The sequence below is a fragment of the Heloderma suspectum genome, chromosome 2 (assembly GCF_057233095.1).
Source record: "Heloderma suspectum isolate Gila_16-S chromosome 2, 16-S_ref, whole genome shotgun sequence".
Lineage (NCBI taxonomy): Eukaryota > Metazoa > Chordata > Lepidosauria > Squamata > Helodermatidae > Heloderma > Heloderma suspectum.
Window position 1 is genome coordinate 393,352,753 of NC_139459.1, and position 71,417 is coordinate 393,424,169.

Here is a 71,417-nt window from a genome sequence, read left to right on the forward strand (position 1 = left end):
CTGTATAGTTCTTCTGTGTATTCTTGCCACCTCTTCTTAATCTCATCTGCTTCTGTTAGGTCCCTGCCTTCTTTGTCCTTTATCATGCCCATCTTTGCACAAAACTTTCCCTTGAGATCTCCAATTTTCTTGAAGAGATCTCTAGTCTTTCCCATTCTGTTGTTTTCCTCAATTTCTTTGCATTGTTCATTTAAGAAGGCCTTCTTGTCTCTCCTTGCTATTCTCTGGAACTCTGCATTCAGTTGGGTATATCTTACTGAACAAGCAGTGTTCTGCTTATGTTCTTATACTGTACTTCTGCTCTTAGTCTCAAGGCACCCTTCCTCACAGCTCCTCCCTTGTCCTTGTTTTTCTTGGTCATTGAATCTCCTCGGACCAATTGTGATGGAATATGCAAAGTAAATTGAATTGTTAATAAGACTTTATCTATTATTTTGTTTATTTGTTTGTTTGGTGGTGGGTTGGTGGGTTGGTTGATTTATTTTATTACCTTTCTATACCACCCAATAGCTGAAGCTATCTCATTAAAATACAAAAAAACAGTGGTATTTGATAAGAGATTATTCATTATAATCTCTGTGTGGTAGTTGTGCCTTGCCAAATATGAACAGAATGCCGTGAACAAAATGCTGGACGAGATGGACCCTTGGTCTGATCCAGCATGGCATTTCTGAATATGCTGTAGCGAGCTTTAAGTGCTGGGGCAAAGGCGCTTGCTGAATCTTCGGAAGAAGAAATCTTCTTGAGTTAGGATCTCTCTCTCCCACTCTTTCTCTCTCTCTCCCCGGGCTGCAGAACCTCATGTAGGACATGCTGTGGCAGCCAGTACCAGAAGAACATTTGATCTCCTATGAGCTGGTCTATGTATGGAATTCAGGTGGTAATTGGTGTGGGCTGGGAAAGGATTTCTGTTTCACCAATGAAATGGGGGACCTGTGAAGTCCCTCATAAATAGGCAGACTGGTGAAGAGTGTTGGGCTTGGATTTTGGAGAAGAGAAGAGAATTCAAATTCTTGCTCAGAACCAGGGATCACTGCCTTGCGCCACCAATTTCACTCCTCTTAACTGAACTCACAGGGTTGTTGTGAGCACAAGGTAGATATTTATAGATTGCTTTAAGAAAGAAGAAGACGGGGATGGGGAGAAAAAGGAGGAGGAGGAGGAGGAGGAGAAGGAGAAGGAGAAGGAGAAGGAGAAGGAGGAGGAGGAGGAGAAGAAGAAGAAGCAGCAGCAGCAGCTGCAGCAGCATATATACAGCACCCTTCACTCCTCTGCACAACCAACCTGCAATGAAAAAGCAGACACCATGGCTTCTTTGGCTAGATAGCAGCCTGAAAGGAGGATAGAACAACCAGGAGAGGACCCATTTGTCTCTGGTGGGCATGGGACCCTGGTCTTTTTCAATCCAAATGCTTGTCTTATGGGTCTAACATTACCAGCCTGACTTTCACATTGGTGTCTCTTCTTTATCCAATGAATAAAAAAGCTTGTCTGGATAATCTCAAGGGGGGGAAAGAAACTGCAAGTGTGTTATCAACATTTATATTTTGTAAGCTAAACAGATTTCAGGTAATAGATGCTCCCCAGGGATCTTCAAGATTTCGATCGCCTACAATGTAATACATCGGAAATATGGAAGTTGAGATTGTTCCTTAGGGTTGCCTCTTTTTGTCATCTTCAATGGGCTGGAGCCTGCAGTGCTACTGTGCGGCACTCCCGAGTGGTGGCGCTACTGAGGTGCTCCAAGATAGACTGAGCCCCAATATGCCTCCCTGAGCAAGACTCGAGGAGGGGGCATAAAGAGGAAGGCAGCTGGACCTCCCCTTTCTGGATCCGCCTGGAGCCCACTAGAAATTAAATAGTGATGTAAGGATGTTATGAAATCCGTTCCGTTACTTTTTCGTAGCTTGTTAGGGATCTTTCGTTCCATCATCAGCTGTGATTTGAGAAAGTGTATTGAATCTGGTCCGCGTTTTCTGGTTCGCCGTTGGCAAACTGGAGGTTTGCCTGTGTCTGCTTCTTGTCAAGAAGGGAGGGAAATCCCATTAAAAGCAAATTGCCTTCTGATTTGGAGGTGACACAGGCACTGCTTTCCCACCCAGGCACTGCTTTCCCACCTAAAGCAACTGCTTAAAAAAAAGATCTTCAAAGTTGGCAAGCTCTGCCAGATGAATTGTATGGCTGGGGAATGCTGGGAGTTGTAGGACTTTTTTCCTGTCTAAACATGCATAGGGTTGTCCCCTAAACAGCCAGTGAAATCCAGACTTTGAAGGCTTTCCCCTGCTTGGCTGAAAACTAAGACTCCTCCATTTGCCCAGGGAGCCAATGTGTTTGGAGTAGGGGAGTACGAACCCCACTCACCATTCCAGGTGGTGGCGTCTGCGGGAGGGAGGCGCTCTGTCCCTCTGCCCAGAATCCTGCCTGGCTGGCTCCATGCTGAGTCTGCGGAGCCGCTGGCCAGGCCCATCCACAGCGGGACTGCCATCCGATGCCAGGCTGCTGTGGCCGCCATTTGCGTCCCTGCCCATGGCCGTGATTTAGGTCCATCCCAGGGGGATTTTGGGGGGTGGCAGTAGGTGGGGGGGTAGTACATTCGACCACAGGCTCCGGAGGGGGCAGATTTTAAGGAATCCAGCATTGCTGGAGTCTGTGGCGGATTTCTCCGCCATCCCTAGTTGAGAGGTACTGGGTAAAACAAGGGTACATAAAATCAAAAAAGGGATCCTCCTAATTTCATATGATTTTTAAAGGGGAGACCCACAAAACCAGTATCCAGTCACAGAGCGTATCTCCCTCCACTGATTGAAGAAAAAAAATGCATCTGCCTACAAATTACAATCCTGCATTTAAAATGAGGTTTTCTGCTTCCGTTTTAAATGCAGGATCACACCGGACTGCCTTGACACAACCTCCTTTACCAACTGCCCTTCCCCCCTTCTCTCTGTAGCTTAATTTCTGTTGTAGCGTTTTTCTCATGGCCCCAATCCTGGGCACTTACTTACTGGGCGTAAGCTATATTGAACTCAATGGGACTTACTTCTGATTAGACATGAGATCACCGTGCAAGTCTGCAACCATCGGGTAAGCCCCATTCAACTTGAAAGGGTGCTCTGAAACAACAGAGGACATTTTGTCTGAGGTGGGGTGAGCGATCAGATGTGTCTCAATTCACTGCAGGGAGGCATTTGACCCTCTTCTCCCTCCGATTGAGAAATGCAGAGGGAGGAGACGCAATCGGCAGGCATTTGTCTGTATTTGTCCAAGCAATAAGCTAATGGCACCTGCCATTAGCGTATCACCTTCCAGAGAGCCACTCCGCACGAAATCGTCCAGAACTGGAGGTAAGTGATGCCGTTCTGCTGCGGAATCCGGAGGTCAGATTCTCTGGAATCTGGCCTCATTTGAGTCCACAGCAGAATTCTCTGACATCCCTAAAATTAACCAGCTCTGCATCCATTCTAGAATACTTTCCTGCCACCACAGGAATTATGGTTTAGAACAAGATTCTGGCATGAGAAGAATCTTTCCCCATTCTTAGCACTCAGGGTCATCTTTTGTTTTAATCATGAGATGCTCTTTTGTATTCAGATCAGGCCTCCATAAAATGATGTGGCATTTGGGAAGAAAGATGCAGCCCAACAAGCCAGCACTGGAGGCCAAGATGGAGAAGACCTGCACAGCCACCATGTATTTCCCCTTGGTGCTCAGGTAGGTGGGCACAAAGGACACCCAAACACTGCAAAAAACAAGCATGCTGAAAGTGATCAGTTTGGCTTCATTGAAAGCCCCAGGCAGCTTCCTGGCTAGGAAAGCCACCGTGAAGCAGATGGCAGCCAGGAAGCCCATGTAGCCAAGGGCAGTGTAAAACATGGTGACGGATCCTTCGTTGCATTGCAGGATGATCTGCCCAGGCTGGGAGTGCATGTCCGAGTCGGGGAAGGGTGGAGAAATCCCCAGCCAGATAGTGCAGATGACAACTTGGACACTGGAACAAGAAAGGATAATGACATTGGCCAAACTCTTTCCTAGCCATCTTCTCACCCCGGTCCCTGGCTTAGTGGCCAGGAAGGCCAGCACCACAGTGATCGTTTTGGCCAACACAGAAGACACAGCAACTGAGAAGATGATGCTGAAGGTCGTTTGTCGGAGAAGGCATGTCACTTTCCTTGGGTGGCCAATGAATAGGAAAGAGGATGCAAAGGACATGAAGAGGGAGACAAGGAGAAGGTAGGAGAGGTCCCGGTTGTTGGCTTTGACTAGAGGAGTTTCAAAGTATTTAATGAAGATTCCCAACACGAATCCCGTGGTTAAGCACAAGAATAGAGCAAAGGAAGCCAGGGTGATCCCCAAAGGTTCTTCATAGGACAAGAAGGTTATAATCTTGGGGATGCATTGATCCCGGTCCTTGCTTGGCTGCTGATCTTCTGGACACTTGTTGCAATGGTCTGCATCTGAGAAGAAGAGTGACTTCGTTTTCACTAACATCAATATACATCCACAACAGTCTCTTTTCTGTTTTATTATGTGAATGAAAGATGGCAAGATGGGAGACAGAATGTTTAGTAGGGATGAAGAGAGGCAAAAGCTCAGTGGGAGAGGACATCCCTTCTGGACACTCTGTGGTAAGATGATGGGCTTTGCACGTGCAAATGTGCGCATTCCAATGTGATGTCACCAGCGACTTCAGTGCAAACACAGTTTAGCGAAAAGATGGGAATGATAGAAAAAATATTCATGTATTACATTTAAATCATCAAATGTTGAAGTGCTATTTGATTGTTGTGTTGACCTTGAAAAACTGAGCTCCCTCAACATACCCTTCCCACCACTCCCTTCCTTTCCTTGTCTTCAAAATGTAGTGGGCAAGCCTGGTGGCAGGACCTCTTTCTCCCCCGACCTCTTTTTATTGATCTGAGCCTGTTTATGAAAGCGTAATTTTGGGAAAGGTAGGGTAAAAATGTTACGGACCTCCGTCCATAGTTCCTCAGGCACTCTGTCTATCAGGTCTAATCCCTGAAATCTATTCCTCACCTCCACTGTATATTCATAAGGGATATGATTTAGGTCATACCTGAATGGTTTAGTGGTTTTCCCTACGTTCTTCAATTTAAGCTGAAATTTTGCAACAAGAAGCTCATGATCTGAGCCACAGTCAGCTGCAGGTCTTGTTTTGACTGACTGTATAGAGCTTCTCCATCTTTGGCTGCAAAGGACATAATCAATCTGATTTCGATATTGACGATCTGGTGATGTCCATGTGTAGAGTTGTCTCTTGTGCTGTTGGAAAAGAGTGTTTGCTATGATCATCGTGTTCTCTTGGCAAAACTCTATTAGCCTTTGTCCTGCTTCATTTTGTACACCAAGGCCATGCTTGCCAGTTATCCTCGTGATTTCTTGTCTTCCTTCTTTAGCATTCCAATCCCCTATGATGAAGAGGACATCTTTTTTTGGTGTTAGTTCTGGAAGGTGTTGTAGGTCTTCATAGAACCAATCAACCTCAGCTTCTTCAGCCTCAGCGGTTGGGGCATAGAATTGAATTACTGTGATGTTGAATGGTTTGCCTTGGATTCGTACTGAGATCATTCTATCGTTTTTGAGATTGTACCCCAGTACTGCTTTTCCCACACTTTTGTTGACTATGAGTGCTACTCCATTTCTTCTAAGGGATTCTTGCCCACAGTAGTAGATATGATGGTCACCTGAATTAAATTCGCCCATGTCTGTCCATTTTAGTTCGCTGATTCCCAAGATGTTGATGTTCAGTCTTGCCATATCATGTTTGACCACCTCCAGCTTACCTGGATTCATTGATCTTACATTCCAGGTTCCTAAACAATGTTGTTCTTTACAGCATCGGATTTTCTTTTCACCACCAGACACATCCACAGCTGAGTGTCCTTTCATAAATAACTTGACAAAAATATAAATAAATTGTACACTACCCTGAATGTAGGCTCAATGGTGGTGTATTCCAATGTGTGTAAATAAAATAAAATGAAATAAAAATCCTATGTTAGGCTCACATGAACCCTTTGAGGTAGGTTGGGCTGTGTGGCAGTGAATGGCCCAAGGCAGTAAGCCCCCGCTCTGAGAAAGACTTTGAACTCAGGCCTCACCATTTCAAATCTGACACTTGTCATCAGCCTGGCTAGTTCTGAGAGACCTCATAGGTGAGGCAGTTCCATGCCAGAAATAGCCATTTTCAGAAAACCTTACCTTACCCTCTGATGAACCCTATATTTTGAAGTACCAGCTTGGGTGTCTGCAATAGCCACTTCACTCTTTCTGGCGCTACATGAAAATACCCTCTGCTTTTCCCCAGTAGTATATTGGACACCTTCTGACCTGAGGGGCTCATCTTCCGGCGTCATATCTTTTAGTCGTGTGATACGTTCCTTGGGGTTTTCTTGGCAAGAACACTGGAGTGGGTTGCCATTTCCTTCTCCAGTGGACCACATTTTGTCAGAACTCTCTGCCATGACCTGTCCATCTTGGGTGGCCCTGCATGGCATAGCTTATGGCTTCACTGAGTTAAGCAACCCCCTTCGACACAACAAGGCAGTGATCCATGAAGGTAGTTGGACCTGGCTAGTTCTTTTGTAATTCAATTTCAGAATCATTAAGGTGGTGGAAGCATCCTTGAAATATCTTTCTGGTTGCCTGCCTAACATCATAGATGGTGCGTCTATTTCCAGTGCCCCCCCCCAAAAAAAAATATGTCTTGGTGAAGAGGTTGGCTTTTAGTATTCTCACACTCCGTTAAGGAGGTGAAGTTTCACCCTAAGTCTGTGTCCCTTTGGAACCATGAGATTCAGGAGTCCAGAGATGTTCTGCAAGGATTTAGAGCTTGTCTGCATGAGGACAGTTTTTATGACACTTCAATCCCTTCTCGTGGTGATGACACACTAACAAAATCCAAGGCCTACAGTTATTTGCATGTGGGTCATCATAATTAGTTGAAAGACTAAATAAAAATAATCATATAGACAAGGCATTTAGCAGGATGGGCCAACCATCATTAAAACCAGACTTATTTTACAGGCTGGAATGGCTGAGCAAATGGGAATGCTTTATGCAAGCCTCCATTCCAAGGACAGGGTGCCACGACCAAAAAGCCCCCCTCTCTGAGTGGAAAACATACCTAATTTCAGATGGTAGGGAGAACTGGAAGAGAGCCTTCCTTTATAAGCATAATGTTTGGCAAGCTGCAAGATTGCCCCCATGTCCCAAGGGAACACCCTTTCTTCTGAGGTCACCCACCTTCCTGCGTGGAGATTGACCCTTCCGCACATGGCGCACAGGCATAGCAGCAAGGCGGCTCTCCTTCCTGGACCTCCTTGGCATGCCCAGGGCGACAGCTCTCAACGCACCTGGAACGAGGCACAGTCTAGCAACAAAGACAAGGAACAATTATTAGGTGCATCTGTCTCTGTGGAAAGGATTTGTAGTTTTGAAAATGATACAAACCCAGGAGGAACCCTGGTCTCAGAGACTCCAGGCTCTTATTCTGTGGGAAGCACGTTTGGTGCAACTGCTCACTTCTGCTTCCTTTCCCCCTTACTTTCATCTGCCTAACCTCAGTGGTTGCCTCAGTGAGAGCAGGGCCTGCTCAGATATTGTAAGAGTGCACTTGGGGGAGGAGGCCTGGGAAGGAATTGTTCTGTCTGGTTCCTCATGCCTATTCTGGGTAGGGGTTGAAATGTAGGAGGGGAAGGGGGAAGCAATTGTAATTCTCCTGCTCTTCTCCATGGCTTTTTCTTCTGGGGGGGGGGGTATCTCCACAAGCAATTGACTCTGAGCTGGCAACATTTGGAGGTTCTTAGGGATAATTGAAGTCGTGGCCATCCAGCAGTCAGCCTTGACTTTATTGGCCAAAAAACTGGATTTCTTGAGACTGCTTATAGTCCGTTTCTTTTCCTTAAGTCAGGCTCTGTGTGGTATAGTTGTTGTGTGTCCAAACCCCTGCATTTACATCGGGTATGCTAGCCGGGTGTGCTGGCCTGGCCAGGGGAGTGCCTTTCACCATGAGCCCAGTCAAGAGGTGTTTCCCATCCCTGTGTTTCCTGTCCCTGTATTTCCCAGCGCGAACATATGTGTCTACTCAGAAGTAGCTCCCATGGTGGTCAATGAGGTTTGTTCCTGAAATGTGTACTCCCGATGTTACTGAGATTGCAATGAATTAAAATATCACATTTAAGATCCTGAATGTCAAACTTTCCAAGCTTTGGAGCTTCAGTGGATTGCAACAGGACAGGGGGAACACTGTGTTGCGATAGTGATTGCTGTTAAGAAATTAATACGGGGAGGGTGGAGAGAAAAGAAGAGTGATTTCTGTGAGGACATAGGAGGAAACCTCCCAGGTACTGTATTGCAGCAGGAGAAAGAGGAGGGAGAGCCTGGAGGTGTGTCTATTGTTATTGAACAGCCCCTACTAGTCAGATGATGCTCACTCCAACCCCCACACCCCACCTGGAACTATGTGCTCTGAAGTGGCAGTGGGAATCTCTCTCCAACCCTTGCTCCTATGGGAAGATATTGGGATGTCCATGGAACAACGTGGACAAGGAGCTCAGGACCAGAATGTTTGAATGCCATCATGCCATTGCTCTATGGAACAGATGAGGAAGACCTCCTCACAAACCCTCCCCTTCACTCTGCACTAGAATCAGAAAACGGGAAGTTGGGGAGACATGAAGTCTCACCAGCCCATGGTGCTATGAGAAAGTTCCATTTTACAGGGCAATTCTGCACCAGTTTGCTCAATGGTCAGTCCCATTAAACTTAGTGAGATTTCCTGCCACATTGGTGTCCTAAGGGTACAGCCATTATTTCGTGAATTATTCATGCTTAATTGATGTCACAGGCCATTAAATGAAATAAGTCCTTCCCCTTACCTTCAAAAGCCGAGAGGGCCACACCACGGTGTTGGGGTTAATGGTGAGCTTTATGTCAGGTGGCGCCTGTCCCTCTAGACTCCCCACTGTAACCCTTGCATGGGTCTGATTGGGAAACTGCACCCAGTTCACAAGGTCAAAGTCAGCTGCTAGCTCTGCGTTCTCTTCCAAAGACAGTCGGTCCATGGAAGCATTGTAAAACTTTTCCAGGAAAACATGAAGCTAGAATGACAGAGAAAACACCCAGAAAGGAAGCCAAACCTAGGAAGGCTCATTTATTGAAAGCTATCCATGACCCAGAACATCTAGCCCAGGGCCCAATTTCCATGGGAACAGAATGAAAGGTACTTTCTGGTCAAATCCTGATTTTTGTCCCTCAGCAGCATATGAAGCAAGTGGAATGGACACTACCTAAAACCCCGCTTTCCCGTGCCATGCTCCCCTGCTTGGGGAAGTTTAATGGGAGCACTGAATTGAGCACCAGTAGTTTACCCAACACCTGTCTCCTCCCCTCCACTATGGGGATATTGCGGATGCTGGAAGCAGCGCTACTGTGCCATTCTGGAGAGTTCAACCATGGGCTGCTATATGCTGTGGATGTGCAGGGAAAATAAAGAGGAATACCTGCCATGGCTGGAGGGTTCCACGTTCCAGCCTGTCTCCTACACCCACCCTCAACATCCTCTTCGATCTCAAGGAATCTGCAGCATCTAAGGCATGGGCCACAGCTTGCACACTGTTGTATGTACTGTAGCCATCTTGAGTCAGGGCTCTCTCAGTCTCCTCCTGGGGCAGCGTCTCCAGTTTCTCTCTCTCTATGCATTTTGTCCAGGCTTTTACAGACAAGGCATGCTTGGAATAGAAACAATGAAATGCTTTCCCCCAAAACTCTCCAAGAGAAGAGGAAAATGGTTGATGGTAGTCATATTTTAATCTTGTTTTGGTCTTCATTGCAAAGGACAAAGAGCCGTGGAAGTTCTTGAACGTATGAGAGTCATAAGTAAGCTGCACGTTAACATCCTGACAAGCTGTTGTGATCCAGACCTTTGTTCCAATGTCATGTGGTACAATCACCGGAACAGGTGTGTTTAATGAGTCACAATAGTAAATACATACAGTGACTTGTGTGCTCCAGACAGAGGATACGTTCTCCTGGAACTTTTCCTGTAGAGGTCTTTCTGGTACTCTTCTTGAGAAGGCAACGCAAATCCCACCACTGAGCAACAGGGGTGTCAAAGCACTGATGAACCTCTCTCCATTGTCACTGTCTGGAGCAAAGAGACCGATCCACGTCCATCCAAAATACAGGAGCAGTTGGACAACCCCCGGGTACTGGGCTTCTTCCCTTGGGGCCATCCGGTAGATAAAAGGGAACTGAGTTTTGGCATTCAGGACATGAGCAGCAAAGCCATAACTGATCTAGTGAGGAAAGGAGGAGACCGGTGCTTTGTTTTGTTTTCAGCATGAAGTTCAGATACTTATTAACCTGAGATTGTTAATATCCAACCAAAGGCCAGTCATTGCAATGGGTCTGTGATGCATGCAGTGAGCAGGAGAGATACCAAAACATCTCAAGGGCCATTTGTAGTGTAGCTACCGTTTGGCTGATTTGCCAGAGTTTTAAATGGGTGAGCCTCCCAGAGATCTTCAGCTATAGGGAGTTATGGAAATGAAATAAATAAAATAAGGACATTGCAACCCCTGTGGGATCCTTGTAACGTCCAGGATCTGACTGGGCCCTGACTTATTTGAAGACCCATAATTCGGTAAAGGGCAGGTTAAGGTAGCTTTGTTATTTATTTATTTATTTACCTCAAAGTGTCATTTCCAAAGACTGTTGTGTTTTGCTGTGTGTTGTTCCTTTCCCCTTTCCCTTTGGCAATAAACTATCACCTCTCTCCACAGAATGCATGTGCTCTGTTCCAGTTAAGCTTCCAGAGCTTTCCTCTCGGTTGTTGCTACAGTTTAAAATTTCAGGTTTGGAGACAGGGTGTGGTGGATTGAAGCCCTTATTCCCTGAGCCTCGAGGGTGTCCTGCAGGGCCTGAGAGTCCCCTGGCTCAGGCTGAAGTGGATGTAAGTCTCTTTAGGTAGGCTAGTGTTCAGCATGACAAACCTCTTGTCCCGCCCTTCACTGCTAGGTCATAGAATCCATGCTGTCACCACCAGTAGAGACCAGGATCATGGTCCCAGCTCTTCTTCCTGGAGGTTGTTGACCTACTTCCTACTGACATACCTGTGGGATCTTGTAGATACCCGACATGGTTGAAATCTGGATGGAGGTGTCAGATTCTGCCCCTTCCAGAATGGCCAGCAGGTTATTCCGTCCTCCGCAGCTGTAGTTTGGAACGTTGGTTGCTCCACCAGCAAGCAGGTCTAGCATAGCATCAGAGGTCATTCTCCCATGGAAATGGGTCTCATAGATGTTGTAGCCCAGGGTGATGTTGGGCAGGAGCCTGGGATTCTGATTGATCTCATGAATGGCAAGCAGGAAGGACAGGATGTGCCAGTATCTGAACATTCCTATACTGCAGATGATGATGATGTTCAATGAAAATACAGTGTCATGTTCTTTGCATTATACATCTAAGGGCCTCAGAAGACATGATCCCCTGTTCAACTTAGAAAAGTGCAGGTAAGACATGATAGAGGTATATAAAATTATACATGGAGAGGAAATGCTAGAACCTCTTCACACAGCAAAGAGTGAAACCATGGCATTTGCTGGCGTGACAAAGTTGTTGTGAGTTGTCGTAACAGCAGTCAGCTTGGCTTTAAAACAGGGATTAGGCAAATCCATGGGGGATAAGGCTGCCCATGGCTACGACTAGGGATTGGGGAGAATTCCATTATGGACCAAAGTGAGGCCGGTTTCCAAAGAATCTGTCCTCCAGGTCCGAGGCAGAATGGCACCACTCAACTCCACTTCCCTCTGGAACCACCTGCAGTCAGATCCTGCCCTCGTTGATCCCGCAGAACCCCCCACCAGCTCCGTATCACTGGCAATATGGGCGGCCACCATTGATGTTCATATCGCTCGCTGAGTGAGGGCTGACTCCAGACGCAAATGGCTGCAATTAGCTTAACCGGAGGGCTTTACAGCTGCAAATGGAGTAGCGGATACCATTTGCATCTGAAGTCAGCCCTCACTCAGCCAGCAATACAGAGTGGCAATGGCCGCCGGCTGGTGGCTGGCTCCATGGAATCACTGGGGAGTGGAGCCGGCAGAAGAGGATTCAGGTGAGAGGGACGGATCATCGCCCCCCGCCCTGGGGAGATTCCTTGCCAGGACAAAAGGTAGGGAATCCGCCCATCCCTAGCTATGACTCCTTGTGGCTATAAGTTACCTCCGTGTCAGAGGCAGGTTGCCTCTGAAAACCAGTTGCTGGGGAACATGAGTGGGAGGGTGCTGGGCACTCAGGCCATTCTTCTGTCAGAAGAGCTAATCCCCACTCATGAATGTTGGGGACTTACTACAAAGGTTGTTGCTGGGAGGTGGCAGCATGGTGTTAAAGGAGAGAGCTGTGGGCTACCTGGCCCAGCTTTCACTCCCTAAGCTAGCCTTTTGCTTTCAGTTGTGATGGAGGATGCTCTCTCCCATTGCCAATGTAAAAAGAAAATTCAGCTTCCAGTCCAGTTGGCTTTGGTGCATAGCAGTCTCTTCCACAGAAGTGCTGTGGATGAAAAAACTGGCCTCCAAAATTAATTTAGTAAGAGGAACATGGTATCGTCCCCCATCCAGAATGCTCAGGGTGATCTTGAAATGGAAAATGAAATCCAAGAGTGAAATCAAACAAGGAAGTGCTGTAATTATGGGTGACTGCAATTAACACTCATGTTGACTGGATAAATTGAGGTCATGAGCCCACTGACCTCACTGAAGGTTTTGAAGCAGGCAGTAAGGATGCTGTAATTCTTGCAGGCCTTCCCGTTTTGGGACTCTGGTTCCTTTTGCTGACTTTTGTATCCCGTTTCTAAGCAGTGTTGTTTTAAGCTGTTTTATTGTTGTGATTTTTAAAAATTGTTTTTAGTTCAAAGTTCTTTTTAATTATATGTTGTTTGTATGATTTCATGTCAATGATTTTTAAACTTTGTATATTATATTTTAATGTTTTAACTTTTGTAAACTGCCCAAGGTGCTTCGGCTATGGGGCGGTATAGAAATGTAATGAATAAATAAATAATAAATAGATAAATTTATTTAGTTCCTGTCATGACAAAGAGATTAAATTTCTTGATGCCCTAAACAACTGCATCCTAGAACAGTAGGTCATGGAACTCACCAGGAGGGAGGTGACCCTAGATTAAATCCTAAGTGGTGTCACCCAGGACCTAGCACAAGATATAAATGTTGTTGAATTAATTGGCAATAATGATCACAGTGCTATCAGATTTACTATATATTTATGTGGGAAATTGCTAAGGAAGTGGTAATTTCATTGGACATATCATTGGACTTCTCTAAAATGACAGAACTGGTAAAAAGGAAGATTGAAAGGGGAAGACAAGAGGATTAAAACCCTTCAAAAAGCTTGGAAATTACTCAAAGCCACAATAACAGAAGCTGAGTTAGAATGTCTACCACATGTTAGGAAAGGTAGTAGGAAGTTCAAGAAGTCCACAAAGATAATCAGGGGAGTGGAAACAAAGACTTTGAGGAGAGACTGAAAGAACTGGGCATATTTAGCCTTGAGAAGAGAAGACTGAGGGGAGATAGGGTAGCACTCTTCAAGTACTTGAAAGGCTGTCACAGAGAGGAAGGCCAGGATCTCTTCTCAATCATCCCAGAGTGCAGGACATGGATAATAGGCTCAAGTGACAGGAAGCCAGAAAAACTTCCTGACTGTTAGAGCAATATGACAATGGAACCAATGACCTAGGGAGGTGGTGGTCTCTCCCACACTGGAGGCATTCAAGAAGAGGCTGGACAGCCATCTGTCAGGGATGCTCTGACTTGGATTCCTGCATTGAGCAGAGGGTTAGACTCGAGGGTCTTTTAGGCCCTTCCAACCCTACTATTCCATGGTTCTATGGAAATTCTCTTCTCTTTTTGTTCTAAAGAGGAGAGATAAGTTTCAGCAGAAATATGTTGTTTCATCATCACAGGTGTGTGTGTGTGTCTCTGTGTGTGTGTGTGTGTGTGTGTGTTGGGGGTGGGGAGGGGTGTAGCTTCCCAGATATCCAAACTGAAGTCCCAGGTTTTACTAGGAGGAGGAGACATGAGCCAGAACTCAATTAATGAGAAATAATATAACACAGCTCTGGCTTCTGTCCCAAGGGTTACCTGAGCCAGGAGATAGAACAGGACACGTAGAGACAGAGAGAGCTCTCATGTCTGAGAGGACTCCTGTGAAGATGGGCCCTCCCTCAAGTGGTGGTGTGGTGATCCGGTGGAATGGGACTCAGCAGAGACAGAGAGCTTCGGCTATTGGCCATTATAGAAATAAATAAATAAATAAATAAATAAATAAATATATTTGGGGATGTGTAGTGAGAACTATATTTGAGTCTGGATCTAGGATAATGATTTCAGACTTGGATAACGGATGGCTATTTGCTGTGGATGTGCAGGGAAAATAAAGAGGAATACCTGCCATGGTTGTAGCATTTGAAGTTGCAGCCTGTCTCCTCCACCCACCCTCAACATCCACTTCAATCTTGAGGAATATGCAGCATCTAAGGCATGGGCCACAGCTTGCATATTTACTGTAGCCATCTTGAGACAGGGCTCTCCCAGTCTCCTCCTGGGGCAGCGTCTCCAGTTTCTCTCTCTCTATGCGTCTCGTCCAGACCTGGTACACTGCAAATGGTCCTTGAAATCTTTTGGCACCTCTCCTGCCCACCACATACATCACAAACCCATCATAATGACCGGACCTTGGTCAGATATTGAATATGTCAGGCTGATAAGTATCTGAACTTTATGCTGAAAGCAAAACAAAACTCCGGTCTCTTCCTTTCCTCACTAGATCAGGTAGATAAAAGGGGACTGAGTTTTGGCATTCAGAACATGAGCAGCAAAGCCATAACTGATCTAGTGAGGAAAGGAGGAGACCGGTGTTTTGTTTTGCTTTCAGCATAAAGTTCAGATACTTATCAGCCTGACATATTCACTATCTGACCAAGGTCCGGTCATTATGATGGGTTTGTGATGTATGTGGTAGGCAGGAGAGGTGCCAAAAGATTTCAAGGACCATTTGCAGTGTACCTTCTGTTTGGCTGATTTGCTCAAAGAGGTACATCTTAAATTTGTGAGCCTCCCAGAGAGCTTCAGCTATTGGGAGGTATGGAAGTGAAATAAATAAATAAGAAGGTTGAGACCCTTGTGTGATCCCTGTACCTACCCTTCGGCTGATTTGCTCAGAGAGGTACACTGCAACCACTGTGGGGTCCTTAATCCAGACACTTTCCAAAAGACAGCATCTCAAAGGCGGCGTTCTTTCCCCCATCGGAGCCAAAGGTAGCCTTTCCCCTAATCAAAAGAGTGCTCCTGCTAATTGTATGAGATGTGTGTTAATCTTTCTCCCTGTAATGCCCAGGATCAGACCGGGCCGTGTCCCATTTGAAGGCCCACATTTAGTTAAAGTGCAGATTCAGGTAGCTTTGTTATTTTATTTTTACCTTGAAGTTACATCTCCAAAGACTGTTCTGTTCTGTTGTGTGTTGTACCTTTCCCCTTTCCATTGGGCAAATAAAGTACCACCTCTCTCGATAGAATGTGTGTGTTTTGTTCCAGTTAAGCCTTGGTCCTAAGTACAGAGCGTCCCTCTTGGCTGTTGTTGCTACTGTTGAAACTTTCACTCCTGGGGACAGGTGTGGTGGTTTGAACCCCTTATTCCCCGAGCCTCTAGGGTGTCCTGCAGGGCCTGAAAGTACCCTGGATCAGGCTGAGTTGGACGTCAGGGATGGGGGAAGCCACTTTAGCTAGGCTGGTGTTCAGCATGAGTAACCTCTTGTCCCTGCTTTCACTGCTGCTGGGTGGTAGAACAACTCCCTCCCTCCATTCCCACCAGTGCTTTAGAGAGGTCCCCCCTTTCACCCCGGGCAGTGACCAGGATGGTCTCAGCTGTTCTTCCTGGAGGTTTGTTGACCTACATGCTGCTGACATACCTGTGGGATCTTGGAGATACCCAACATGGTTGAAATCTGGATGGATGTGTCAGATTCAGCCCCTTCCGGAATGGCCAGCAGGTTATTCCATCCTCCACAGCTGTAGTTTGGTACATTGATTGCTCCACCGGCAAGCAGGCCTAGCATGGTATCAGAGGTCATTCTCCCTTGGAACCTGGTCTTATAGATGTTGTAGCCCAGGGTGATGTGGGGCCAGAGCCTGGGATTCTGACTGATCTCATGAATGGCAAACAGGAAGGACAGGATGTGCCAGTATCTATCCTTTCTTAAACTGCAGATGATGATGATGATGATGATGATTATGATGATGATGTTCAATGAAAATACAGTGTCATGTTCTTTGCATTATACATCTAAGGGCCTCAGAAGACCTGATCCCCTGTTTAGCTTAGAAAAGTGCAAGTAAGACATGATAGAGGTGCATAAATTATACATGGATTGGAGGTGCTAGAACCTGGTGTCATCCCATGAAGCGGATTGGTGGATACTCAGAGTCAGGACAGGCAAAAGGAAGTTGCTCTTCACACAGCACAGGGTTAAACTATGAATGTTGGGGAATTACTACAAAGGTTGATGCTGGGAGGTGGCAGCACGGGGTTAGAGGAGAGAGAGCTGTGGGCTAGGTGACACAGGTTTCGCTCCCTAAGCTAGCCTTTTATCTTCAGTTGTGGTGGAGGATGCTCTCCTGTTGTCAATGTAAAAGGAAAATTCAACTACCGGTCGAGTCGGCTTTTGTACATAGCAGTCTCTTCCACAGAAGTGGTGCGGATGAAAATACCAGGCCCCCAAACTAATTCCGTAATAAGAACATGCTATTGATTCGTCCCCCATCCAGAATGCTCAGGGCGATCTTGAAATGGAAAATGAAATCAAAGAGTGAAATCAAACAAGGAAGTGTTGTAATCATGGGTGACTTCATTTAACACTCATGTTGACTGGATAAATCAAGGTCATGTGCCCACTGACCTCATTGAAGGTTTTGATGCAGGCATTAAGGACCCTATTATTCCAGCAGGCCTTCCCTTTTTAGGATTCTTGTTCCTTTTGCTGACTTTTGTCTCCCGTTTCTAAGCAGTGTTGTTTGAAGCTGTGTTTTATTGTTGGATTTTTTTTTAAAAAAAGTTTTTACGTCAAATATATTTTTAGTTTATGTTGTTTAGAATCATAGAAGAAAAATAGAATAGTAGGGTTGGAAGGGGCCTACAAGGCCATCGAGTCCAACCCCCTGCTCAATGCAGGAATATATTTGTATTCCTGCATATTTTGTATTCCTGCATTGTATATTTGTTTGTATTCATTCTCTGTATGTTTTTATGTAAATGGAGTTTAAACTTTGTATATTGTATTTTAATGCTTTAACTTTTGTAAAGCTCTCAAAGAGCTTTACCTATGGGGCGGTATAGAAATGTAATAAATAAATACATACATACATATATACATACATACATACATACATAAATGCATGTTCCAATAATGAGAAAGAAGTTAAATTTCTTGATGCCTGAAATGCCTGTGCTCTGGAACAGTTGGTTATGGAATTGACAAGAAGGGAGATGGAACCCTAGATGGAATCCTAACTGGTGTCACCCAGGACCTTGTACAACACATAAACGTTCTTGATTTAACTGGCAACAGTGACCACAGTGCTATCAGATTTAACATATATTTAAGGGGGAAATTGCCAAGGAAGTCCAGCACAGTCACATCACTTCACTTCTCTCAAATGATGGAACTGGTAAGAAGGAAGTTGAAAGGGGAAGACAAGAGGGTGAAATCCCTTCAAAATGCTTGGAAGTTACTCAAAACCACCATCACAGAAGCTCAGTTGGAATGTATAACACAGGAAATGTATAACACGAGGTCACAAACATGGCTAATGACCAGTGTCAAGGGAGCTGTTAGGGAAAAGAAGGCTTCTTTCAGAAAAGGGAAGTCTAGCCCAACTGAGGAAAACAAGAGGGAGCACAAACTTGCAGAAAGGTGATGCCAGCAGACAAGAAGAGAGAGGGGGGGGGGACAAAGCATTTCAAAGAGCATGTCGCTAATGCTATCAAGGCCAACACTAATGATCCTTTACACTTCTCAGAAGCAGAAAAACAGCTAGGGAGACAGCTGGACTGTTGGATGACAATGGAGTTTGAGGAGCATTAAAAGAGGACTAGAAGATGGCAGAGTAGCTGAATGAATTCTTCTCAGTGGCCTTCACTGCAGACGATATAGCACAGATACCTGTGCCTAGGGATGGTGGAGAATTCCGCCACAGACTCCAGTGAGTCCATGGCAGAATGGAACAATCCCCCCACCGCCCTGCAAAACCTCCCTGGGATGGAACCCACCTTTTGTTGACTGGCCGTGGGTGCGAATGGTGGCCCCAGTCTGCCGCTGCCATTTGACTCATTCCTTTAGCTGTGATATTTACATAGCCTATCACAGCAAAAGCAGGGACTCAAAGGGCGGCCATGGAGCAGAGCCGGCCAGGAGGCATTCCAGGAGGAGGGACGGATCGCCTCCCCACCACTGCGGATCTCCGGAACGGAGCCAAGTAAGTGATCCACCCACCCCTACCTGTGCCTCAACAGAAGTTTTCAGGGAGGGAGTCTTTCAGCGGATGCCCCTCAGCGGAGCAAGGTAAGGGATTCTTACATCCTTAATCACGGTGAAAAGCAGGGACGCAAATGGTGACCATGGAGCAGAGCTGGCAGGGATGCATTCTGGGGGGAGGGATGAATTGCCTCCCCACCACCGCGGATCCTCAAAACGGAACCAGGTAAGTGATCCGCCCACCCCTACCTGTGCCTCAACTGATGTTTTCAGGGAGGGAGTCTGAGGAACTGAGGCAAAGAGTGGTGACAAAAGATGAAGTTAATAAATCACCAGGCCCAGTTGGTATTCATCCTAGAGCTCTCAAAGAACTTAAAGATGACATTGTTGATCTTCTAACCAGAATATGCATCATGTCTCTGTGATCAGCCTCTATACCAGAGGACCAGAAGATTATGGGGTGGGGGAGCAAAACCTTCTTACAAGGTGGATATCCATTTACCACAAAATAAAATGTGGAGAGGCCCCATTTGATGAGTGGGAAGTCCACACCCTGGAAATAACAATAGACACAGTTGGTAGATTAGGAAAGTCCAAAACTTGGCCAGCATGGTTAATGAGCAGTGTTATATACGGGAGCTATTAGATAAAGAGAGCTTCCTTCAGAAAATGCAGATCTTCCCATGTGGGGAAACAAAAGGGAGCACAAGCTTGTACAAAGTTGATTCAAGGAGGCGATAGGAGATGCAAAAAAGCATTTTGAAGAGCGCATTGCTAAAAACATCAAGGCCAACAATATGGAATTCTTCAAATATATCAGAAGCAGAAAAACAGCTAGGGAGGCAGTGGGACCACTGGATGATAATGGAGTTGAAGGAGTATTGAAGGAAGACAAGGAGATTTCAGAGAAGCTGAATGAATTCTTTTCATCAGTCTTCACTGCAGAAGATATAGGACAAATACTGGTACCTGAATTGCTGTTTGCAGGAAGGGAGTCTGAGGAACTGAGGCAAATGGTGGTGACAAAAGAGGAAGTTCTCAACCTTATTGATAAATTGAAAGCAAATATAATCACTGGATGCAGATGGTATCCATCCTAGAGTTCTCAAAGAACTCAAAGATGAAATTAATGATCTTCTAACAAAAATACAAAACAGGTCGCTAAGATCAGCCTCTGACTCAGAGAACTGAACAATGGACATTGTAATGCCAATGTTCAAAGAGGGATCCAAGGGGCGATCTGGGAAATTACAGGCTGCATACCTTCATGTCTGTTCTGGGCAAATTGGTTGAAAGCAATATTAAAGATAGAATTAGTATGCATGTAGAAGGAGAAGCCCTACTGAAAAAGAATCAATGTGGCTTCCGCAAAGGTCAGTCCTGCCTCTCTATCCTTTTAGAGTTCTTTGAAAGTGTCAGTGAACAAGTGGACAGGGGTGATGTGGTAGACGTGGTTGACTTGGACTTCCAAAAGGCTTTTGACAAAGTCCCTCACCAAAGACTCCTAGGCAAACGTAGCAGCCATGGAATCAGATGAGAGGTCCTCTAATGGATCAGGAACACCTGAAAGAACAGAAAGCGGCCTGAGTCTAATCACAAAGTTGAAAAGCAAAGAGTTGTTTCTTCTTTTGCTTGAAACTATGACAGGGAAGCTTATTTATCCAGTCATATGTCATCATACTGAAATAAATGGTGCCTTAATGTTCCTAATACTCCAAATCCACTTTCATAAAGCACAACAGGGAAAAGCAAGGAGAGAAAATTACTCGGGATGACCAGGGGTACCAGGATGTATGGGTGGTCTCCTGGAAATGGGAGCAATCCGAATGCAGGTAGGGAAGCATTACATCTTATGAAGACATCTTTACTTACTAATTAAAGCTCGTGAATGGTGGCTTGCAAAAGACATACGGTTCTTGGTTATGTACATATTGGGCAGAAATGACTCCGCTAACAAGCTGATCTCCGGGCCGGTAATAGTTTATTGGTTCATCTTGATCTCGGATCAGGTTCAAGGGGCACTTTGCCTTCTGCCTCCCGCAGGCTGCACAGGGCAGAAACAGCAGCAGGAGCAGTGATAGCATTGCGGGTCAGACGACTTGCTGTATCTCCCTTCTGGCTGCTCCTCTGAGCTCGAGGGCCAGGTAAACAGAAGGTGGGAAAGAAAGAAATTAACCCCCTGCCCAGCAAGACTGGAGCTGCAGGATCTTTACTAATAGCGACGGTGTCCAGCTCTGGCTTCGGACCCTAAGGGGACTTCTATGAAACCTCACACAGGCAGAGTTGCCTTAGCAGCCTGCCCCAAATCCCCAGCTCTCAGTGGGACCAGAAATATATTGGCACCAAATGTTGCAGGCAAGAAGTTACCCCACGTTTTCTCTCTTCTGATGTTTATCGTAATGGTCTCCAAGGCAATCTCCAGAAACACCTCTGGAGCTTTGGCAAGAATACAAATAAATCACTATGATTTTGAAACTTCTCAGGGGAGGAGTATTGCCTGTACCACTCTCTCTGTAGGGCTTTTCATGCAGGCAGAGAGCAAGAGAAAAACATGTTTGTGAGATCTGACTGGCAGCTGCACTACCTGACAGAGGTCAAGCAGGGAGAAAAGTGAGCATGGTCTGACTTCAACTTGACAAAGTCAGGCCAACTCTGACTTTGTCGTAAGGATGCAGTCATAAGAACCAGGATCAAGACAACACTTTTGGATGTATCGTACATGAGTGAGCACACACGGCACCATTGTTGAAGCTGACCGTTATGAGCACATGAAATGTTTCCTTCTGCTGGGGAGGGGATACTGCATTTTGGGGCCCAGAGGGCTGAGGAGGACCAGACCCCTGCCCACCAGTTGTGTCCTGGCAGTTCCAGGGCATGAGCAGACTGTGAAATGTGACAGCCAGACAAAAAGCCAAAGGGCCCTAGGAAAAAATGCACCCCCACAAGACACTTCTGGAGGGGGATACCACAGATAGGTGTTTCTATGCTGTTTGTTATTTTCTTTGGTGTGGACTGGATCTAAGGAGAAGCCCTGTTCTAAGGATCTCTATTTTAAATACTCCTTTTAAACGGAATTGTGGTGGATCCAGGCCCCCTAATGATGACTAAGCCTCCATTCAGTCTCACCATCATCAGAATTTCATTGTTGGAAAACTAGTGAGAGAACACCTCAGCCTCTCGGGACTCTTTGTCACTGACTTAAATTGGCTGTATTGAAGCATGGAAACTTAAAAAGGGAGAGTGGAACAAGAGACCCCTGAGTTTCAATTAATTGAGAAGTTCAGCTCTATCTTTTGTGACTTGAAATGGGATAGAGGCTTCTTTCATAGTAAGAATTCAATCCTATGGTCCCTGGGAGAACATCTCAGGGACCATAGGACGTGGTGGATTCCCACTTCTGAGGCCACAGACACTGCTATGCCCTGAGCACAGCCTGTGCCATAGCATTTTTCTCACTCTTTTTAATTGCTTTCTAGTGAAATATCAAAGCGCTTAACACGTAACCATAACATTCTACAAAATAAAATTATAATAAAATAATCAAGGGGGGGAAAAACCCTATACAAAAAATTGTCATCTGCACCCAAGGATGACAACAGACTGGGAAAATGGAGCAGCAGATTTCAAACTGTGATCTTTGTGAGAGGAGTTTGCCGCTGTGGCATGGCTGCCAGTGATGAGAGTCCTTGGCATAGGTATTGCTAGGTGGCCAACATCATTACATGTTTATTTATTTATTCATTTATTGCAACATGTGTATACTGCACCACATCCAGACAGATTGCAGAGACAAATACAAAAGAGGGTAAAAGCATAAAACATCATGTTAAAATAATGACTATTTCTAAAAAGAAACAGAATTCTGATAAAACCATGCCTGGTCAATCAAGGAAGGCTTCCTGAAATAAAGATGTTTTCAGGAGGCGCCAGAAACAGCACAATGTTGGTGCCTGCCTGACCTCCAGAGGCAGGGAGTGCCATGGAAAGGGGCCACCACACTGAAGGCTCTTCTCCTGGTGGGCTCTCTCAGTACTGTCTCTCTTGTAATCTTTGTCTTCACATCATGCTAGCTTCTCACACGGCCTTGGGTGGTAGACCTGCCCCAGTCTAGACAGCTCCCTAGCTTGAAACAGCTTCTTGCCAACAATGAAAGGCCACTTACGAGAGTCACAAACAAAGGGATCTGATTACTCTTGTGGAGAATGCCTGCTGTTTATTTGGCATATCTTTCAGCTTAATTGGAATGATCAGAGCCTGTATTTTCCAAATTGTTTCCATTGGGCCTCAGTATTTTTCAGCCTGAGACCCGCAATCATTTGTGCATAACCTGCTATCATGGCCAAAGTAAAATGTGTGTGAGAGGCAAAAGCCAAAAGTAAGGATGGACAAAAGGACTTTCTCTCTCCCCCTCTTCTCTCTTGCTCAGTCTGCCATCCTGTCCTCTCTCTGCCCTATGGAGGGGTGAGGTCAGCTGATAGCGCAGGAGGAGAGTGAATGTCCTCTGGGCGTGCTGAGAAAGGAGCCCATTTCTCAGCCCACAGCAAGGAAGGGGACATGGCATGGCAGGACAGCTGACTGGTTGAACTGAGAGGCCTGGTGGGCCGGATCCCGGCTCCAGGCTGGAGTTTCCCCAAGACTGCTCTACACCTGCAGCATGTACATGTATAGCTGCCCAGTGACTATAACACTTCATGCATAAATGAAGTGGACTCTACGCCATGAAAATGTATGTCATCGGAAATTGTTTCGTTTTTCAGGTGGCACAAGGCTCATGTTGGAACGTGAATGCAAGTTATCCCATGAATACATGAAAATGAGGGACTCTATTAAGTGTGAAAGGGGGTTGGACTCGATGGCCTTGTAGGCCCCTTCGAACCCTACTATTCTACACTTCTATGATTCCATGAAAGGGAAAATGTGATCAACATCTTCAATGAAATTCTCAGGTGCAACTGAATGCAGAGCCTGTATTATTTTATTATTTTATTTATTACATTTATATTCCACCTTTTGTTCCTCCTTAAGGAACCCTTAACCCATAATCCTCCTCCTCCATTTTATCCTCACAACAACAACCCTGTGAGGTGGGCTGGGATGAGAGTCTGTGACTCGCCCAAAGTCACCCAGTGAGCTTCCATGGCCGAGTGGGGACTAGAACCCAGATCTCCCGGATCCCAGTCCAACATCCTAGCCACTACGCCACACTGGCTCTCATGCCTTCATAGTTCTGTCAAATAGATGCCTACTAGACATATCTAAAAACTTCTCCTCTGGAACGTAACTGCAAAACAAAGAGTATCGGCAAAATGTTGGAAGACTCCATTAAGCATGTGTCCTAGCAATCAAATGTCCATGTTTTCAGGTGGGGATAATGCCTTGCAAAGCGTGCACAGAAGTGGCTATCAGAAATCTGGCATAAAGTGAAACAAAGTCAGGCGTGATTAAAAAACCTCTGTGAAGAATACTTGGATACTTCTAAGACAGATCTTGGTTGCTTAGATATGGTATCTTACAGCACCCATAATCTTTCTTTTTCTCCCTCTCACTTATTTGCCACGCAAATTCTTTCTTTGGTTGCTTCTGTAACATCCTGTATGACAGCCTCACTGCTCCTTTCTCGGGAGTCTTCGCCAGTTCTAAATTCTTTCGCTAACTTAAGCTAATCTGCCTAACAATACATGAATTCTTTCCATTTTCATAGTGGGAATGGGCTGTTCCCTTCATGCCCTGTTCGTGGGCTTTCCCTTGGCCAGTGTAAGAAATGCTATGCTGCACAAGGCTTTTGGACACAACCAGCAATTTTCTGCTTATGTTCTTACTCTATGCTTATACTTTCCATCTCAATGTCTTTAGTCTTCCTCAAATCTCTTCCCTTCTCCTAGTTTTTCTTGCTCAATTAATCTCCTGCGTCCAATTGTGGTGGAATATGGAATGTAACTTCTACTGTTAATAAGAATTCATTGTATTTTTTTATTACATGTCTATACTTGTTGTTGTTGTTGTTGTTCAGTCGTTCAGTCATGTCCGACTCTTCGTGACCCCATGGACCATAACACGCCAGGCCTTCCTGTCCTGCGCTCTCTCCCGGATCATGCTTAAGTCCATATTCATTGCATCAGTGATGGTATCTAGCCATCTCATCCTCTGCCATCCCGTTCTCCTTTGCCTTCAGTCTTTCCCAGCATCAGGGTCTTTTCCAGAGAGTTTTCTCTTCACATTAGGTGGCCAAAATATTTCAGCTTCAGCTTCAGCATCTGTCCTTCCAATGAGCACTCAGGGTTGATTTCCTTTAGGATGGACTGATTTGACCTCCTTGCAGTCCAGGGGACTCGTAAGAGTCTTCTCCAGCACCACACTTCGAAAGCATCAATTCTTCGGCGCTCAGCCTTAGATAGTCCAGCTCTCACAGCCATACATTACTACTGGGAAAACCATAGCTTTGATTAGATGGACCTTTGTCGGCAAGGTGATGTCTCTGCTTCTTATTATGCTGTCTAGGTGTGCCATAGCTTTCCTCCCAAGGAGCAAGCGTCTTCTAATTTCATGGCTACAGTCACCGTCTGCGGTGATCTTGGAGCCCAAGATAATAAAATCTGTCACTGCTTCCATTTCTTCCCCTTCTATATGCCAGGAAGTGATGGGGCCAGATGCCATGATCTTCGCTTTTTTAATGTTGAGTTTCAAACCAGCTTTTGCACTCTCCTCTTTCACCCTCAACAAGGGGCTCTTGAGATCCTCTTCGCTTTCTGCCATTAGGGTGGTGTCATCTGCGTATCTGAAGTTGCTGATAATTCTCCCGGCAATCTTAATTCCAGGCTGTGATTCATCCAACCCGGCGTTTCTCATGATGTTCTCTGCATATAAGTTAAATAAGCAGGGCAACAATATGCAGCCTTGTTGTACTCTTTTCCCAATTTGGAACCAATTGGTTGTTCCTTGTCTGGTTCTTACTGTTGCTTCTTGACCCTCGTACAGGTTTCTCAGGAGAAAGGAAAGGTGGTTTCTCCATGATGCAGCGAATGTTGGCGATTTGATCTCTAGTTCCTCTGCCTCTCCGAAACCCAGTTTCTACTTCCAGTAGTTCTCAGTTCGCATACTGCTGAAGCCTAGCTTGTAGGATTTTGAGCATCACCTTGCTGGCATGTGAAATGAGCGCAATGGTGCGGTAGTTTGAACACTCTTTGGCGTTGCCTTTCTTTGGAATTGGAATGTAAACTGACCTTTTCCAGTCTTGTGGCCACTGTTGAGTGTTCCAAATGTGTTGCCATATTGAGTGCAGCACTTTAACAGCATCATCTTTTAGGATTTTAAATAGCTCAGCTGGAAGACTGTCATCTCCGCTAGCTTTGTTGTTACTAATGCTTCCTAAGGCCCACTTGACTTCACTCTCGAGGATGTCCGGCTCAAGTTCAGTGACCACACTGTCATGGCTATCAGGGACATTTCCTGTATAGTTCTTCTGTGTATTCTTTCCACCTCTTCTTAATCTCATCTGTTTCTGTTAGGTCCCTGCCTTCTTTCTCTTTTATCATGCCTGTCTTTGCACAAAACATTCCCTTGAGATCTCCGATTTTCTTGAAGAGATCTCTAGTCCTTCCCATTCTGTTGTTTTCCTTGATATCTCTGCATTGGTCATTTAAAAAGGCCTTCTTGTCTCTCCTTGCTATTCTCGGGAACTCTGCATTCAGTTGGATATATCTTCCCCTTTCTCCCTTGCTTTTCGCTTCCCTTCTTTCTTCAGCTACTTGTAAAGCCTCCTCAGACAGCCACTTGGCTTTGTTGCATTTCTTTTTCTTTGGGATGGATTGAGTTGCTGCCTCCTGAACAATGTTACGGACCTCTGTCCATAGTTCCTCAGGCACTCTGTCTATCAGGTCTAATCCCTGAAATCTATTCCTCACCTCCACTGTATATTCATAAGGGATATGATTTAGGTCATATTTGAATGGTTTAGTGGTTTTCCCTACGTTCTTCAATTTAAGCTGAAATTTTGCAACAAGAAGCTCATGACCTGAGCCACAGTCAGCTCCAGGTCTTGTTTGGACTGCCTGTATAGAGCTTCTCCATCTTTGGATGCAAAGGACATAATCAATCTGATTTCGATATTGACCATTTGGTGATGTCCATGGGTAGATTTGCCTCTTGTGCTGTTGGAAAAGCGTGTTTGCTATGATCAGCGTGTTTTCTCCATTAGCCTTTGTCCTGCTTCATTTTGTATACCAAGGCCATGTGTGCCTGTTATCCCGGTGATTTCTTGACTTCCTACTTTAGCCCAGCACTGCTGGATTGTACCCCAGCACTGCTTTTCCAACCCTTTTGTTGACTATGAGTTCTACTCCATTTCTTCTAAGGGATTCTTGCCCACAGTAGTAGATATGATGGTCACCTGAATTAAAGTTGTCCATGCTTGTCCATTTTAGTTCACTGATTCATCAAACAAGATGTCGATGTTCAATCTTGCCATCTCATGCTTGACCACCTCCAGCTTAACTTGATTCACTGATCTTACATTCCAGTTTCCTAAACAATATTGTTCTTTGCAGCATCCGATTTTCTTTTCAACAGCAGACACATCCACAGCTGAGTGTCCTTTCGGCTTTGGCCCAGCTGCTTCATTCTTTCTGGCGCTACTTGGAAATTCCCTCTGCTCTTCCCCAGTAGTATATCGGACACCTTCTGACCTGAAGGGCTCATCTTCTGGCATCATATCTTTTATCCTTGTGATATGTTCCATGGGGTTTTCTTGGCAAGAATACTGGAGTGGGTTGCCATTTCCTTCTCCAGTGGACCAAATTTTGTCAGAACTCTCTGCCATGACCTGTCCATCTTGGGTGGCCATACACGTAGGGATGTCAGAGAATTCTGCCACGGATCTCGGGGAGGCCGAATGCCAGCGCATTCGGCCCCCTGAAATCTGTGGCAGAACAATCTGCCACACACCCCCACCACACCCCGGGATGAGACTTACCTGGGGCGGATCTTCCTTGTGGCGGCGGCTCCGCTGGTGGCTTCGCCGGCGGTTCAGCAGCGGCAGCTGCGGCAGCCAGTCTTCCGACCAGCTGCCGCCGCCACCATTTCCAGTTAAAAAAACTCCCCCCAAAACATGATAGGCTACGTAAAGATTTACGTAGCCTATCAGGGCTAAGTTTAAAAAAAAAAACATTATAGGCTACGTAAATGTTTACGTAGCCTATCACGGCTGACTTTAAAAAAAAAGCAACAACAACGTGCGCACGCAAATGGTTCCTTATTTTGGCACGTCTTAGTCTACGTCAAGATTTATGTAGACTAAGAGGGCGAAAATAAGGGGAACGCAAATAGTGTAGAGTCTGCTACGGTATTTACGTTCCCCTTATTTTCGCCATCTTAGTTTACGTAAATCTTGACGTAGACTAAGATGTGCCAAAATAAGGAATGCAAATGGCAGCGCCCATGGGTGCCGCCATGTGCGTATGTGCTTTTTTTTTTTTACTTAGCCCTGATAGGCTACGTAAACATTTATGTAGCCTGTCACGGCTGACTGCAGGGACGCAAATGGTGGTGGCTACGGCCGCCGCCATTTGAGGGCCCAGCTGGCCAGAAATTCCATTCTGTGTTTGGCTTACAACCAGCCAGAAGGAGCTATCCAAGATGCTGCACCCATTTGGGGGATAGGGTCCAGAACCTTGGACAGATCCTTGAGACATCTCTCTGGATGTAACTCAAACCCAGAATGGAATCTCCACCCCACCGAAATCGGATCCACCTTGGTAGGAGAGTGCTGTTGTGCTCTGTCCTGCTTGTGGGTTTCTGGTTGACAGCTGGTCTCCCCTGTGTGAACAGAATAGTGGACTAGATGGACCCTTGGCCTAATCCGGCTCTTCTGATGTTCAGATGTGAAGGGGCTCCATTTTGTCCTTTTCCTCAAGCAGAAACATTCTCCTAATTCCGATCAGTTCTAGACTGGTGAAGTTAAAAACCACATCCCCTCGAAAACATAGAAACACCTGAAATGCTATAGAGATTCTGTGGGGGCTGGTTTGCCTTCCCTGTCCCCCCAATTTCCCAGCATAAGCATGTGTGTGTCTACTCACATACTCAGGAGCCAGTGTGGTGCAGAGGCTAGAGTGATGGACTGGGAGTCGGGAGATCCGGGTTCTGGTCCCCACTCGGCCATGGAAGCTCACTGGGTGACTTGGGGCCAGTCACAGCCTCTCAGCCCAACCTACCTCACAGGGTTGTTGTTGTGAGGATAAAATGGAGGAAGAGGATTATGGGTTAAGGGTTCCTTAAGGAGGAACAAAAGGTGGAATATAAATGTAATAAATAAAAAATAATAATAATACAGGCTCTGCATTCAGTTGCACCTGAGAATTTCATTGAAGATGTTGATCAATGTGCCGCCTTGGGTTCCTTGGAGGAAAAAAGGCAGGATATAAATGCAATAATAAATAAATGTTATAAACGTTCTATAGGATTATAGGAGGTCATGCTGGGGATGGAGGGGGAAGCTGCCTGATGGCAGTTGTGTTCAGACCACCCCCAAGAAAGAGCCACCCTGCCTGCACTCTGTGTCTTGTCGTTGTCGCAAGGTTGAAAAGCAAAGTGTTTTCTTCTTCTTCTTTTGGTTGAAACTATGACAGGGAAGCATATTTATCCAGCCATATGTCATCTTACTGAAATAAATGTTGCATAACTGTTCATGGTACTCCTAATTCACCTTCCAAAGGCACAACGGGGGAAAATAAGGAGAGTGAATAGCCAGGAATAGCCAGAGATACCAGGAAATATGGGTGGTCTCCAGGAAACAGGACCACTCTGAATGCAGACCGGCAAACATTACATTTTATTAACACATCTATACTTACTTATGAAATCTGGTGAATGGTGGCTTGCAGAAGACGTATGGTTCTTGTTCACGTATGTATCGTACAGATAGGACTCTGCTCACAGCTGATCTGCTGGTGGCCAGTGATAATGGATTGATCCATTTTAATCTCTGATCAGGTTCAAGGGGCCCTTTGCCTTCTGCATCCCACAGGCTGCTCCGGGCAGAAACAGCAGCAGAAGCAGTGATTTCATTGCTGGTCAGACAGCTTGCTCTATCTCCCTTCTGACTGCTCCTCTGAACCGAGAGCCAGGTAACCAGAAGAAGGCCAAAGGATAAGTTACCACACACCCACGTCTGCAAGGCTAGTGCTGCGGGATCTTTATAAACACCGATGGTGTCCAGCTCTGGCTTCATACCCTATGGGGAATTTGACTGAACCTCACGCAGACAGAGCCACCTTAGCAGCCTGCCCTAAAGCCCAAGCTCTCAGTGGTACTGAGATATTTGTGACACCAAAAGTTGCAGGCAAGAAGTTAACCCATGTTTTCTTTGATTCTGAGGCTTATCTGAATGGTCTCAATTGCGGTCTCCAGAAGGATCTCTTGAGCTTTGGCAAGAATACGAATAAATGTATTTATTTTTTATTTTATTTATTAAATGTATAAATCACCCATCTGGCTGGTCACCCAGCCACTCTGGGCAATGTATAAGCATATAATAAAACAGTTTAAAACAATAAAATTCTACAATAAAAACATTTTCTAAAATACCCTAACCCACCCCAAATGCCTGCCTGAACAATCATGTTTTTAATGCACTGCGGAAGCTCATTAAAGATGGGGCATGGCGGAGTTCCCTAGGGAGGGAGTTCCACAGAGTGGGGGCCACCAGAGAAAAGGCCCTCTCCCTCATCCCCACCAGTCTAGCTGTCCTGGCTGATGGGACAGAAAGAAGGCCACCCAAGGCTGATCTTGTTAAGCGGCCTGTCTGGTGTTGCTGGAGGTGCTCCTTGAGATAGGCTGGGCCGGAACCATATGGGGTTTTAAAGGTCAAAACCAGGCATTTGGGATGGGCTAGGGTAATTTTAGAAATGTGATGTTGTTAACGTTGAATTTTATTGTGTAAACTGTTTTTATTGTTGTACATCGCCCAGAGTGGCTGGGTGACTGGCCAGATGGGTGATTAATAAACTTAACAAATAAAAATAAAAAATAAATAAATGGGTGTTCGTATGCTGTACTGATCTGGAGTCCTGACCCTGTCAGTTTCAGTCATCAGAGTTTTTTGGTTATCAAGATGAACCAAGCCACATGTGCAAAAGATGAGTTTCCAGATAGAAAATGGATGCAGAATGAATATGTACAAAAAAGGTCCACACCTCCCTTCAGGTGACAATGCAGTTGCCACACCCTGAAATGTATTTCTGGGTCCCAGGAGCACAAGATTCTCTAGGCCATTAGCTTGCCTTTTCCTCCTTAGATCACGACCAAAGGAGCCAGCAAGCTGGATCTTACAAGCGTCTCTGTGAGATGCCTCTTTCTAGCCCATGACCAATGCCTCTCCCCCTCTCTCTCACACCAACAGGCTGACACACACACAAGAGAAGGGGGGCTCCTCCCTTCCCCCCAAAGGCGCTTGAAACGTTTTGCCTGGGGCACTGCTTGCCTTTGGGGTGGGGGAATCTTCCCACTCGTCTGGGAGACTCAAGGTCATTCACCGTGATCTCTTCCTTCAGGATGACATAACTGAGCTGGCATAAGCAGCTTCCAGGCAGCCTGTGAATTGCCAGGCTGTGTTCAAGGCCTGCTTTCTTAACCATAAAGTGCGGGTATTTTTTCCAGCACATGGAACAGGGGCACCATGACCTCCCCGTGAAATTCTCCTATATCTGAAGAAACCGCTGTGTCTGGGCCGCTGTGGGCATTTGTTTTCAGTCGTTGGGGATGCGGTCAGTCCAACGAAGGCATTGAGGATGGGCTGCAGGGCGTGCTGCACTGCACCCAGGAGATCCTGAGTGGGGTTCCTCTTGACAAGGAAGGAAGAACAGGTGGGACTAGGATTCCTTGCACTGAAGCAACCTAAGCAGATTTCACAGGCGTGAGAACAGGAATGCTTGAGCACATTTCTCAACTGGAGAGAGAAGAGGGTAACTGCTGCCCTGCCATGAAAGGAGACAGATCTGATCCCCCACCCCACCAAGCTCAGAATCAGCATCCTCTGATGATTCAGAGCACCCCATGGAGTTCAGTGAGGCTTCCTTCTGAGTAAGTGTGGCAAGAGTTGCAGACTTACAGGATGATCTTATGTCTACTCAGAAGTAAGTTGTAGCTTTCCTGGGGGCTGCAAAGAAACAGTATACCACAAGTGGAAGGATGAAAACCAGACTCCCCCCCCCCACTCCTCTTTCACACAAGCCAGGGAGGGAGCTGCTCCTTTGATTCAAACAATACATCTGCTGTGGAAAGGAACCCATCCTAGTCCTGCAAAGAAACCAAAAGTAAAGAGCCCTGGTAAGATTATGCATGGGGTTTTTTTGCTAATGTAGAGACACCCATAGCTTGGAGAAATATGTGCTATTTTCAAGACAAAGATGTCGCATCTCTTCATTTCCTAAGTGACCATGGTCTAGAAATTTTGGTCACAGCACTGGCCAGAGGGGACATGACCCTGGACTTAATATTCAGTGGTACTACCCGGTTGTTGTTCAGTCGTTCAGTCGTGTCCGACTCTTCGTGACCCCATGGACCATAGCACGCCAGGCCTTCCTGTCCTGCGCTCTCTCCCGGAGCGTGCTCAAGTTCATATTCATTGCATCCGTGATGCTATCTAGCCATCTCATCCTCTGCCGTCCCCTTCTCCTTTTGCCTTCAGTCTTTCCCAGCATCAGGGTCTTTTCCAGAGAGTTTTCTCGTCGCATTAGGTGGCCAAAATATTGGAGCTTCAGCTTCAGTATCTGTCCTTCCAATGAGCACTCAGGGTTGATTTCCTTTAGGATGGACTGATTTGACCTCCTTGCAGTCCAGGGGACTCGTAAGAGTCTTCTCCAGCACCACAGTTCGAAAGCATCAATTCTTCGGCGCTCAGCCTTCCTTATAGTCCAGCTCTCACAGCCATACATTACTACTGGGAAAACCATAGCTTTGATTAGACGGACCTTTGTCGGCAAGGTGATGTCTCTGCTCCTTACTGTGCTGTCTAGGTGTGCCATAGCTTTCCTCCCAAGGAGCAAGCGTCTTTTAATTTCAGGGCTACAGTCACCGTCTGCGGTGATCTTGGAGCCCAAGAAAGTAAAATCTGTCACTGCTTCCATTTCTTCCCCTTCTATATGCCAGGAAGTGATGGGGCCAGATGCCATGATCTTAGTTTTTTTAATGTTGAGTTTCAAACCAGCTTTTGCACTCTCCTCTTTCACCCTCAACAAGAGGCTCTTGAGATCCTCTTCGCTTTCTCCTTCGCTTTCTACCCAGTACCTCATTTGATAAATGAAGTCAAATATATTTGACTTTAAAAAAAACCCCAAACTGTTCGAAAATGAGGGAAAGAGTAAAAACAAGAAGTTAAATGGGTGGTGGGGTCAAGAGGGTTAGGTCCCTCCAAAGTTTACTCAAAACCACAATAAGAGAAGCTCAGCTACAGTGTATACCACAGATAAAATCTAGTCGAACCACATCCAAAGCATGGCTGAGCAGTGTCGAGGAAGGTCTTGGAGAAAAGAAGACTTCCTGAAGAAACTGGAACTCTTGCCTAAGGCTGTCTTTACATGAGGCATTTATAGTGCATTTGTGGTTGGTCACTCAAGGACGTTCTTGGATCATTTCCATGACACAGTCAACCTCCAGGGCACATTCAGCTGCACTTGATTTTTATCCCACTGAAGAAATCTGCTGAGATAATCCACTCTTTAAATGTAAATCCACGTTAATGGCTGTGTTTAAATGTGTGGCTACACAATAACCACAGCCTGGGAAGAAGAAGCCATTGCGAAGAACAGGAGAATCACACCTATTCTCCCTCCTCCCCTCCTCCAGCACATCGGCCTGTTGACCTGGCCTGGGAGGAGCGTTTTCTTGGCTGTGCTAGGAAAGGCTCAAAGTGAGTGCAGAGCTGGCCGGGGGAGGAAGAAGAAAATGGTGTGTGAACTGAACTGTGGTGTATCCAGGCTCCCTAACAATGGCTAAGCCTCCATTCGGTCTCCCCATCATCAGAACACCCCCGCCTCTCACACTGACACTGACTTGAAGTGGCCATACTGGAGCATGCAAAACTTCAAAGAGAGAGTAGAACAAGAGACCCCTGAGTTACAATTAACAGAGAACTTCAACTCTATCTCTTGTGGCTTGAACTGGGACAGAGGATTTTATCACACTAAAAAAAATAACAATACAATCCTATGGTCACTGGGAGAGGATCCCGGTGACCACAGAACAGAGTGGATTCCCACTTCTGAGGCCATAGGCACTGCTACGCCCTGAGCACAGTCGAGGCCATAACATCTTTCTAACTCTTTTTAATCAGCCAAGTGAAGACCTTGGGATTCCCTCATTCTGATGCAGGTTACTATAAGCCTTTGTCCTCTTTTCCTTCTTCTTGCCACCTTAATAATTTTTTATTATTATTATTATTATTATTATTATTATTATTACCACCAAAGTTTCTATGCTGTTTTCCAGTGAAATATCAAAGCATTTAACATATAACCCTAAAATTATAACAGTAAAAATACAATAAAATTTTACATTTCTTATTTGTTTCATTTATTTCTATACTGCCCAATAGCCGAAGCTCTCTGGGCGGTTCACAAAATTAGAACCACAAAGCGCAGCATAAAAAATATAAAATATCAAAGCTTGAGACTAGGGCTGTGCATGGTCCCCCACTAATTCACTTTGGATGCCACTTCAGACCCTCCTAATCAGCACCCCTTTTACTCTGACCCATTCAGGCACCCCCCCCCCACTTCAACTCGGTTCCCGTTCCAAAGTGAGACTTGGATATCCAGACCACTAGGTTTGGCCTTTTCCCATTGACTTGCATGGGAAGCACAAATAGCTGCAACATCTTCTGTTTTTACAGCAAATACCTGGAACTTGGTGGCCTCTTTGCCAACAGGGAGGGGAACCCACCTGCCAAATTGCAGACACTTTGGCCCAGTACTCTTTGTGGTAGATGCAGCTGAACTGTGAGTTTTCCATCATTTTCCTGCTTCAGTCCGTGGAGGCAGATGTGCTCTGTGACTGGATGGTGGTTTGCGGAGTCTCCCCTTTAAAGATCATGTGAAAGCTTGAGGATCCCTTTTTGTTTTCATAGATTTTTGTTTTCCTGTCTTGCAACACAATGAAAGAAATCAGCCTCCATTTTAGCCCTCCAGATCTCTATGACAAACGGGCCCTGTGCCTTGTTAATGGTGCCTTGTACCATTTTGCTCCAGTTATTCAATCTTCCCCCTCCTCCCATCACTTTCACTGATTGGAGATTGCTTGGTTATGTTCAGGCCTGATTTGGCATTCACCAAAGCTCCCTCCTTCCTCCTCCTCCTCCTCCTCAACCCTGTGCGGAACATTCTGAAGGTGATACTTTTGATGCCAGGTTGTCTGGGTTGCTCAGAATGAATCACCGAGTCGGACAAGGCACTTCATCTACAAGCTGCTTCGCTCCAGGGTGCTTCGTTGCTATTCTGCTCTGCCTTGTACCACACGGAGGCACCTCCAAAACAGGTTGCTTTGACTTCTTATGTGGGCTTCGGACCCAAGTGGCTCACAGCCCTACTTAAAACCACAACAGAACAGTACAACCAGAATAAAACCTAGCAGCAACGCAGACATTTAAAATACAGATTTAAAACACCAGAGGTAAAAGACCAGGAAACTAGAATACTAAAATAGTGGGAGAATAACAAAGTCTTCACCTGGTGCCAGAAGGAGTACAGTAAAGGAGCCAGGTTAACCTCTCTAGGGAGATCATTCCACCGACGGGTGCCACAGCAGAAAAGGCCCTCCTCCTGGAAGACAACTGCCCCACTTCTTTTGGTAGGGGCTTCCCGAGAAGGACCCCTGAGGATGATCTTAGGGTCTGGGTAGGCACATATGGGAACACATTTGGAACACAAATTTGGAACACTCAACAATGGCCGCAAGACTGGAAAAGGTCAGTTTACATTCCAATTCCAAAGAAGGGCAACGCCAAAGAGTGTTCAAACTACCGCACAATTGTGCTCATTTCACATGCCAGCAAGGTGATGCTCAAAATCCTACAAGCTAGGCTTCAGCAGTATGCGAACCGAGAACTACCGGAAGTACAAGCTGGGTTTCGAAGAGGCAGAGGAACTAGAGATCAAATCGCCAACATTCGCTGCATCATGGAGAAAGCAAGAGAATTCCAGAAAAACGTCTATTTCTGCTTCATTGACTACGCTAAAGCCTTGGATTGTTTGGATCACAACAAACCGTGGCAAATACTTAAAGTGATGGGAGTACCAGACCACCTTACCTGTCTCCTGAGAAACCTGTACGAGGGTCAAGAAGCAACAGTCAGAACCAGACATGGAACAACCGAGTGGTTCAAAATTGGGAAAGGAGTACGACAAGGCTGCATATTGTCACCCTGCTTATTTAACTTATATGCAGAGTACATCATGAGAAACGCCGGGTTGGATGAATCAGAGGTCAGAATTAAGATTGCTGGGAGAATGATCAACAACCTCCGATATGCAGATGATACCACCCTAATGGCAGAAAGCGAAGAGGATCTAAAGAGCCTCTTTTTGAGGGTGAAAGAGGAGAGTGCAAAAGCTGGTTTGAAACTCAACATTAAAAAAACTCAGATCATGGCATCTGGCCCCATCACTTCCTGGCATATAGAAGGGGAAGAAATGGAAGCAGTGACAGATTTTACTTTCTTGGGCTCCAAGATCACCGCAGACGGTGACTGTAGCCATAAAATTAAAAGACGCTTGCTCCTTGGGAGGAAATCTATGGCACACCTAGACAGCACAGTAAGGAGCAGAGACATCACCTTGCCGACAAAGGTCCGTCTAATCAAAGCTATGGTTTTCCCAGTAGTAATGTATGGCTGTGAGAGCTGGACTATAAGGAAGGCTGAGCACCGAAGAATTGATGCTTTCGAACTGTGGTGCTGGAGAAGACTCTTACGAGTCCCCTGGACTGCAAGGAGGTCAAATCAGTCCATCCTAAAGGAAATCAACCCTGAGTGCTCATTGGAAGGACAGATACTGAAGCTGAAGCTCCAATATTTTGGCCACCTAATGCGACGAGAAAACTCTCTGGAAAAGACCCTGATGCTGGGAAAGACTGAAGGCAAAAGGAGAAGGGGACGGCAGAGGATGAGATGGCTAGATAGCATCACCCATGCAATGAATATGAACTTGAGCACACTCCGGGAGAGAGCGCAGGACAGGAAGGCCTGGCGTGCTATATGGTCCATGGGGTCACGAAGAGTCAGACACGACTGAACGACTGAACAACAACAACAACAAGGCACATATGGGAGGACGTGATCCTTCAGATAAACTGGTCCGAAGCCACTGAGGGTTTTGAATGTTAATACGAGCACTTTGTATTAGGGGTGTACGAAACCCCGCTTACCTGGCTCCGCTGGGTTCCGCAGGGCTCCGCAGGTGGGGGGAGGCACTCCATCCCTCCCCCCGGAATCCTCACCGAGGGGGTAGGCACTCTGTGCCTCCCCCCAGAATCCTGGCCAGCTGGCTCCATTCCGTGGTCATCCGGCCGCTGGGCAGCCCTACAGGGATGCAAATGGCAGCTGTCATAGCAGCCATCATTTGCGTCCCTGCAGTGAGCTGTGATAGGCTACGTAAATATTTATGTAGCCTATCATGGCCTCCGCAGGGACACAAATGGCATTCCTGCATTAGCCGTGATAGGCTACGTAAGTATTTACGTAGCCTATCATGGCTGAAGGAGGAGGAAGCGAATGTCGGCCACAAGACGGACGCCATTCGCACAGCAGCGTGGACGGGAGCAGGTAAGTGCTCCGTTTCGCATGCCTATCATGGGGTGGGGGCGGCAGGCACTCTGTCCCGCACCCCTTTCGTGGGTGGGGGCAGGGGCTTTGTTCCACCACGGTTTTCTGGGGGCCGAATGCACTGGTATACACCCTCACTAAGATCCCTCATGGAATTCTCTGACATCCCTACTTTGTATCAGGCCCAGAAATGGACTGGCAGCCAGTGCAGCTGGAAATGTACAGGTGTAATGTGATCTCGTTGGCCAGTCCCTGTTAACATTCTTGCTGCCCTATTCTGAAATACCTGAAGTTTCTGGAGCATTTTCAAAGGCAGACCCATGTATAATGCTTTGTAGTAATCCAGAGAAGAGGTTATCAGAGCATGGATAACTGTAGCTAGGCTATCTCTGTCCAGATAACAGCATAGTTGGTATATCAGCCTAAGAGGACAAAAGGTGCTCTGTGCCACTGAGTTCACCTGTGCCTCGAGTGACAGTTCAGGATCCAAGAGCACCCCCAAACAATGAACCTGATCCTTTAGCGGGAGTGCAACCCCCTCCAGAACAGGTTGAACATCACCTAGCTGGGCAGATGAACCACCCACTCACAGATCCTCCATCTCGTGTTGATTGAGTAACAGTTTCTTGGCCACAATCCAGTCCATTACCGTGCGCAGGCACTGATTGTCAATGGTTAAATATCAAGGGTCAAAAAAAACCTCTAACAATATTGTCGACTGCACCAAAGGATGACAACATTTTTGTGAAAATGGAGCAGATTTCAAACTGTGGCCTTTGTGAGAAGAATTTGCAGCTGTGGCGTGGCTGCTGGTGGTGAGAGACTATTTCTAAAAAGACACAGAATTCTGGTAAATCCGTGTCTGGTCAGACAAGGAAGGCTTCCTGAGATAAGACGTTTTCATGAGGAGTCAGAAACAGCATAATGTTGGTGCCTGCCTGGCCTCCAGAGGCAGGCAGTGCCATAGAAAGGAGGCAACCACACTGAAGGCTCTTCTCCTGGTGGACTCCGCTCAGGCCAGAGGTCCATGTGGAACCACCAGGAGCTTGCCCTCTGATGACCTCATTGACCAGGCTGGTTGGTAAGGGAGAAGGTGCTCTCTCAGGTATCCTGCTCCCAAGCTGTTGAGGGCTTTGTACACTAGTACCAAGACCTTATACCTGGCCTGGTAGCAAACAGGCAGTCAGTGCAGCTACCTCAGCAAAGGCACTGCATACTGAATGGGGGAGGCAGCTCCCAGCTCAGCCAAGCTGCTGTGTTTTGCCTTAGCTCCAGCTTCCAGAGCAGCCTTAAGGGCAGGCCCACATAGAGATCATATTGGAGTAATCCAGGTTTGAGGTTACTAATGCCTGCACCACCATGGCCATCTATCCCTGTCCAGAAACATGGCACTAAGTGCCTTGATCCAAAACAGAAAGCCTGTTTACTCAGAAGTAAATCCCAGCAGGTTCAATGGGGCTTACTCTCAAATAAACATGCCAGGTTCCTCTCTTCAGACCTTTCTTTCCATCTGACATTTTGAGTTGTATCTGAATGGCCAGAGAAAAAAGACCCCACCTTTTCCAGGCACACAAGCTAAAGGTGTCTCTCTGTGTCCTGCAGCGCTGAAACAGGGGGACAGACGGCTGTGACGAGGGTGTGGAAATCACCGTTTAGAGAGTTAAGCACTCCATGATCTTTCAGCCTGTGTGTACAATGGATTTCTAACATAAAATCCCTGATTTCATCGGGGGGGGGGGGGGAGAGATCATAAGGAGCGTAACTACCTAAATGTAATTTCTTTCTGATTAGCTTTGTTGTCACTCCCTTTGCACCACATAGGTTAAGGGCTGACTCCCACAACTCTTAGCAATCTTGTCACATCGGTATATACTGTGAGAAGGTTGAAGCCCAGAGGAATTCCAGTGCCTGCTGTGAGTTTCAAAGTATCTGCTGCCATCCAGGAAGGGAGGTCCTTTGCATCCCCCTTACTCTGGAACAAGGGAAATATATCTACTTGGACTTCTGTTTCTCTCCCTCCTTCAGGCCCTTTCACTTGGCGGGGGCACAGCTAATTACATTGCAGCTAAATTGGTTGCGCTCACTAAAACATTTCCCGCAGTCAAAGCTTTGATATGAATGTATCTCTTCCATGAACCACACTCCTGGTCCTAAGAATTGTCCTTGTTCCAGATCTAAAGGGCTTGATCCATTTTCATTTATTTGTTCCTTACATTTATTTCTTACATTTATTACACGGTCTCATTGCTACTTTCTCAAAACTCTTCCCCTGTTCTCAATTTTTCTGCTCACGTAATCTAATCTGCCCACCATTACATGTTTTCTTTCCGTTTTCACAGTGGGAGAGGGCCGCTTCCTTCATGGCATGTTTGTGGGCTTCCCATTTGTCCCGGTAAGAAATGGGATACTGCACAAGGCTTTTGGACTGAACAAGCAGGGTTCTGCTTATGTTCTTCTACTATACTTCTACTCTTAGTCTCAAGGCACCCTTCCTCAAATCTCTTCGCTTGTCCTCGTTTTTCTTGGTCATTGAGTCTCCTGGGACCAATTGTGATGAAATATGCAATGTAACTTGTATTGTTAATAAGACTTTATCTATTATTTTTTTTATTTATAGATTGCTTTAAGAAAGAAGAAGAGCGGGGAGAAGAAGAAGAAGAAGGAGAAGGAGAAGGAGAAGGAGAAGGAGAAGGAGAAGAAGAAGAAGAAAGAGGAGGAGGAGGAGGAGGAGGAGAAGAAGAAGAAGAAGAAGAAGAAGAAGAAGAAGAAGAAGAAGAAGAAGAAGAAGAAACATATATACAGCACCCTTCACTCCTCTGCACAACCAACCTGCAATGAAAAAGCAGACACCGTGGCTTCTTTGGCTAGATAGCAACCTGAAAGGAGGATTGGACAAGTGTGTCTTCTTTATCCAATGAATAAAAAAGCTTGTCTGGATAATCTCAAGGGGAGAAAAGATACTGCAAGTGTGCTATCAACATTTATATTTGTCCACTAAACACAATTCAGGTAATAGATGCTCCCCAGCGATCTACGACATTTTGATGGCCTACAATGTAATACAATGGAAATATGGAGTCATGGTGAGTCTGCGGAGCCACCGGCTGGGTCCATCTGCAGCGGGACTGCCATCCGCTGCCAGGCTGCTGCAGCCGCCATTTGCGTTGCTGCCCATGGCCGTGATTTAGGTCCATCCCGGGGGGATTTCGGGGGGGGGAGTGGGGGTTAGTCTGTTCCGCCATGGACTCTGGGGAGGCAGATTCTAAAGAATCCAGCATCGCTGGAGTCTGTGGCAGATTTCTCCACCATCCCTAGTTGGGGGGTGCTGGGTAAAACAAGGGTACATAAAATAAAAAAAGGGATCCTCCTAATTTCATATGATTTTTAAAGGGGAGACCCACAAAACCAGTATCCAGTCTCAGAACTTATCTCCCTCCACTGATTGAAGAAAAAAACATGCTTCTGCCTACAAATTACAATCCTGCATTTAAAATGGGGTTTCCTGCTTCCGTTTTAAATGCAGGATCACACCTGACTGCCTTCACACAACCTCCTTTACCAACCGCCCTTCCCCCCTTCTCTCTGTAGCTTAATTTCTATTGTAGCTAGGGATGGGGGTGAATTTCTCCCCGAAACTTCGGGGGGCCGAGTGCCAACGCATTCGGTCCTCCGAAGTTTCGGGGAGAAATTCTCCGCCACTCCCCCGCCACCCCCCGCCACCCCCCCGGGATGGGACTTACCTTTCACGAATGTCGCTCCTGGCGGCGGGTCCCAGCGGCGGTTCGGCAGGTCTTCGTCAGGGGCGGGGGCGGCAGCCAGTCTTTCGACCGGCTGCCACCGCCGCCATTACAAGAAAAGTTAAAAAAAACACGCCCCTGTGATAGGCTACGTAACGATTAACGTAGCCTATCATGGCTAGATTTGCAAAGTCAGCTGTGATAGGCTACGTTAATCGTCACGTAGCCTATCACGGGTGACTTTGGGGGAAAAAAAAGCATGTATGCTAATGGCGTACCTTATTTGGTACCGCGTTCCTTATTTGGTCCCTGTAGTCTATGTAAAGATTTACGTAGACTACGGCGAAAATAAGGTCAACGCTAATTGCCGCCATTTGGGTATGCGCTTTTTTTTTTTTTAAGTCACCCGTGATAGGCTACATGATGGGACTTACCTCCCTCGAATGTCCCTCTTGGCGGCAGGGACCGTTGCGGCGTTTCGGTGGGGGCGGGGGTGGCAGCCGGTCTTCCAACCAGCTGCTACTGCCACCATTACAAAATAAAGTAACAAAAAAAAAAAACACGTGATAGGCTACATAACGATTTACGTAACCTATTACGGCTAGATTTCCAAAGTCAGCCGTGATAGGCTACATAAATCGTTATGTAGCCTATCACGGGTGACTTTGGGGGAAAAAAAAAAGCGCATATGCAAATGGCGTATTTTTTTCCTTTGGGGGGGGAAATAAAAGCGCATACGCAAATGGCGGCGCCCATGGGCGCTGCCATTTGCGTTCCTTATTTGGGCCTGGGAAGTCTACGTAAACATTTACGTAGACTAGGAATGTACGAAAGGAACTTACCTTGTCCAGCAGCTTGCTTCGCAGTGGGGGGGAGGCGCTTCGCTTCTCCCCCCAAAATTCAGGCCGGGGGGGGAGGCGCCCCGCCTCACCGGCCAAAATTCAGGCCGGAGGGGGAGGTGCCCCACCCTGCCCTGCCAAAATTCAGGCCAGGGAGAAGCACCCCGTCTCCCCGGCCGCAAAATACAAAAGTAAACAAAACAAAAAAAAAAACGTGATAGGCTACGTAACAATTTACGCAGCCTATCACGGCTAGATTTCCAAAGTCAGCCATGATAGGCTACGTAAATCGTTACGTAGCCTATCACGGTTGACTTTGAAAAAAAAAAAGCGTGTACACAAAGGAATTTGCGTTCCTTAGTTTGGCACGTCTAGTCTACATAAAGATTTACGTAGACTACGGCGAAAATAAGGACAACGCAAATAGCGTTGCCCTTATTTTCACCGTAGTCTACGGAAATCTTTACGTAGACTACCGGGACCATATAAGGAACGCAAATTTCCGTATGCGCTTTTATTTTTTTTCCAAAGTCACCCATGATAGGCTACGTAATGATTTATGTAGCCTATCACGGCTGACTTTGGAAATCTAGCCATGATAGGCTACGTTAATCGTTACGTAGACTATCATGTTTTTTGTTTTGTTTTTTAACCTTACTTTGTAATGGCGGTGGAAGACCGGCTGCCACGCCCTCCCCTGACGAAAAGCCGACGAACCGCTGCCGGGACCCGCTGCCGGGAGGGACATTCGCCAAAGGTAAGTCCCAATCCCATCCCGGGGGGTGGGGCGGGGGGTGGCGGATAATTTCAGCACCGATTTCCGGCAGCCAAATGCATTGGCACTCGGCCCCTCAAGATTCAGGGAGAAATTCTCCACCATCCCTAACGTAGACTACGGCGAAAATAACGCTATTTGCGTTGCCCTTATTTTCTCCGTAGTCTACGTAAATCTTTACGTAGACTACCCAGGCCCAAATAAGGAACGCAAATGGCGGAATAAGGAACCGCCTTTTGCGTACGCGCTTTTTTTTTTTCCAAAGTCACCCGTGATAGGCTACGTAACGATTTACGTAGCCTATCACAGCTGACTTTGGAAATCTAGCCGTGATAGGCTACGTAAATTGTTACGTAGCCTATCACGTGTGTGTGGTTTTTTTTTTCACTTTTGTATTTCGCGGCCGGGGAGACGGGGCGCTTCTCCCCGGCCTGAATTTCGGACGGGCGAGGCAGGGCGGGGCGCCTCCCCCCCAGCCTGAACTTCAGGGGAAGAAATGAAGCGCCTCCCTCCCACCACGAAGCAAGCTGCGGGACCAGGTAAGTGACTTTTGTACATCCCTAGGTACTCTGAAACAACAGAGGATGTAGCTTCGGAGGAGGGGTGAGTGATTAGATGTGTCTCCCTTCACTGTAGGGAAGTATTTGACCCTCTTCTTCCTCCGATTGAGAAATGCAGGCATTTGTTTGTATTTGTCCCAGTGGCAGGCTAATAGCACCTGCCATTAGCGTATTGCCCTCCAGAGAGCCACTCCACATGAAATTGTCCAAAACTGGAGGTAAGTGATCCCATTCCGCTGCAGAATCTGGAGGTCAGATTCTCTGGAATCTGGCCTCATTTGAGTCCACAGCAGAATTCTCTGACATCCCTAAAATTAACCAGCTCTGCATCCATTCTAGAATACTTTCCTGCCACCACAGGAACTATGGTTTAGAACAAGATTCTGGCAGGAAAAGAATCTTTCCCCATTCTTAGCACTCAGGCTCATCTTTTGTTTTGATCATGAGATGCTCTTTTGTATTCAGATCAGGCCTCCATAAAATGATGTGGCATTTGGGAAGAAAGATGCAGCCCAGCAAGCCAGCACTGGAGGCCAAGATGGAGAAGACCTGCACAGCCACCATGTATTTCCCCTTGGTGCTCAGGTAGGTGGGCACAAACGACACCCAAACACTGCAGAAGACGAGCATGCTGAAAGTGATCAGTTTGGCTTCATTGAAAGCCCCAGGCAGCTTCCTGGCTAGGAAAGCCACCGTGAAGCAGATGGCAGCCAGGAAGCCCATGTAGCCAAGGACAGTGTAAAACATGGTGACAGATCCTTCGTTGCATTGCAAGATGATCTGTCCAGGCTGGGAGTGCATGTCAGAATCAGGGAAGGGTGGAGAAATCCCCAGCCAGATAATGCAGATGACAACTTGGACACCAGAACAAGAAAGGATAATGACATTGGCCAAACTCTTTCCCAGCCATCTTCTCACCCCAGTCCCTGGCTTAGTGGCAAGAAAGGCCAGCACCACAGTGATCGTTTTGGCCAACACAGAAGACACAGCAACTGAGAAGATGATGCTGAAAGTCGTTTGTCGGAGAAGGCACGTCACTTTCCTTGGCTGGCCAATGAATAGGAAAGAGGATGCAAAGGACATGAAGAGGGAGACAAGGAGAAGGTAGGAGAGGTCCCGGTTGTTGGCTTTGACTAGAGGAGTTTCAAAGTATTTAATGAAGATTCCCAACACGAATCCCGTGGTTAAGCACAAGAATAGAGCAAAGGAAGCCAGGGTGACCCCCAACGGTTCTTCATATGACAGGAAGGTTATAATCTTGGGGACACATTGATCTCGGTCCTGGCTAGACTGCTGATGCACTGGACACTTGTTGCAATGGTCTGCATCTGAGAAGAAGAGTGACTTCGTTTTCACTAACATCAATATACATCCACAACAGACATCAACAGTCTCTTTTCTATTTTATTATGTGGACGAAAGATGGCAAGATAGGAGACAGAATGTTTAGTAGGGATGAAGAGAGGCAAAAGCTCAGTGGGAGAGGACATCCCTTCTGGACTCTTTTGGTTAAGATGATGGGCTTTGCACATGCAAATGTGGACATTCCAATGTGATGTCACCAGTGAGTTCAGTGCAAACACAGCTTAGCGTAAGATGGGAATGATAGAAAAATATTCATGTATTACGTTTAAATGGTTGAATGTTGAAGTGCTAATTGATGGTTGTGTTGACCTTGAAAAACTGAGCTTCCTCAGCTTACCCTTCCCACCACTCCCCTTCCCTTCCTTGTCTTCAAAATTTCGTGTGCCAGCCTGATGACAGGACCTCTTTCTCCCCCGACCTCTTTTTATTGTTCTGAGCCTGTTGGGGAGAGAGTGATTTTGGGAAAGGTAGGATAAAAATGTAGTAAATGAATAACTTGACAAAAATATAAATAAATTGTACACTACCCTGGGAGTAGGTTCAATGGTGGTGTATTCCAACGTGTGTAAATAAGATAATATGAAATAAATATCCTATGTTATGCTCACAATAACCCTGTGAGGTAGGTTGCGCTGTGTGCCAGTGAATGGCCCAAGGTAGTAAGCCCCCGCTCTGAGGAAGGATTTGAACTCAGGCCTCACCATTTCAAATCTGACACTTGTCATCAGCCTGGCTAGTTCTGAGAGACCTCATGGGTCAGGCAGTTCCATGCCAGAAATAGCCATTTTCAGAAAACCTTACCTTACCCTCTGATGAACCCTATATTTAGATGTACCAGCTTGAGTGTCTGCAATATGGCACCCCTCTGAAGGTCCTGAATAGACACAGATCTTGGGGTTTATTTCCAAATTCACATTCCCATGTCGTTATGCCACACTTTTTTTCTTTACAATAACCCAACTAGTTGGACTTGGCTAGTTGCTTTGTAATACAGTTTCAGAATCATTAAGGTGGTGGAAGCATCCTCGAAATATCTTTCTGGTTGCCTGCCTAACTTCATAGATGGTGAGTCTATTTCCAGTGGCCCCCTGAAAGATCTGTCTTAGTGAAGAGGTTGGCTTTTAGTATTCTCACACTCTGTTAAGGAGGTGAAGCTTCACCCTAAGTCTGTGTCCTTTTGGAACCATGTGATTCAGGAGTCCAGAGATGCTCTGCAAGGATGTAGAGCTTTTCCACATGAGAACAGTTTTTATGACACTTCAATCCCTTCTCATGGTGATGACACACTAACAAAATCCAAGGCCTACTGTTATTTGCATGTGGGTCATCATAATTAGTTGAAGGACTAAATAAAAATAATCATATATACAAGGCATTTAGCAGGATGGGTCATGAAATCATGAAAACCAGACTCATTTTACAGGCTGGAATGGCTGAGCAAATGAGAATGCTTTATGCAAGCCTCCTTGGGGAGGCCAATCCAAGGACAGGGTGCCACGAGCAAAAAGCCCCCCTCTCTGAGGTGGAAACATACCTAATTTCAGATGGTAGGGAGAACTGGAAGAGAGCCTCCCTTTATAAATGTAATGTTTGGCAAGCTCCAAGATTGCCCCCATTTCCCAAGGGAGCACCCTTTCTTCTGAGGTCACCCACCTTCCTGTGTGGAGATTGACCCTTCTGCACATGGCGCACAGGCATAGCAGCAAGGTGGCTCTCCTTCCTGGACCTCCTTGGCATGCCCAGGGCGACAGCTCTCGACGCACCTGGAACGAGGCACTGTCTGGCAAGAAAGCGAAGGAGCATCAAGGAATAAGTGTTCATTGCTTTTCTGGATATAAACCCAGCAGCAAGTCTGGTCCCAGAGACCCCCGGCTCTTATTCTGAGGGAAGCACATTTGATGCAACTGTTCACTTCTGCTGCCTTTCCCCCTTACTGCCAGCAGCCTAACCTCAGTGGTTGCCTCAGTGAAAGCAGGGCCTGCTCAGATATTTTCAGAGTGCACTTGGAGAGAGGAGGCCTGTGGAAGGAATTGTTCTGTCTGGTACCTCCTGCCTATTCTGGGTAGGGGTTGAAATATGCCAGCACCTTGATTTGCACCCTGAAGCTGACTGGGAACCAGTGAATCTTTCTCTCTCTCTCTCTCTCATCTTTATCACAATAATCTGCTGACTAACCTTTTTCATAGGATCTTAGTGTATAAAAACTCTCTTGACAGTGAAGTCCATTAGCTGTTGAGGGTCTTAAGTTGAGTAATGGAAACTGGTGAAGAATAAAGGCGGAAGCTGGGGTAGGGAAAGAGAATTAGAATGGATCTGGGAATTACAACGGATCCAGGATGTGCCCCTGTGGATAGCGGAACTGCATCCTGTGCCGGTGCAAGGCTTGGGAGTGGTGAATCAGTTCATCTCTGGAGGGACTGAAATCTCTCTCACTCTCTGCAAAGTAGGGTATGTGTGTGTGGGGGGGGCTTCACTGCAGTCACTTCTTTCTCCTGCCTCAGAACATTCAATGCTCACACTGAGCTTCTCCTAAGCCAGCCAAGAAAAGTCTCCTCTCAGCCCTGGTCAATAGGAAGACATGCCAGAGGAGGGGAAGGGGGGGGAGGAATTGTAATTCTCCTACCCTTCTCCATGGCTTTTTCTTCTGGGGGTGGGGCGGTATCTCCACAAGCAACTGACTCTGAGCTGGCTACATTTGGAGGTTCTTAGGGATAATTGAAGTCGTGGCCATCCAGCAGTCAGCCTTGACTTTATCGCCCAAAAAACTGGATTTCTTGAGACTGCTTATAGTCTGATTCTCTCTGTGGTATAGTTGTTGTGTGTCCAAACCCCTGCATTTACATTGGGTATGCTAGCCAGGTGTGCTGGCCCTGGCCAGGGGAGTGCCTTTCACCATGACACCAGTTGAGGTGTTTCCTGTGATTCCTGTCCCTTGTTTCCCAGCACAAACATATCTGTGTCAACTCAGAAGTACCTCCCATTGTGGTCAATGAGGCTTGTTCCTGAAATGTGTACTCCCGACGTTACTGAGATTCCAATGAATTAAAATATCACTTTTAAGAGACTGAATGTCAAAGTTTCCAAGCTTTAGAGCTTCAGTGTATTGCCACAGGACAGAGGGAACACTGTGTTGCAATAATGGTTGCTGTTAAGTAATTAATATGGGGAGGGTGGAGAGAAAAGAAGAGTGATTTCTGTGAAGACATAGGAGGAAACCTCCCAGGCATTGTATTGCAGGAGAAAGGGGAGGGAGAGCCTGGAGGTGGGTCTATTATTATTGAACAGCCCCTGCTAGTCAGATGATGTTCACTCCAACCCCCACACCCACCTGGAACTTTGTTCTCTGAAGTGGCAGTGGGAATCTCTCTCCAACCCTTGCTCCAATGGGAAGATATTGGGATGTCCATGGAACAACCTGGACAAGGAGCTCAGGACCAGAATGTTTGAATGCCATCATGCCATTGATCTAGGGAACAGATGCAGAAGACCTCCTCACAAAACCTCCCCTTCACTCTGCACTAGAATCAAAAAACAGGCAGATGGTGGAGAAATGAAGTCTCACCAGCCTGCAATGCTGTGAGAAAGCTCCGTTTTACAGGGCAATTCTGCACCAGTTTGCTCAACAGTCAGTCGCATTAAGCTCAATGGGATTTACTGCCACGTCAGTGTCCTAAGAGTACAGCCATTATTCAGTGAATTATTCATGCTGAATTGATGTCACAGGCCATTAAATGAAATAAGTTTTTCCCCTTACCTTCGAAAGCCGAGAGGGCCACACCACGGCGTTGGGGTTAATGGTGAGCTTTATGTCAGGCGGCGCCTGTCCCTCTAGACTCCCCACTGTAACCCTGGCATGAGTCTGGTTGGGAAACTGCACCCAGTTCACGAGGTCAAAGTCAGCTGCCAGCTCTGCGTTCTCTTCCAAAGACAGTCGGTCCATGGAAGCATTGTAAAACTTTTCCAGGAAAATGTGAAGCTAGAATGTCAGAGAAAACACCCAGAAAGGAAGCCAAACCTAGGAAGGCTCGTTTATTGAAAGCTATCCATGACCCAGAACATCTAGCCCAGGGCCCAATTTAAATGAAAACTGAATAAAAGGCTCTTTCTGGTCAGATCCTGATTTTGGTCCCTCAGTGGCACATATAGCACGCAGAGTAGGCCCTACCTAAAACCCCACTTTCCTGGGTCATGCTCCCCTGTTCGGGAAAGTTTAATGGGAGCACTGAATTGAGCACCTGTAGTTTCCCCCACACCCCTCCCCTCCCCTCCACTACGGGGATATTGCGGATGCTGGAAGCAGCGCTACTGTGCCATTCTGGAGGGGACTGGAGGGCTACAAGCTGTGACAGGGAAAGCAGCTTTTGTGCTACCATGAATGCCTGGAATGGCACAGCTGCAATATTGTGAATGGGGAAAAGAGGGAGTGGGGAGGGGTGGCCCCACTCCTTGGCCAGATCCCTGCCGGGTCACATCCAGGGCACAGAAGCAGGCCTGCCCAGGATGTCAGGGGAGGGGAGGGGGCAATCTGCAGCATGATTGCATGAGTGATGGGTTTAAGGAAGAAAGAGTCACTGAAAGGACTGTCCAAAAATGTGCCTTTTCCACAGGGATGCAGCAGGGTTGCCGCAGATTGGCGTTCATGTGTCGCGAAGGACCCTAGTGTCGCTCCACACTGAATCAGCTAAATGTTGCAACAAACCATTTTGATCCGGGGGGAATAAACTCTCCCCAGTGAAGTAGCAAGCACTGATCTGAACTACACAAGGAGTCTGTGTAACACTCAGCACAAGAAGAATAAAGCCATGGTAAAATCGATGCAATCCAAAATAAATAAATCCAAACACAAAGACATGTAACAGAACAGTTCTGTTCTCTTGGTGTTCTAGAGAGGAGAGATAGCATTAGCCAAAATACGTTGCTTCATCATAACAGGCATTTGTGTGTTCATGGCGGGCAGTTGTGTAGCGACCCAGACATCCAGACTGAGGCCCCAGGTTTTTCTAGGCAGAGACCTGAGCAGAACTCAACAACAGAGCAATAATATAACACAGCTCTGGCTTCTGTCCCAAGGGTTACCTGAGCCAGCAGATAGAACAGGACAGGCAGAGACAGACAGAGCTCCCCTGTCTGAGAGGACTCCTGGGAAGATGGGCCCTCGCCCAAGTGGTGGCTGGGTGATCCTGTGGAATGGGACTCAGCAGAGACAGATGTGGTAATGAGGGAAGTCCAGCTACAGCTAAGAAGGATGGATCTCTCTCAGGGCACCAAGGATCAACCACTGGATGGGGGATTGTTCTTATGTCACCGTAGTGCGCAAAATTATAGACTTCCACCAGGAGCCCACAAACCAGATTTCCCTCAGAATGGGGCAAAATTTGACCTCACTACTATATTTGAGTCTGGATCCAGGATAATGATTTCAGAGTTCAACCATGGGCTGCTATATGCTGTAGACGTGCAGTGAAAATAAAGAGGAATACCTGCCATGGCTGTAAGGTATCAAGTTCCAGCCTGTCTCCTCCACGCACCCTCAACATTTGCTTTGATCTCGAGGAATCTGCAGCATCTGAGGCATGGGCCACAGCTTGCACACTGTTGTATGTACTGTAGCCATCTTGAGACAGGGCTCTCTCAGTCTCCTCCTGGGGCAGTGTCTCCAGTTTCTCTCTCTCTATGCATTTAGTCCAGGCTTTTGCGGACAAGGAATGCTTGGAATAGAAACAATGAAATGCTTTACCCCAAAACTCTCCAAGAGAAGAGGAATATGGTAGATAGTAGTCATATTTCATTCTTTTTTTGGTCTTCATTGCAAAGGACAATGAGCCGTGGAAGGACTTGAACTTATGAGAGACATAATTAAGCTGCACGTTAACATCCTGACAAGCTGTTGTGATCCAGACCTTTGTCCCAATTTCATGTGGTACAATCAATGGAACAGGTGTGTTGAATGAGTCACAATAGTAAAGACATACAGTGACTTGTGTACTCCAGACAGAGGATACTTCCTGATGGAACATTTCCGATGGGGGCCTTGGTGGTACTCTTCTTGAGAAGGCAACACAAATCCCATGGCTGAGCAATAGGGGTGTCAAAGCACTGATGAACCTCTCTCCGTTGTCACTGTCTGGAGCAAAGAGACCGATCCACGTCCATCCAAAATACAGGAGCAGTTGGACAACCCCCGGGTACTGGGCTTCTTCCCTTGGGGCCATCCGGTAGATAAAAGGGAACTGAGTTTTGGCATTCAGAGCATGAGCAGCAAAGCCATAACTGATCTAGTGAGGAAAGGAGGAGACCGGTGTTTTCCTTTGTTTTCAGTGTAAAGTTCAGATACTTATTCACCTGAGATTGTGAAAGTCCAACCAAGGGCCCGTCATTGCGATGGGTCTGTGATGCATGCGGTGGGCAGGAGAGGTACCAAAACATCTCAAGGGCCATTGGCAGTGTAGCTACCGTTCGGCTGATTTGCCAGTGTTTTAAATGGGTGAGCCTCCCAGAGAGCTTCGGCTATAGGGAGGTATGGAAATGGAATAAATAAAATAAGGACATTGCAAGTTGCAACCCCTGTGGTATCCTTGTAATGCCCAGGATCTGACTGGGCCCTGACCTATTTGAAGACACATGCTTCGGTAAAGGGCAGGATCAGGTAGCTTCGTTATTTTTTTATTTACCTCAAAGGGTTGCTTCCAAAGACTGCTGTGTTTTGTTTGCTGTGCATTGTTCCTTTCCCCTTTCACTTTGGCAATAAACTATCACCTCTCTCCACAGAATGCATGTGCTTCTTTCCAGTTAAGCTTCCAGAGCTTTCCTCTCAGTTGTTGCTACAGTTAAAAATTTCAGGCTTGGAGACAGGGTGTGGTGGCTTGAACCCCTTATTCTCTGGGCCTCAAGGGTGTCCTGCAGGGCCTGAGAGTCCCCTGATTCAGGCTGAGGTGGACGTAAGGGATGGGGGCAGCCTGTTTAGCTAGGCTGGTGTTCTGCATGACAAAACTCTCATCACTCCCTACACTGCTGGGTGGTAGAACAACTCCCTCCCACCCTCCCCTCCCACTAGTGCTTTAGGGAGGCCCACCCTGTCACCACCAGCAGAGACCAGGATGCTCCCAGCTCTTCTTCCTGGAGGTTGTTGACCTACCTCCTACTGACATACCTGTGGGATCTTGTAGATACCCGACATGGTTGAAATCTGGATGGAGATGTCAGATTCTGCCCCTTCCAGAATGGCCAGCAGGTTATTCCGTCCTCCACAGCTGTAGTTTGGAACGTTGGTTGCTCCACCAGCAAGCAGGTCTAGCATGGCATCAGAGGTCATTCTCCCATGGAAATGGGTCTCATAGATGTTGTAGCCCAGGGTGATGTTGGGCAGGAGCCTGGGATTCTGACTGATCTCATGAATGGCAAACAGGAAGGACAGGATGTGCCAGTATCTGACCTTTCCTACACTGCAGGTGATGATGATGTTCAATAAAAATACAGTATCATGTTCTTTGCATTATACATCTAAGGGCCTCAGAAGACCTGATCCCCTGTTTAGCTTAGAAAAGTGCAGGTAAGACATGATAGAGGTGTATGAAATTATACATGGAGAGGAAATGCTAGAACCTGGGGACATCCCATGAAGTGGATTGGTGGGAGACTCTGGGCAAGGAAAAGGAAGTTGCTGGTCACACAGCACAGAGTTAAACTATGGCATTTGCTGGTGTGACAAAGTTGTCGTAAGTAATCATGACAGCAGTCAGTTTGGCTTCAAAGCAGGGATTAGGCAAATCCATGGAGGATAAGGCTGCCCATGGCTATGACTAGGGATGGTGGAGAATTACGCCATGAACCCCAGTGAGGCCGGATTCCAAAGAATCTGTCCTCCATGTCCGTGGCAGAACAGCACCACTCACCTCCACCTCCCTCTGGAACCGCCCGCAGTCAGATCCTGCCCTCGTTGATCCTGTGGAGCCCGCCACTGGCTCCGTAACACTGGCAATACAGCCGGCCACCACTGCTGTCCCATATCGCTCGCTGAGGGAGGGCTGACTCCAGACACAAAAGGCTGCAATTAGCTTAACCGGAGGACTTTACAGCTGCAAATGGAGTAGCGGACACCATTTGTGTCCAGAGTCAGCCCTCACTCAGCCAGAGATACAGCGTAGCAAAGGCTGCCGGCCATATTGCCAGCAATACAGAGCTGGCAGCTGGCTCCATGGAATCAGCATGTAGTGGAGCTGGCAGAAGAGGATTCGGGTGGGAGGGACGCATCACCGTCCCCCGCCCCAGGAAGATTCCTTGTGAGAACGAAAGGTAGGGAATCCGCCCATCCCTAGCTATGACTCCTTGTGGCTATAAGTTACCTCTGTGTCAGAGGCAGGGTGCCTCTGAAAACCAGTTGCTGGGGAACATGAGTGGGAGGGTGCTGCGCACTCAAAAATTAATTTAGTAAGAGGAACATGGTATCGTCCCCCATCCAGAATGCTCAGAGTGATCTTGAAATGGAAAATGAAATCCAAGATTGAAATCAAACAAGGAAGTGTTGTAATTATAGGTGACTGCAATTAACACTCATGTCGACTGGATAAATTGAGGTCATGAGCCCACTGACCTCACTGAAGGTTGTGAAGCAGGTGGTAAGGATGCTGTTATTCCTGCAGGCCTTCCCTTTTTAGGACTCTGGTTCCTTTTGTTGACTTTTGTATCCCGTTTTTAAGCAGTGTTGTTTTAAGCTGTTTTATTGTTGTGTTTTTTAAAAATTGTTTCTAGTTCAATGTTCTTTTTAATTATATGTTGTTTGTATATGTTTGTATGATGTTATGTCAATGGTTTTTAAATTTTGTATATTGTATTTTAATGTAACTTTTAATGTAACTTTTTAACTTTTGTAAACTGCCCAAGGTGCTTTGGCTATGGAGCGGTATAGAAATATAAGGAATAAATAAATAATACATAGATAAATTTATTTAGTTCCAGTTATGACAAAGAGATTAAATTTCTTGATGCCCTAAACAACTGCATCCTAGAACAGTAGGTCATGGAACTCACCAGGAGGGAGGTGACCCTAGATGGAATCCTAACTGGTGTCACCCAGGACCTAGTACAAGATATAAATGTTGTTGAATTGATTGGCAACAGTGACCAGAGCGCTATCAGATTTAATATATATTTAAGTGGGAAATTGCCAAGGGGGTCCAACACAACCACATCATTGGACTTCTCTAAAATGACAGAAGTGGTAAAAAGGAAGTTGAAAGGGGAAGACAAGAGGATTAAAACCCTTCAAAAAGCTTGGAAATTACTCAAAACCATAAATAACAGAAGCTGAGTTAGAATGTCTACCACATGTTAGGAAAGGTAGTAGGAAGTCCAAGAAGTCCACAAAGATGATCAGGGGACTGGAACAAAGCCTTTGAGGAGAGACTGAACGAACTGGGCATATTTAGCTTTGAGAAGAGAAGACTGAGGGGAGATAGGATAGCACTCTTCAAGTACTTGAAAGGCTGTCACAGAAAGGAAGGCCAGGAGCTCTTCTCTATCATCCCAGAGTGCAGGACATGGAAGAATGAGCTCATGTGACAGGAAGCCAGAAAAACTTCCTGACTGTTAGAGCAATACGACAATGGAACCAATTACCTGGGGAGGTGGTGGGCTCTCCCACACTGGAGGCATTCAAGGTGAAGTTGGAAAGCTATCTGTCAGAGATGCTTTGACTTGGATTCCTGCATTGAGCAGGGGGTTGGACTCAATGGTCTTATAGGCCCTTCCAACCCTACTATTCTATGATTCTATGGAAATTCTGTTCTCTTTCTGTTCATATTTCTGCTGATAAGTTTCAGCAGAAATATGTTGTGTCATCATAACAGGTGTGTGTGTGTGTGTGTGTGTGTGTATTGGGGGTGGGGGTGGGGAGGGGTGTAGCTTCCCAGATAGCCAAACTGAAGTCCCAGGTTTACTAGGAGGAGACTTGAGCCAGAACTCAATAAATGAGAAATAATACACAGCTCTGGCTTCTGTCCCAAGGGTTACCTGAGCCAGGAGACAGAACACGTGGAGACACGTGGAGACAGAGAGAGCTCTCATGTCTGAGAGGACTCCTGTGAAGATGGGCCCTCCCTCAAGTGGTGGTGGGGCAATCCTGTGGAATGGGACTCAGCAGAGACAGAGAGCTTTGGCTATTGGCCGGTATAGAAATAAATAAATAAATAAATAAATAAATTTAGGGATGAGTAGTGAGGACTATATCTGAGTCTGGATCTAGGATAATGATTTCAGAGTTGGATAACGGGCGGCTATTTGCTGTGGATGTGCAGGGAAAATAAAGAGGAATACCTGCCATGGCTGTAGGGTTCCATATTCCAGCCTGTCTCCTCCACCCACCCTCAACATCCACTTCGATCTCGAGGAATATGCAGCATCGAAGGCATGGGCCACAGCTTGCACGCTGTTGTATGTACTATAGCCATCTTGAGACAGGGCTCCCTCAGTCTCCTCCTGGGGCAGCTTCTCCAGTTTCTCTCTCTCTAGGCGTCTCGTCCAGCCTTTCATGGACAAGGCATGCTTGGAATAGAAACAATGAAATGCTTTCTCCCAAAACTCTTCAAGGACAGAGGAAAGTGGTTGATAGTAGTCATATTTTGTCCTTTTTGGGGTCTTCATTGCAAAGGACAAGGTGCCGTGGAAGGACTTGAAGAGAGGAGAGTCATAAATAAGCTGCATGTTAATGTCCTGAGAAGCTGTGGTGATCCAGACCTTTGTCCCAATGTCATGTGGTACAATCAATGGAGAAGGTGGGTTGAAAGTGTCACAGTAGTAAAGGAATACAGTGACTTGTGTACTCCAGACAGAGGATACTTCCTGATGGAACATTTCTGGTGGGGACATTCATGGTACTCTTCTTGAGAAGGCAACGCAAATCCCAGTGCTGAGCAACAGGGGTGTCAAAGCACTCAGGAACTGCTGTCCATTGTCGGGGCAGTGGTGGGTGCTGCGGCGGGGTGGAAGGGGCGGCGGCAGCAGGGGCATCTGGTCTCATGGCCGGCCGCAGCCAGGCGCAGCTTATGCAAATTGCAGCGGCTATGGCGGCCGCCATTTGCGTTCGCTATTTTTTGCCATTCTAGCCTACATAACCGCGTTTTTTTTTACTTTGCCATGATAGGCTACCTAAATATTTATGTAGCCTATAACGGTTAAGTACAGGGATGCAAACAGTGGCAGCTATGGCTGCCGCCATTTGTGTGGCCGCTGCCCAGTGGCTGGATGTTCGGCTGCGGGCGGAGCCGGCCAGAGGCTCCACAGAATCCCCGTGGAGCGGACCCGGCCCGGCAGGACTCCGGGGGGAGGGACGGAGCATCTCCCCTCCCCATCAAGGATTCTGGAGGGAGGGATTGAGTGCCTCCCCCCACTACAAAGCAGATCCGCGAAACGTAAGTGACCTTCGTACATCCCTAAGTGTACCTTCTCTTTGGCTGATTTGTTCAAAGAGGTACGTTTTCAATTTGTGAGCCTCCCAGAAAGCTTCAGCTATTGGGAGGTATGGAAGTGAAATAAATAAATAAAATAAATAGGTTGCGACACTTGTGTGGTCCCTGTACCTACCCTTAGCTGATTTGCTCAGAGAGGTACACTGCAACTGCTGTGGGGTCCTTACCCCAGACACTTTCCAAATGACAGCATCCCAAAGACTGTGTCCTTTCCCCCATAGGAGCCAAAGGTAGCCTTTCCCTTTCCCCTAATCAAAAGAGTGCTCCTGCTAAGTGTATGAGATGTGTGTTAATTTTTCTCCCTGTAACGCCCAGGATCAGACTGGGCTGTGTCCCATTTGAAGGCCCACGTTTAGTTAAAGGGCAGGTTCAGGTAGCTTTGTTATTTTATTTTTACCTTGAAGTGTCATCTCCAAAGACTGTTCTGTTCTGTTGTGTGTTGTACCTTTCCCCTTTCCATTTGGCAAATAAAGTACCACCTCTCTCCATAGAATGTGTGTGTTTTGTTCCAGTAAAGCGTTGGTCCTAAGTACAGAGCGTCCCTCTTGGTTGTTGCTACTGTTGAAACTTTCAGTCCTGGAGACAGGTGTGGTAGTTTGAACCCCTTATTCCCTGAGCCTCTAGGGTGTCCTGCAGGGCCTGAAAGTCCCCTGGATCAGGCTGAGTTGGACATTAGGGATGGGGGAAGCCTCTTTAGCTAGGCTGGTTTTCAGCACGAGAAATCTCTCCTCCCTGCTTTCACTGCTGCTGGGTGGTAGAACAACTCCCTCCCTCCATTCCCACCAGTGCTTTAGAGAGGTCCCCCCTTTCACCCCGGGCAGTGACCAGGATGGTCTCAGCTGTTCTTCCTGGAGGTTGTTGACCTACTTGCTGCTGACATACCTGTGGGATCTTGTAGATACCCAGCATGGTTGAAATCTGGATGGATGTGTCAGATTCAGCCCCTTCCAGAATGGCCAACAGGTTATTCCATCCTCTGAAGCTGTAGTTTGGAACGTTGGTTGCTCCACCAGCAAGCAGGCCTAGCAACGCATCAGAGGTCATTCCCCCATGGAAATGTGTCTTGTAGCCCAGGGTGATGTTGGGCAATCGCCTGGGATTCTGACTGATCTCATGAATGGTAAACAGGAAGGACAGGATATCCCAGTATCTGACCTTCCTTACACTGCAGATCATGATGATGACGATGATGATGATGACGATGATGATGATGTTCAATGAAAATACAGGGTCATGTTCTTTGCATTATACATCTAAGGGCCTTATCAGGCAATATCGGTCTCAGGAGACCTGATCCCCTGTTTAGCTTAGAAAAGTGCAAGTATGACATGATAGAGGTGCATAAAATTAAACATGGATTGGAGATGCTAGAACCTGGTGTCATCCCATGAAGCGGATCGGTGGGAGACTCAGGACAGGCAAAAGGAAGTTGCTGTTCACACAGCACAGAGTTAAACTATGAATGTTGGGGCATTATTTACTACAAAGGTTGATGCTGGGAGGTGGCAGCACGGGGTTAGAGGAGAGAGCTGTGGGCTAGGTGACACAGGTTTCGCTCCCTAAGCTAGCCTTTTGTCTTCAGTTGTGGTGGAGGATGCTCTCCCATTGCCATTGTAAAAGGAAAATTCAACTACTGGTTGAGTCGGCTTTTGTACATAGCAGTCTCTTCCACAGAAGTGGTGCAGATGAAAATACCAGGCCCCCAAACTAATTCCGTAATAAGAACATGCTATTGATTCGTCCCCAAGACCAGAATGCTCGGGGTGATCTTGAAATGGAAAATGAAATCAAAGACTGAAATCAAACAAGGAAGTGTTGTAATAATGGGTGACTTCATTTAACAATCATATTGACTGGATTGCACAAATCTAGGAGTGCACGAAAGCCACTTACCTGGTCTCGCAGCTTTTCGTGGTGGGGGGGAGGCCCTTTGCTGCTCTCCCCCTGAAGTTCAGGCCGGGGCGGGAGGCTTCCCGCCTCGCCCGGCCGAAATTCAGTCCGGGGGGGAGGCTTCCCGCCTCGCCCGGGCGAAATTCAGGCTGGGGAGGAGGCGCCTCGCCTCGCCCGGCCGCGAAATAAAAAGTTAAAAAAAAAACCCGCCCCCGTGATAGGCTACGTGACGCTTAACGTAGCCTATCACGGTTAGATTTGCAAAGTCAGCCATGATAGGCTACGTCAATCGTCACGTAGCCTATCACGGGTGACTTAAAAAAAAAAAAAAAGCGCGTACGGCTAATGGCGGCCTCCATAGGGAGCCGCCATTCGCGTTCCTTATTTGGTCGCTGTAGTCTACGTAAATCTTTATGTAGACTACGGCAAAAATAAGGGCAACGCTTATAAAGGGCTATTTGCGTTGCCCTTATTTTTGCCGTAGTCTACGTAATCTTTACGTAGACTACAGTGACCAAATAAGGAACGGGAGGCCCCTATGGAGGCCGCCATTAGCTGTACGCGTTTTTTTTTTTTTTTCAAAGTTTTTTTTTTACTTTTATTGGAATAGCGGCGGCGGCAGCCAGTTGAAAGACTGGCTGCTGCCCCCGCCCCTGACGAAGACCCGACAAACCACCGCTGGGACCCGCCGCCGGGAGGGACATTCGGGAAAGGTAAGTCCCGTCCCGGGGGGGGTGCGGGGGGCAGGGGGGTGCAGAGAATTTCTCCCCGAAACTTCTTCGGGGGGCCGAACACGTTGGCGCTCGGCCCCCCAAAGTTTTGGGGAGAAATTCTCCGCCATCCCTAGATAAATCAAGGTCATGTGCCCACTGACCTCATTGAAGGTTTTGATGCAGGCATTAAGGACCCTATTAGTCCAGCAGGCCTTCCCTTTTTAGCACTCTTGTTCCTTTTGCTGACTTTTGTCTCCTGTTTCTAAGCAGTGTTGTTTGAAGCTGTGTTTTATTGTTGGATTTTTTTAAAAAAAAAATTTTTACGTCAAAGATATTTTTAGTTAATGTTGTTTGTATATATTCTCCATATGTTTTTATGTAAATGGAGTTTAAAGTTTGTATATTGTATTTTAATGCTTTAACTTTTGTAATGCGCTCAAAGATCTTTACCTATGGGGCGGTATAGAAATGTAATAATAGATAGATAGATAGATAGATAGATAGATAGATAGATAGATAGATAGATAGATGCATGTTCCAATAATGAGAAAGAGGTTAAATTTCTTGATGCCTGAAAAAACTGGGTTCTGGAACAGCTGTTTATGGAATTGACAAGAAGGGAGGTGACCCTAGATGGAATCCTAACTGGTGTCACCCAGGACCTTGTACAACACATAAACGTTCTTGATTCAACTGGCAACAGTGACCACAGTGCTATCAGATTTAACATAATTTAAGGGGGAAATTGCCAAGGAAGTCCAACACAGTCACATCACTTCACTTTTCTCAAACGATGGAACTGGTAAGAAGGAAGTTGAAAGGGGAAGACAAGAGGGTGAAATCCCTTCAAAAAGCTTGGAAGTTACTCAAAACCACCATCACAGAAGCTCAGTTAGACTGTATAACATAGGAAAGGTAGCACCAAGTCCAAGAGGTCACAAACATGGCTAATGACCAGTGTCAAGGGAGCTGTTAGAGAAAAGAAGGCTTCTTTCAGAAAAGGGAAGTCTTGCCCAACTGAGGAAAACAAGAGGGAGCACAAACTTGCAGAAAGGTGATGCCAGCAGACAATGAGAGACAAAAAAAAAGCATTTCAAAGAGCATGTCACTAATACTATCAAGGCCAACAATTACGATGCTTTACACTTCTCAGAAGCAGAAAAACGGCTAGAGAGGCAGCTGGACTGTTGGATGACAATGGAGTTTGAGGAGCATTAAAAGAGGACTAGAAGATTGCAGAGAAGCTGAATGAATTCTTCTCAGTGGCCTTCACTGCAGATGATATAGCACAGATACCTGTGCCTAGGGATGGCGGAGAATTCCGCCACAGACTCCAGTGAGTCCATGGCAGAATGGAACAATCCCCCACGCCGCCATGCGAAACCTCCCTGGGAAGGAACCTACCTTTTGTTGGCCAGCCGTGGGTGCGAATGGTGGCCCCAGTCTGCAGCTGCCATTTCCCTCATTCCTTTAGCTGTGATAGGCTACGGAAATACTTACATAGCCTATCACAGCAAAGAGCAGGGACGCAAATAGTGTCCATTACGCCATTTGCATCCCTGCTCTTTTCATGATAGGCTACGTAAATATATACGTAGCCTATCATGGCTAATGCAGGGACGCAAATGGTGGCCACTATGCCATTTGCGTCCCTCCGTTGCCATGATTGGTTATGTATATATTTACATAGCCTATCACGGCTGGGGATGTCAGAGAATTCCACAACGAATCTCGGTGAGGCTGAATGCTAGTGCATTCGACCCTGCGAAATCCATCACAGAACGAAGCCCCCGCCCCCCCAACCCACGAAAGGCACGCAAAAAAGAGCACTTATCTGCTCCCATCCACGCTGCTTTGTGCATGGTGGCTGTCCTGCAGCCGCCATGCGCTTCCTCCTCTTCAAGCCATGATAGGCTACGTAAATACTTACATAGAATACGCCATTTGCTTCCCTGCAGAAACCGTGATAGGCTACGTAAGTATTTACGTAGCCAATCATGGCAGGGGGGAAAAAACCAGCATACGCAAATGGCGGTAGCTGCCGCCTTTTGCGTATGCTGGGGTTTTTACCCCTGCCATGATAGGCTACATAAATATTTACAAAGCCTATCATGGCTCAATACAGGGACACAAATGGCGGCGGCTACGACAGCCACCATTCGCTTCCTTGCAGGGCTGCCCAGCGTCCGGATGTCCAGTTGCGGGCAGCCGGAGCCAGCCAGTGGCTCCGCGGCTTGGCCACGGAGTGGGGCCGGCCAGGCAGGATTCTGGGGGAAAAGGACAGAGCGCCGCACCCCCACCGTGGATGCCCCTCAGCGGAGCAAGGTAAGGGATTATTACATCCTTAATCACGGCAAAAAGCAGGGACGCAAATGGAGACCATGGAGCAGAGCCAGCAGGGATGCATTCTGGGGGGAGGGATGAATCGCCTCCCCACCACCGCAGATCCCCAAAACAGAATCAGGTAAGTGATCCGCCCACCCCTACCTGTGCCTCAACTGATGTTTTCAGGGAGGGAGTCTGAGGAACTGAGGCAAAGAGTGGTGACAAAAGATGAAGTTAATAAATCACCAGGCCCAGTTGGTATCCATCCTAGAGCTCTCAAAGAACTTAAAGATGACATTGTTGATCTTCTAACCAGAATATGCATCATGTCTCTGTGATCAGCCTCTATACCAGAGGACCAGAAGTTTATGGGGTGGGGGAGCAAAACCTTCTTACAAGGTGGATATCCATTTACCACAAAAAAAAACACGTGGAGATGCCCCATTCAATGAGTGGGAAGTCCACACCCTGGAAATAACAATAGACACAGTTGGTAGATTAGGAAAGTCCAAAACTTGGCCAGCATGGTTAATGAGCAGTGTTATATATGGGAGCTATTAGATAAAGAGAGCTTCCTTCAGAAAATGCAGATCTTCCCATGTGGGGAAAACAAAAGGGAGCACAAGCTTGTACAAAGTTGATCCAAGGAGGCAATAAGAGATGCAAAAAAGCATTTTGAAGAGCACATTGCTAACAACATCAAGGCCAACAATACAGAATTCTTTAAATATATCAGAAGCAGAAAACCATCTAGGGAGGCAGTGGGACCACTGGAGAATAATGGAGTTCAAGAAGTACTGGAGGAAGACAAGGAGATTTCAGAGAAGCTGAATGAATTCTTTTCATCAGTCTTTACTGCAGAAGATATAGCACAAATACTGGTCCCTGAATTGCGGTTTGCAGGAAGGGAGTCTGAGGAACTGAGGCAAATGGTGGTGACAAAAGAGGAAGTTCTCAACCTTATTGATAAATTGAAAGCAAAGAAATCACTGGACCCAGATGGTATCCATCCTAGAGTTCTCAAAGATCTCAAAGATGAATTGATCTTCTAACAAAAATACGCAACAGGTCGCGAAGATCAGCCTCTGTCTCAGAGAACTGAACAATCAACATTGTAATGCCAATGTTCAAAGAGGGATCCAAGGGGGGAACTGGGAAATTCAGGCTGCATACCTTAATGTCTGTTCTGGGCAAATTGTTTGAAAGCAATATTAAAGATAGAATTAGTATGCATGTAGAAGGAGAAACCCTACTGAAAAAGAATCAGTGTGGCTTCCGCAAAGGTCAGTCCTGCCTCTCTATCCTTTTAGAGTTCTTTGAGAGTGTCAGTGAACAAGTGGACAGGGGTGATGTGGTAGACGCACGTGGTTGACTTGGACTTCCAAAAGGCTTTTGACAAAGTCCCTCACCAAAGACTCCTAGGCAAACATAGCAGCCATGGAATCAGAGGAGAGGTCCTCTAATGGATCAGGAACACCTGAAAGAACAGAAAGCAGCCTGTGTCTCATCACAAAGTTGAAAAGCAAAGAGTTGTTTCTTCTTTTGCTTGAAACTATGACAGGGAAGCTTATTTATCCAGTCATATGTCAACATACTGAAATAAATGGTGCCTTAATGTTCCTAATTCTCCAAATCCACTTTCATAAAGCACAACAGGGGAAAGTAAGGAGAGCAAATTACTTGGGATGACCGGGGTACCAGGATGTATGGGTGGTCTCCTGGAAATGGGAGCAATCCGAATGCAGGTAGGGAAACATTACTTCTTATGAAGACATCTTTACTTACCGTTGAAATCTGGTGAATGGTGGCTTGCAAAAGACGTACGGTTCTTGGTTATGTACATATTGTGCAGAAATGACTCCGCTAACAAGCTGATCTCCTGGTCGGTAATAGTTTATTGGTTCATCTTGATCTCGGATCAGGTTCAAGGGGCACTTTGCCTTCTGCCACCCGCAGGCTGCACAGGGCAGCCACAGCAGCAGGAGCAGTGATAGCATTGCGGGTCAGACGACTTGCTGTATCTCCCTTCTGCCTGCTCCTCTGAGCTCGAGGGCCAGGTAACCAGAAGGTGGGAAAGAAAGAATTTAATCCGCTGCCCAGCAAGACTGGAGCTGCAGGATCTTTACAAATAGCGATGGTGTCCAGCTCTGGCTTCAGACCCTAAGGGGACTTCTATAAAACCTCTCACAGGCAGAGTCACCTTAGCAGCCTGCCCCAAATCCCCAGCTCTCAGTGGGACCAGAAATATATTTGGCACCAAATGTTGCAGGCAAGAAGTTACCCCATGTTTTCTCTCTTCTGATGTTCATCGTAATGGTCTCCAAGGCAATCTCCAGAAAAACTTCTGGAGCTTTGGCAAGAATACAAATAAATCACTATGATTTGGAAACTTCTCAGGGGAGGAGTATTGCCTGTGCCACTCTCTCTGTAGGGCTTTTCGTGCAGGCAGAGAGCAAGAGAAAAACATGTTTGTGAGATCTGACTTGCAGCTGCAGTACTTGACAGAGGTCAAGCAGGGAGAAAAGTGAGCATGGTCTGACTTCAACTTGACAAAGTCAGGCCAACACTGACTTTGTCGTAAGGATGCAGTCATAAGAACCAGGGTCAAGAAAAACTTTTGGATGTATCGTACATAAGTGAGCACCGACGGCAGCATTGTTGCTGCTGACCGTTATGAGAACGTGAAATGTTTCCTTCTACTGCGGGAAGGGATCCTGCCTTTGGGGGCCCAGAGGGCTGTGGAGGACAAGAACTCTGTCCATCAGCAGTGCCCTAGCAGTTCCAGGGCATGAGCAGACTGTAAACTCTGATGGCCAGACAAAAAGCCAAAGGGCCCTAGGGAAAAACACACCCACAAGACACTTCTGGAGGGGGATACCATGGATGAGTGTTTCTATGCTGTCTTGATCTGGAGTCCTGATCCTGTCTGTTCCATTCATCAGTGTCTTTTGATTATCAAGCTGAAATGAAACGAGCCAGTTGGGCCAAAGCTGACAGCTCATGGATAGAAAATGGATGCAGAAGATCTATCTACAGAAAAGGTCCACACCTTCCTTCAGGTGACAAAGCAGTTTCCACACCCTGGATGTCTGTCTGGGTCCCCAAGTTAGGCAAAGGCCATTCTTCTGGACGACAACTTTCTCTGGGCCGGTAGCTTTCCTATTCCTCCTTAGAGCATGGCATGACCAAAGGAGCCAGCAGCTGGATCTTACAAGCTTCTCTGTGAGATGCCTGCTTCTTCCCATGAGCAACGCCTCTCCCCTCCACTCTCACACCAACAGGCTGACACACACACAAGAGTAGGGGGGCTTCTCCCTTACCTGACAGGTGCTCGAGACATTTAGCCTGGGAATCTCATGGACCTTGGGGTGGGGGAGTCACCCAACCCTACTGTGACACTCAGGATGACTCACCCTGACCTCTTCCTTGAGGTTTTCATAACTGAGCTGGCATAAACAGCTTCAAGGCAGCCTGTGAATTGCCAGCCAGGGTTCAAGGCCTGCTTTGTTAATCATAAACAACTGCTTCAGTTAAACTACACCGGTCTCTAGGCATGTTGAGAACTCTGTGGAGTCCACATCTTCTGCTCACTAACCAGCTCACTACATAGGCCAGTGCTAGAAGCCTTCGATGTACTTATTGATTTCATTTCTATGCCACCCGATAGCTGAAGCTCTCTGGGTGGTTCACAAAAATTAAAATGACAAAGCGCAATATGAAACAATATAAAATAGGAAAGCTTGAAACCGCAATGGAACAGTACAACCAGAGTGAAAACTTTCAGCAATGCAGAGATGTTAAAATACAGATTTAAAACACCAAAGCTAAATGACTAGGAAGCTAAAAAGCTAAATACTGGGAGAATAAAAAGGTCTTCACCTGGCACCAGGAGGAGTACAACGTCGGTGCCAGGCGAATCTCTCTAGGGAGTTCATTCCACAGCAGGGGTACCACAGCAGAAAAGACCGTGTTCCTGGTAGCCACCCACCTCACTTCCTTTTGCAGGGGCTCATGGAGAAGTACCATGGAAGATGATCTTAGGGTCCAGGCAGGCTCATATGGAAGGAGGCAATCCTTCAGATAACATGGCCCCAGGCCATTAAGGGCTTTGAATGTTAATACGAGCACTTTGAATCAGGCCCAGAAATGGACTGGCAGCCAGTGAAGCTGGAAAAGTACTGGCGGCATAATGTGATCTCATTGGCCATTCCCTGTTAACAATATTGCTGTTCTCTTTTGGACTAGCTGAAGTTTCCAGACCCACATATAATGCATTGCAGTAATCCAGGCGAGAGGTTATCAGAGAGGTTACCATCCTCCTGCCCAGTCGAGAAAACCAGATCAAGGATGTGTCCTGTTACATTACATGTGTTGGCATGATGACATGTTGGGACAGCCCCATGGTTGTCATGATGGCCATGAAGTCCTGAGCCGCCCTGGATACAGTGGCTCTGGCATGGAAGTCCAGTTTCCCCAGGACCATCATCCCAGGGGTCCTCAACACCAAGTCCGAGACCACCTCCGTCAGCTCAGGCAGCGAGTCTGATGGGCAGCAGAGTGGGCGGTACACCAGCAGAATCCCTAATCCGTCCCGGGTACCCAACACAAGGTAGAGACACTCAAGATCTGCACTAGAGTGAACAGGAAGTGGAGAATTGCCAATGAAATCCAATATCTTTGACTTCAAATGGGAAAAAAAACCTCTTCTGAAATGGGGAGAATGATATAAAAAAGAAGTTGAAATGAGGAGGGGGGTCAAGGGGGTTAAATCTTTCCAAAGGTTCCTCAAAACCACAATAAGAGAAGCTCAGCTACAATGTATACCACAGATAAAGTCCCACCACATGGAAAGAATGGTTGAGCAGTGCCAAGGAAGCAATTAGAGAAAAGTAGACTTCCTGAAGAAACTGGAAGTCTTGCCTAAATGATGGGAACCAAAAGGAGGACTAAGGGAGGATGACAAGCTTGCAGAGAAGCTGAATAGAGTCTTTCCTTCTCTTTGTACTGCAGAAGATGTTGGACAGATACCTGTGTCTGAACTGACGTTCTCAGGAAGGGAGTCTCACCAAGTCCTTCCTTGATAATTCACACAAAATATCATGCATTTTATCTGAAAACATTGCCACCTATATCCTCTAAAGCAGACATCCCTTAAAATGATCTTATCCTACCCCCTACAATACAACACTCTAAATTGACTCCAAATCTCCTGAAACACGCACTGCTCCTTTTGGGCAAGCCTCCTTGCCTCACGTCCCTGTGGCCTCCCTCCATGTTTGTATTTCCTTTGGTGTGGTCCGGATCTAAGGAGAAGCCCCATTCTAAGGATCTCCATTTTAAATACTACTTTTAAATGGAATTGTGGTGGATCCAGGCTCCCTAGTGATGACGAAGCCTCTATTCAGTCTCCCCATCATCAGAATTTCATTGTTGGAAAACTAGCGGGAGAACACCTCAGCCTCTCAGGACTCTTTGTCACTGACTTAAAGTGGCTGTATTGAAGCACAGAAACTTAAAAAGGGAGAGTAGAACAAGAGACCCCTGAGTTTCAATTAATTGAGAAGTTCAACTCTATCTTTTGTGGCTTGAAATGGGATAGAGGCTTCCTTCATAGTAAGAATTCAATCCTATGGTCCCTGGGAAAGCATCTCAGGGACCATGGAACATGGTGGATTCCCACTTCTGAGGCCATAGACACTGCTATGCCCTGAGCACAGCCTGTGCCATAGCATTTTTCTCACTCTTTTTAATCAACCAAGTGAAGTCCTTGGGATTCCCTCATTCTGATGCCAGGTTACTAGAACCCCTTGGCCTTGATTACTTCTCCTTGCTTCCTTAATCATTTATTAATTTATTACAAAACTTGATATGCTGCTTTCTAGTGAAATATCAAAACACTTAACACATAACCATAACATTCCATGAATAAAATTACAATAAAATAATCAAGGAGGAAAAAAAGCCCTATACATCCAGACAGATTCCAGAGACAAATACAAAATAGGGTCAAAGCATCATGTTAAAATAATGACTATTTCTAAAAAGAAACAGAATTCTGATAAAACCATGTCTGGTCAATCAAGGAAGGCTTCCTGAAATAAAGACGTTTTCAGGAGGCGCCGGAAACAGTACGATGTTGGTCCCTGCCTGACCTCCAGAGGCAGGGAGTGCCATGGAAAGGGGGCCACCACACTGAAGGCTCTTCTCCTGGTGGGCTCTCTTAGTACTGTCTCTCTTGTAATCTTTGTCTTCACATCATGCTAGCTTCTCACAAGGCCTTGGGTGGTAGACTGCCCCAGTCTAGACAGCTCCCTAACTTGAAACAGCTTCTTGCCCACAATGAGAGGCCACTTACCAGAGTCACAAACAATGGGATCCGATTACTCTTGTGGAGAATGCTTGCTGTTTATTTGGCATATCTTTCAGCTTAATTGGAATGATCAGAGCCTGTATTTTCCAAATTGTTTCCATTGGGCCTCAGTGTTTTTCAGCCTGAGACCCACAATCATTTGTGCATAACCTGCTATCATGGCCAAAGTAAAATGTGTGTGAGTGGCAAAAGCCAAAAGTAAGGATGGACAAAAGGACTTTCTCTCTCCCCCTCTTCTCTCTTGTTCAGTCTGCCATCCTGACCTCTCTCTGCCCTATGGAGGGGTGAGGTCAGCTGATAGCGCAGGAAGAGAGTGAACGTCCTCTGGGTGTGCTGAGAAAGGAGCCCATTTCTATGCCATGAAAATGTATGTCATCGGAAATTGTTTCGTTTTTCAGGTGGCACAGGGCTCATGATGGAATGTACTTTAAAGTTGAATGCAAGTTATCCCATGAATACATGAAAAACGAGGGACCACAAGTGTGAAAGGGGGTTGGACTCGATGGCCTTGTAGGCCCCTTCGAACCCTACTATTCTACACTTCTATGATTCCATGAAAGGGAAAACGTGATTAACATCTTCAATGAAATTCTCAGGTGCAACTGAATGCAGAGCCTGTATTATTATTATTTTTTATTTATTACATTTATATTTCACCTTTTGTTCCTCCTTAAGGAACCCTTAACTCATAATCCTCCTCCTCCTCCATCATTTTATCCTCACAACAACAACCCTGTGAGGTGGGTTGGGATGAGAGTCTGTGACTCGCCCAATGTCACCCAGTGAGCTTCCATGGCCGAGTGGGGTCTACAATCCAGATCTCCCAACTCCCAGTCCAAGACTCTAGCCACGATGCCACACTGGCTCTCATGCCTTCATAGTTCTGTCAAATAGATGCCTACTAGACATATCTAAGAACTTCTCCTCTGGAATGTAACTGCAAAACAAAGAGTATCGGCAAAATGTTGGAAGACTCCATTAAGCATGAGTCCTAGCAATCAAATGTCCATGTTTTCAGGTGGGGCTGATGCCTCGCAAAGCATGCACAGAAGTGGCTATCAGAAATCTGGCATGAAGTGAAACAAAGTCGGGAGTGATTAAAAACCTCTGTGAAGAATACTTGGATACTGCTAAGACAGATCTTCGTTGCTTAGATATGGTATCTTATAGCACCTATAATCCTTCTTTTTCTCCCTCTCACTGACTTGCCACGCAAATTCTTTCTTTGGTTGTTTCTGTAACATCCTGTACGACAACCTCCCTGCTCCCTTCTCGGTACTCTTCGCCAGTTCTACATTCTTCTGCTCACTTAATCTCATCTGCCCAACACTACATGTGTTCTTCCCATTTTCTTGTGGGAGCGGGCTGTTCCCTTCATGCCCTGTTTGCGGGCTTCCCCTTTGGCCAGTGTAAGAAATGCTATGCTGCACAAGACTTTTGGACACAACCAACATTGTTCTCCTTATGTTCTTTGTTGTTCACTCAGGATCAAGTCATGTTTTGACCATGAGATGCTCCTTTACATTCAGATCAGACCTCAACACAATAATGTAGCACTTCGGAATGAAGATGCAGCCCAGCAACCCAGCGCTGGACGCCAAGATGGAGAAGACCTGCACCGCCACCATGGACTTCCCCTTGGTGCTCAGGTAGGTGGGCAGAAAGGACACCTAGACACTGCAGAAAACCAGCATGCTAAAAGTGATCATCTTGGCTTCATTGAAGGCCCCAGGCAGCTTGCTGGCTAGGAAAGCCACCATGAAGCAGAGATGGCAGCCAGGAAGCCCATGTAGCCAGGGGCAGTGTAAAACATGGTGATGGATCCTTTGTTGCATTGCAGGGTGATCTGCCCAGGCTGGGAGTGCATGTCCGAGTCAGGGAAGGGTGGAGAGATGCCCAGCCAGACAATGCAGATGACAACTTGGACACTGGAACAAGAAAGGACAATGGCATTGGCCAAACTCTTTCCCAGCCATCTTCTCACCCCGGTCCCTGGCTTAGTGGCCAGGAAGGCCAGCACGACAGTGATTGTTTTGGCCAACAACACAGAAGAGACAGCAATGGAGAAAATGACACTGAAGGTCGTTTGTCGGAGAAGGCAAGTGGCTTTCCTTGGCTGGTCAATGAATAGGAAGGAGGATGAAAAGGAAATGAAGAGGGAGACAAGGAGAAGGTAGGAGAGGTCCCGGTTGTTGGCTTTGACTACGGGAGTTTCTAAGTATTTAATGAAGTTTCCTATCACGAATCCTGTGGTTGAGCACAAGAACAGAGCAAAGGAAGCCAGGGTGATCCCCAAAGGTTCTTAATGGGACAGGAAGGTTATAATCTTAGGGATGCATTGATCTTGGCCCTTGCTTGGCTGCTGATCTTCTGGACACTTGCTGCAATGGTCTGCGTCTGAGAAGAAGAGTGACCTCAGTTTCAGTAACGTCAGTCTGATATGCACAACTGTCTGTTTCTATTCCATTGGGTGGGGGGACGATGGCAAGTATGGAGGGAGGATGTTCAATAGGGATGAAGAGAGACAAGAGCTCTGTGGTAGAGGACATCCTTTGTAGACATGCTCTGGTAAGAGGATGGGCTTTGCATGTCAAACATTTAATCCTTAGTCTCATCATGAAGAGAAGGACTTCAGTGTAGTGTCACAGGAACATTAACTGCTACGTTGTACCATGTAGGGGTGTACAAACCCCACTCACCTTCATCCGCTGGGAGGTCTGCGGGGGGGGAGGTGATCTGGTCCTCCCCCCAGAATCCTCCCCGGCCAGCTCTGCTCCTCTGCATAGCAGACGCCATTTGTGTGCCTCTTTTGCCGTGTTAGGCTATGTAAAGATTTAAGTAGCCTATAATGGCAAAAGGGAAGGGCGCAAATGGCATCTGCTATGCCAGACGCCATTTTGCATCCGCACAGGGGCAGCGGCCAGACCCAGCCAGACCCAGATCTGGCAGTGCCAGGTAGGATCCAGCTGGATCGGACTTCGTGGGGTGGTGGGATGGGGTGGTCCGTTCTGCCTCGGACTCTGGAGGGGGGCGGATTCTAAGAATCTGGCCTCATTGGAGCCAGTGGTGGAATTCTCTGCCGTCTCTACTACCGCGTCAGTCACACCATTGGCCCATGTAGCCCAATACTGTCAACATAGACTGGCAGTGGCTCTCCAGGGTTTCAGGCAGGATGCTTTCCTGTTCTCACCCAGAGATGCTGGGGATTGACCCTGTGACCTTCTGCATGACAAGGATGTGCTCTTCCCCTGAGCCACACCCCACAGCTTCCATCAGGAAGGAAAAGCCGCCCCTCTCCGACAGTCCAGAGCTGTTGCCAGTCAAAGGAGACAATACCGGGCTAGATGGACTGTTGGGTGGCCTCAATAGTTGATTTATCTTATTTATAGTACATATTTCTTGGTGGCCTTTCAACGCAGGAGTCATCCCAGGGCAAATATACAGGAAACTTCCTCTGTCATTCAAATGTGTGACGTCACCAGCGTGTTAAGTCCAAAATACAGCTGAGTCTAAGATGGGACAGATAGAAGAAATATTCATGTCTTACATATGAATCTTGAAAAGTTTCAGTGCAAATTGATTGTTGCAGAAACCTTGCAAAACTGAGCTCCCTTCACTTCCTCTTCCCACCACTCCCCTTCCCTTCTGTTATTTCTGACTGTAGTTTGCAAGCCTGACACGGCCTCTGTCTCCCCTGCTCTCTTCCTATTGGTCTGAGGCACTTTGGGAGACAATAATTGTTGGAAAGACAGGATACAAATGTAGTGGGTTGTACATCGCCCAGAGTGGCTGGGTGACCAGTCAGATGGGCGATTAATAAATTTAATAAATAAATAAATAAATAAATAAATAAATAGTCAATAAATACGTTTACAAAAAATGAATGAACTGTACACTACCCTGAAAGTGGGGTCAATGGTGGTGTATACAACTGTGTGTAAATGAAATGAAATGAAATGAAATAAATATGTTATGCTCACAGTAACCCTGAGAGGTAGGTTAGGTTGA

General features: G+C 46.6%; 3 protein-coding genes across 4 annotated transcripts; 1 reads left to right on the top strand and 2 right to left on the bottom strand.

The window, feature by feature from the left end:
- Positions 1-3,534: 3,534 nt before the first annotated feature.
- On the bottom strand, positions 3,535-4,485 carry LOC146356460 (vomeronasal type-2 receptor 26-like). Its single transcript, XM_084830128.1, has one exon. It carries the CDS (start codon positions 4,483-4,485, stop codon positions 3,535-3,537), a length of 951 nt encoding a protein of 316 aa, XP_084686254.1.
- A 32,814-nt stretch (positions 4,486-37,299) lies between these two features.
- On the top strand, positions 37,300-45,257 carry LOC146356461 (uncharacterized). 2 transcript variants are annotated; one of them, XM_084832636.1, is made up of 4 exons: positions 37,300-37,373; positions 39,991-40,382; positions 43,750-43,869; positions 44,191-45,257. In XM_084832636.1, the coding sequence occupies exons 1-2, from the start codon at positions 37,323-37,325 to the stop codon at positions 40,243-40,245; spliced, it is 306 nt and encodes a 101-aa protein (XP_084688762.1). In that variant the 5' UTR covers positions 37,300-37,322; the 3' UTR covers positions 40,246-40,382; positions 43,750-43,869; positions 44,191-45,257. The 2 variants fall into 2 exon arrangements, with proteins under 2 accessions (XP_084688762.1, XP_084688761.1); XM_084832635.1 differs by having other exon boundaries at positions 37,301-37,373; positions 39,991-40,456.
- LOC146356462 (vomeronasal type-2 receptor 26-like) lies at positions 43,696-45,251 on the bottom strand. The gene has a single exon (XM_084830129.1). It carries the CDS (start codon positions 44,644-44,646, stop codon positions 43,696-43,698), a length of 951 nt encoding a protein of 316 aa, XP_084686255.1. The 5' UTR covers positions 44,647-45,251.
- Positions 45,258-71,417: the final 26,160 nt, after the last annotated feature.

Coding starts and splice junctions, on each gene's coding strand:
- LOC146356462 (XM_084830129.1), bottom strand. CDS start 44,646: ATGTTAGTGAAAACGAAGTCACTCTTCTTCTCAGATGCAGACCATTGC.
- LOC146356461 (XM_084832636.1), top strand. CDS start 37,323: ATGTCGGCCACAAGACGGACGCCATTCGCACAGCAGCGTGGACGGGAG. Junction 37,374..39,990: donor AGCAGCGTGGACGGGAGCAG/GTAAGTGCTCCG, acceptor TTTTATTTATAG/ATTGCTTTAAGAAAGAAGAA.
- LOC146356460 (XM_084830128.1), bottom strand. CDS start 4,485: ATGTTAGTGAAAACGAAGTCACTCTTCTTCTCAGATGCAGACCATTGC.